Here is a 72,089-nt window from a genome sequence, read left to right on the forward strand (position 1 = left end):
ATAAACAATGACAGGTCTCGTTTTGAGATCACAGCATATCTTCTCCCACATCATCACACTGTCGTCTCCAAACGGTCGCACTTGCTGTTCGCAAAATGTCGCTAAACATTCACCTATTCACAAGTAGAAACAAGCCAGGTTGTCATTACTGTACAAGGAAAACCTACTAACACGCATCTGCCAACTGTGAGCTCTCCTGACCCATGTCAATGTTTGAAGTGTCAGATACACTCTGCGGTATTGTCGACGTGCTCGAAGACAAGGTTCTCTTAGTCGCCGGTACACTGTATGTCAAATTATGCAAGTGTCTTAGTGTCATTAATGGCCGTTGACATCGCCGTTACAAAACGAGTTCTGAAATGGATTGACTGAAACTGGCGATCATCACCGTGCGTTGTCAGACGTGGTCTACAACTCCACGGGCTGTTTGACGTATTGCCTGTTTGTCTTAGTGTTTGCATCGTTTCATTTCATTTCTGCACACATACAGTATTGTTCAAGTAATTTACACAGAAGAGAATATTTATATGGAAAATTTAGGGATTTAAGGAAGACAGTTTTAAAAAATGAACACTCTTAGCTGAATGTCTCAAAACCACCGCCATTTTGGTTTTCACACACATATCCAAATCTCTCAAAGGTAACGCTTGATAGAAATTGTAGAAATCTAGGCATAATTAGAAGTTCTAAGCCGATCTCTCCCATTCGTAACGCTTGATAGAAATTGTAGAAATCTAGGTATATGAATATTATTTATTGATTTCGATTAGAAAAAAGAACCACTGAAAACATTACGATCGTCTTCTTGGATATAAACTATGAACACCAATTCTAAAGTGGATAATATACATCGTTTGAAAAGAGACACGCCGTCATATATGCTTAGATATAGAACGGGATTTGGTTCAAACAAAATGCCAAAGACTAATTAGACAGAGGGAGTTACGAAAGATGCAACAAGCTCTATTTAGTTGTATCAGTTTAACGATATATCACTCCTCTTCAGACTCATGGTACATGGCAGAATGAAGTTTTTCTGCACACGTCAGAAAGTGGCTTCACACAGTTTCACCAGAATAGAACGTTTAGTGCTCTTTTAGTTGCTGTTACTTTCGAGGAACAGACGAATAACGCTCACTCATAAATATATTTGAGTGTTTCTCATAACCCCTTAAAGTGAATGAGTGAGTGAATTTAGTTTTACGCAGCACTCAACTTTATTCCAGCTATATGGCGGCGGTCTGTAAATAATCGAGTCTGGACCAGACAATCCAGTGATCAACAACATGAGCATCAGTCTGCACAATTGGGAACCGATGACATGTCAACCAAGTCAGCGAACCTGACCACCCGATCCCGTCAGTCGCCTCTTACGACAAGCTGAGTCGCCTTTTATGGCAAGCATGGGTTGCTGAAGGCCTATTCTACCCCGGGACCTTCACGGGTCTAACCCCTTCGAACTGTCCATCACAAGGGATAAATAGTTTAAAACGTTTAAAACCTTGGTACGTGAAAATGTTACGTTGAAAGTTCTGGGACTTACGTACCTTCTCAGGAACACAATAATTTTACGATACTTTAACCCCCCTTGAAGGCACAGCCACTAACAATCCCAGTTTGCCAATTTACACTACCATTAATAAACTAACATTTACCTATATACAAAACATTTTGTTCAAAATGTATCCAACAATTCTATTTCTTTAAAAAAAAACCCAATTATTAAATGAGAATTTACTTTATTAAAAAGATCCTTAATTGTTTTGGCACTGAAATATTTATCCCTTGAGATAGCAAAATCAATACAGTCAAGCAAGACAAAACATCACAAGGGATACAAAACGGAGGATCTTCGCCTTTTAACAAATACTCATGAGTGTATCTTGTATGACCAATGCGACATCGTCGCATAATGACCTCTTCAAATCTGGACTGGCAACCCAAGTAAGTATAACCGATAGTTGGCTTGATTTGGTGTAATTTATTGATAACTACTTGGCTGTCCCACGTCTTTTGCATCAGATGACGGATATAAGATCTAATAACAGCTTTATAGTCAGAGTATGGCATCAGAAGTGGTGTTACAGATTTGTTCAGCGCTGCCTTAGTAGCAAGATCGGCCATTGCGTTACCAGAGATTCCAACATGGCTGGGTAACCAACAGAGGACGATGTCGCATTGGCCAGTAGCAAGAGCATTATACAATTCAATAATGTCTAATAAAAGTGGATGCTTGCAAGAAAGATTCTTAATAGAATGAAGGCACGAAAGAGATTCAGAAAAGATTATGTATTGTTTATATTTGGTGTGTCTATCAATATACTTAAGAGCCGTTAGTATTGCATTTGCTTCTGCAGTAAAAATAGAGCTATTATCCAGTAATCGGGAAGATATTGTTCTGGATCCAAAGACAGTGGCACAAGCTACGGTCCTTGGATCCATCTGTAAATAAGGATTTGTATGTATTATATTTACTTTTTATCTGATTAAATTCTTGTTTATGTTGTAATTCATTAGTTTCTGATTTTTTAATGCTGTAAGTGACAGGTCAACTTGTGGCCTCACAACTTGCCAAGGAGGAGAAGAAAGCAGGCGGAAAGGGACTATATTATCTACTCCAATGCCTGCAGCAGAAAGGAAAGGTTTGACTCTTATGCCAAGAGGCGGAACAAGAGAAGGTTTCTTGGTGTACAGATCTGCATAGAGAGGAGTAAAAACACATTTATATGCAGGATTTGATTCGTTAGCGCAGAGTTTTGTAACATATTGTAAAGCTAATTCTATACGGCGTTGGGAAAGAGATGGCTCATCGGCTTCAGCATAGAGACTGTCAACAGGAGAAATTCTGAAAGACCCAAGACTTACGTCTCAGATCTTGGTGGTGGACAGAATCCAATAGTTTTAGATTGCTTTTGCACGCTCCATCATATACGATGGAGCGATAATCAAGTTTGGATCTGATGAGTGATCGATATAGATGTAGGAGGGTAGCTTGATCTCCTCCCCACTCTGAATTAGACACGACTTTCAACAAGTCAAGCGCCTTCAGGCGTTTATTCTTCAGGTATTTAATATGTGGTAAGAAGGTCAGATGAGAGTCAAAAATAAGTCCCAGGGACATGGCCTCTTTCACAACCTTGATTGGAGTGCCATCTAAAAATAGTTCTGAGTCTTTGTGTGGTTTATATTTTCTGCAGAAACGTATACAATTTGTTTTGGAATTAGAAAACTTAAAACCGTTTTCAAGACACCATGAAAATATGAGACATAATTGTAGTTGCCTCTCTATTGTATGCATATTTTTACCACGACAAGAAACATTAAAATCGTCCACGGAGAGGGATCCATCAACTGAATCACTTAAAACCCTTGAAAGGCTCTTTATTTTAATACTAAATAATGTCACAGATAAAATACTGCCTTGTGGGACACCCTCATCTTGATTGTAATGATCAGACAGGGTAGAACCCACTCGGACTTGAAAATGTCTGTCTTTTAAAAAGTTAGATATAAAATGAGCAAACGTCCCCGTAAACCAAAATCATGTAAACCTCTAAAGATACCATGTTTCCATGTGGTGTCATACAACTTTTCCAGATAAAAAAGATATGTTGTTTATTAATTAGAGCGTTCTTCACAAATGACTCTAAACGCACTAGGTGATGTGGTACTTCTGTTTTTATGGAAAGCCACACTGAATATATGTTAGGAGGTTATTGGTCGATTATTTATCATGCGTTCCATGGTTTTGCAAACGCAGCTTGTGAGAGAAATTGGTGGGTAATCTGAAGGATCGGTATGATCACGTCTGGGTTAAGGTATTGGGACTACTATAGCTTCTCGCCATGATGATAGAAATTTTCCTGATGTCCAAATGTCATCAAAAATATTTAAAAGGGTTTCTCAACAGGATTCTGGTAAGTGCTTCAGGAGTTGATAATGTATATCATCAGCTCCTGTAGCAGAATCATGAGCCTGCTCAAGAGCAGTATGGAGCTCATGAATAGAGAATAGTTCATTGTAATCTTCTCCAGTATCTGAATTGAAATCTATAGCTTTCTCTTCATGTTGATTTTTATATTTTTGAAATTCAGGTACATTATTTGAAGAAGATGCGTGTTTGGCCAGGGTTTCACCAAGCTTATTTGCAATATCTGATTTATTAGTCAGTAGTCGGTCCCCATCTTGGAGGTGGTGAATGCTAGATTTAGTGCCCTTACCTTTGATTTTCTGAATCATGTTCAATACCTTTGATATCGGCGTACGTGCATTGATCTTTGATACATACATTCGCCAAGAATGGCGTTTACTTTGCTTGAAGGTACGTCGTGCTTTAGCATTTAGAATTTTAAATTTATTCAAATTGCGGACCAGAGGATGGCGACGAGAATAGTGTTCAGCTCTCAGTTTCTCAGCACAAAGGTTTTAAAATATAGACCAGTTAGCCCTCTTAAAATGCCACCGGGATGATAGAGGAACATCAGAAGGGGTTACAGGTGTTAGAATTGTTGGAAAGTGATCACTTCAACAGAGGTCGTCATGGACGCACCAGTCAAATTCATTCAGTAGATTTGAGTCAGTGAGTGACACATCGAGATTAGAATATGTACCAGTACCAGGATGTAAATACGTGTGTGAGCCATCGTTATAAATGCATAAGTCATTATTTGAAATAAATTCTTCAAGTAACTTACCTTTATTGTTTGTGTGGCCACTGCCCCAAAGTGGGTTGTGGCCATTTAAATCGCCCATTATGATGCATGGTTTGGGAAGCTGATCATAAAGTGCTTGAAGATCAGCTAGCTGAAGCGTCAACGTTGGAGGAATGTAAAGTGAGCACAAGGTAAAAACAACGTGCATAGTTTTGCGAACTGCGACAGCCTGAAGACTGGTATGAATCAACACAGGGCTGTGTATCACACCCTGCTTTACTAGAACAGTAGATCCACCAGTAGCCTTAGTCCCTGGTGGAGAGAATGAATGGTAAGTATTGTACTGACGTAAAACAAAGTTGTCAGTTTCTTTTAAATATGTCTCCTGGAGACATATTGCTGACGGCTTATAATCTTGTATTAGTAAGTGTAAATCTTTAAAATTGGTCCTGAGGCCACTGCAATTCCACTGAATTAATGAACTGGAAACACTCATGTTTCAGGAGGTTGCACGGGAGATCCATTTTCCCTTTTCTAGGCGACTTACTTCTGTTGCGCCGAGGGGGGAGAGGAGAGATATCCATGTCCTCCAAAGATTGAAACCTATTATGTATCCGTGTAGGATCACGCTGACCCTTCGGTACACGATCTGATTTATCTAGCTTTGTGTTGGTCGTCTTCACTACAGGAGATGGTTGTGATACCGATGTAGGAACCAACGTCGACGTTGGTATCATTGTAGATTGATCTTCAGTTTGTGATGAAGAAGAACATGATGATTGTTGAAGACGTTTAGTCTGAATTGGAGTCAAGGACTCAAGCCACGTGTATTCGGTCTGGCAAGCTATCGAATGACACGAAACAGGTCTGGAAACAGTGGCCGCATAAGATGGCCCTGGTTTTTCTTGAGCCAGAACATATGTCTTCGCTTCTGAAAAGGTGATATTGCGGTCATGTTTCGGTTTTGAAATTTTGGATTGAAATGCCCATATAGGACAGTCTATGGAAGATGAGGGGTGATTCCCTGAGCAGTTTACACATGAAAGAGGTTTGTCACAGTTTACTGTCGTCACATTTGCCACCACAGCGATGACAGGCAGCAGGGTTATGGCATGATTTTGAGCCATGACCATACTTTTGACGCCTGTAGCAGCTAAGGGGATTTGGGATGTAAGAATCCACCCGTAAATGACAGTATTGTGCTGTTAGTGATTCTGGGCGTTTAGGAAGACCGAATGTAAATAAGTACGTGTTGGTCTTAATAATTTCTTTGTTTCTTTTTGACGAAAAACGTTTAACGGCTGTAACTCCTTGTAAGCTTAATTCCAAAAGAATGTCATCTTCATCCATGTCTGAAAGACAACGGCTCACATCTCGGACAATACCTTTACTGCTGTTAAGAGTGGCGGCGTAATGTTATATACACCCCATCACTCACTGATGGGATACACGTTTACGTCTATATGGACTCTCATCATATGAACTTTGATCGTTGACAGTCTACACAAACAAACATTGCTTTCAGGAGAACAACTGAAACCAGTTGCAGAATCAGACTTATAACAATCGTTATTTTGCTCACTCTTTATCCCGTTTTCAATCATCCTAAGAAAAGGGTAACATAAAAGAAATATAGGTAAGTGTCTCATGATTCGTAATGAAATACTTTGCCATTCAATTATTAAGCCCAGCAATGTTATCAGAGACAAAGTTTCATTGTTTTGACATTTAAAACTGAACATGTTTGCGATCGATACATGAACAGCGCCAGACTCCAATTTCTATTTTCAAAAGTATAAACCTGTCAGGGGCCAAATTGACAATCACTCACATCTTACCTGCGTAAATATTTAATATCAAGGAAAACGAAGTCAAAATAGCTGCAAAAATTGATGATTTGACAACTGAAAATATATGGCGACAAGAGGTGTCTGCGAAAACATGTCCTGAGATATAAACTTGATGGCAAGATGTCAGGGCATAAATTTATCAATTTTGCCATGGTGGTACGCAACATGGCGCCTTCCACTGTACACTTGTTTTGTTTGTATCTTGCGGTAGCGAAAGGTAGCATAGTGGTCGAAGATCAGGGTTTGATTCCTACATAGCACAACTGGTGAGAACAATTATGGTGAAAACTCGAAGTGTGTAGTAAGGGTATCGTAATAATTAACGAACTCGGAACACATTACAGCCGGAAGTGAAATACGAAATTAGACGTTATGACGTCCAGCTACCTTGACCATATATGTCAGTTGTAAAGCTAATGCGTATTACCACTACGATTGGTCAAGCATTCATTCACTCTACGAGACATACAGCGTATGCATCTCCCACTTGCGATTTGAATCTGTCCCACTCCTCTGGCGATGTCCAGGTTTTCGGCCGTTCATGTCGTTGACGTTCTTCCCATTCCCGTGACCCAGACCTGTTCAGTGAAGGAAAGGTCAAGGCTCAATGCTTGCCAAGGTAGTCTGTGGCTGTTGGGCTTCTGTAAGTGAGCATCGGTGAATAGGGTAGAGAGACTCATTTGCTTGGCAGAAATATTAGTGAAGTACTATCAATTTTGCAAATTTAAATTATCAAATGATTAATACATTATATCTTCGTGATAATTTGTACTTGATATTATGTTATGACTCACACAGCTTGCATTATATATCTGCTACCTCCCGGGTATGTACTACCAGCGCGAGTAAAGAATGCCATCACTCAATTACGTATATGTTCAGTGAGTCAGTGAATGGATGAATGGGTGAAGATTTGAAATGTCAGCATAAAATCAGCCATGTACTAAAACATCTTTTCCACTGATAATTCATAAACTTCGACGAGACAACATGTCGACGAAGGACAATACAATAACTAGACTGTCATCGATACAGATGATAAAACTAGCGTGTAGCTTTAAACATATTATTCAAGACAAGATGTTACATAATGCTGCCAGATCAATAACAACATCTTACCCGGGTCCATGAAAAGTATCTGGATGGTAGCTAAGCTGGGTTAACACCACCCTGCTAGTCACTAGTGTTAGTTGGAACGTTACGCAAATAAGATAGACGAGTATCCTCGAGTACCCTCTAAAACTACAGCCCCTATCATTCTCAGTTAAATTCATTCTACAAAATTCACGTATCCATATTATAAAATTGTCTCAATAAGGTCTATTTCGTCTGTTTAAAAATACGGAAGAATTGATGGGAACAAAAATATCATTTATACAAAGAGATAATTTGTGGATGACGCTGTGAAAATACTTATCCAATGTGATTTAAAGGTTCACACAGTAAAGTGGGACATGCTTCACCGTGATTCTCTCACCACAAGGGATACACTATGGGCAACTATACGATCAAGGATGCGATCAACATGGAGAAGTGTATACGAGTGCTGGTAAGTAGGTTTGATTTTATACCTCTTTGACTGTATTCCAGGTACTCCATGTCTGATAAATTGTGGGGGGAAATCTCGAGGGATGAAGATCAGAGACTTTTACAACTTTAGCAAAACCTTATACTACCGTAATGGTTTGGTGCTGATAAATCTCAATTGTGGATTCGAACTCACAATTGAAATTTTCTGATGTACGCTACGGCCATCCGTACCTGTAGTAATGTGCTGACATTGCTTGGTTCTGAATTCTATATTCACAAATCCTTATGATAAAGTATAATCTTTCTATGGTCGGAACGACCAGCCAAACTACATCTCAAAATACCCTCCTAAGTAATTAAACGATCTTCACATATCTGCTCATCTTAATGAAGACTTCTAAAACTTCCAGATGTAGTTTTAATTATAATTTGAAAATGATGTTCCCCCAAACGACTCGTTGCCTGCCTAAACGCACTCATCAATATACATATCTACACTACGGATTAATGTTTCATCCAAGCAGTAGGTCAAGTCAATCAATAGTTTCCTTCAGAAAAGAGAAAGGATGAAGAAGAATATGAAGAATATGTTTGTGTGTTATATTTGTAAGATTAAATCATTGACTTCTATCAAACTCCCACACTTATATTTTTATACTTTGAAGATGTGTTTTTAATAACATTTTGCGAGGCTGTGACACTCATGATTAAGTGATTATTTCTTTTATTACCCATGTGTTAAACACATCGATGAAAGTAGTTTTAATATTTACACAGTGAGCACATTTCACATTCTAGACGTTTCAGTGGATGACTACGAACTAAAAGATTCAGGAAGACGAAAGCATTTTCACAAAACTTTAGCATTAGAATCTAAATCATTCCCTACGGTGTTCATCGACGTGGAACACGTGATGTCTGACACCATTGCTTTCAATACTGTTGCTATGTCTATATGTTGTTTCAAAGGTTAGCGTGACCATGCATTACCACAGAGGAACATTACAGACCAGAACAGGAACAAAATTTATGTTGTTCATGTTGCAGCCTGCCACCGGGCGGGAAAGCTGAGTTGCGCCATTTCTTGGGGAAAACCAATTAACAAGTATTAGTCTCCAAGGTGTGGAATCATCTCTGTTAGCTGCCATATAGATGACGTTTACCTGGTCGAACCCTGTACCTGCGATGGACGGGTCCTTACCCGAAATACGGTATACACCCGTACTTCGGTCCTGACGATAGGGGATGTGCGAGAGGTACAATGTCAGTACCCGGGGGCCCTTGGAGCTTTACCGTAGTTCCTCCATCAACCACAAGACGATGATCTTCGTTCAATAGTTTATTTGAAACTGTGTTACTGGACAACCCACTCTATGGTCACTCTATAAGACTTCAGCCGCAAAGCTTCCGTCTTAAGCCAAACGCTGGTGCCTTTGAAGATAGTTTTCCGACGATTCCTTGTGACCAAACACCAAGAGTGGGAGCGCACCAGACTCCAGACTCGGGGCTTTGCTACCGCTTAAAGCTGGGTCCCTACGTCACAGTCAACACCCTCTTCCTTTTTGCCCATTGGTAAAAAACCCCTAACCCTGCATACGTTTTCACTCCCCCATCCTTATTCCGTACCCCCAATACCATATTTGTAAAGCTGCGAGGTGGATTCCAAGAAACTCAAAGTTTCTACCTCCTAACCATATATGTCCCGTGGAATACTACGAACTGCTGCCGAGGTCCCCGGACAAGTTTCTCCATCTTGATAGTACCGTCCCTATCCCTTTACCTAATCTATGAGTCATCTCACCTTGCCCCCACTAAGTTCTGACGACCTACTTTCATGCTTATTTCCTCCGCAGCCGATTACCTACCTCTGCTACATTGTATATGTTATTTGGGAGTACACGTTCTTACAAACGTACAGGCCGTTGAGACCTTCAAGTTCTAATACTGTTTTGAGTTGAGGCCCATCAGGGAGCCCACACCCTCAGAGTCAGCCAGCTAGTCGCCTGCACACAAAGCCAATGGCATGACCCGCTCAGCCAATGGTCAATGACGCTTTTTCCAAGGATCCTCTCAGGAGGGTGACAACGAGAAAAATATATTACACGCTGCCACGATAACACCAAACTCGCCGGCGAGAAGCTGTATGCTAACAATCGTATGATATCACAATAGAACGCATGCAGTACAAGGTTCGAGTATCTGTTTTTGAGTTCACTATGTTGACATTTATGTGTGTCAGCGACTTTCGCTGATTTATTGAAACTGTTTGAATCGCTTGCACACTCACCCTAAACAGAATTAACCATATTTATAGCAGTTTTAGGCTTATCAGAATAGGTTTCATGATGTTTAAAAACCCAGTCGAGAGCCAAACGCCATTTTGTTTACATGTCAAATAGTCGGTAGCGATCGTCCAATTAAAATAAAATCATATTTCGTACTATAAATACGGTGTATGCTTCTACCTGATACGGTCTGATGTATGCATCTTTGTAGGGAAAACACTGCCGCAAAGAGGCGTACGTCAGACCGTTCAAATCGGGGGAGAAACATACAACTTATATTATAAATGGAGAAAAGTACATGATATGAACTGGGATTTCACTCCGGGTTTTACCCCCAGGTAACTTTTAAACTTGGCATAAAATGTCTTTGAGTGGCATTTTAGAAGTTGGGAAGTACAACTGTGACAATATCTGTGAATAATACATCCTTTTATCCCGTGAGGGACCGGTGGGGCTGCTTAGTGGTATAACGCCGACACCCCGATTTCGATTCCCCAAGCTTACCATGTGTGAAGCCCATTTCCGGTTTCCCCTGGTAAAAATTCGTGACTGTCACGTTAATGTACGCATTCTCTACGTTCCTGGTTGACTACGGTACAAGAATCCACAGGGACTTGTATCGTTTAGAAACAGCGCTCGAAAGACATGTATGATTTCCCTACAAAATGGCCTATAAATGGTCACAATCGGATCATTATTTCAAAAATTATACGCCACGAATCATCGAAAGCAGTAAGCAAGCATTTTCACCAAAACCGCCGGCAATCCTGCTCACCTGTCGGCCATAAGTGACCTTGACATTCAAGTGAACTGATCAGATCCGCAAAAAAACATCGGATTGGCCATTCCCACTGTATATTTTATTTCCAACAATCGGATCATTTGAATGTCAAGGTCACTTATGGCCGACAAGTCAGTAGGATTGCCGGCGGTTTTGGTGAAAATGTTTGCTTACTGTCGAGAAAATGACATGTAGATGTTGCAATAAGTTTCCCGACACGCGGAATGATGCAGTCGATCGAATCCAGCCCAACGCCGGTGCTGTCAACGAGGCTGGAATTAATATACGAATTTAAAAGGTGAGTTTTCGCCGTATTTGGTGGTCCATGATTTTGGCGTGAAATTGCGGAGGTAGCTGATTCGTGGCGTATACCTTTTGAAATAATGATCCGATTGTGACCATTTATAGGTCATTTTGTAGGGAAATCATCTGGCTTTCGATCCGTTGGCCTTACGGGGCCTTAAAATAGTTTACACGGTGACATGTAACTTTGATCGAACAAGGGGTGGTTTCTTCGTTACATCCCTTTCCTTTTATATAGTACTAGGTCAGGGTCTATACACCTATATGTCTTTCGAACTCCGTTTCTAAGCGATACAAGTCCCTGTGCAAGAATCTGTACCTGAAGGTATCACTCACGAATTAAAAGAAGTTGTGATCCATATTGGTCTGAAACCCAGCCAATTCACGCATGCTGTAAACCTTCCCCCTTGTCTGTCGCCATTAGATCTTGATATGGTTGAGATGTAAGTCAGATTACCATGCATATCCATATAAATCCATTATTTGCTGTTGTGTCTACCCCGTGAAATCGGCTCATACGTTATGCCATGTCGACAACGGTTGTGCAGCTCCTTCATCATGACATCTTTGACATTTTCTTATGGCTTTTTATATCCTCATTAATTTTTTTACATACAACATGCAGCAGAATATCAAATAGCACCACTTCATTTCAGTTCTGAAACGCATTTTCTGTGGCTTGTGAGTTTGTGAATGGATGGATAGTAAAATCAAGATATACTGTTTACTATGACAGTAGCGACAAACCTCCTTACATCTTCATGCGAAATACATGTAAAGGATCAGTGTGTTGTACAATTCCTTCTATATCCTGGATATGCAAACCTGTCCACCTTGGATTTGTCGTTGTGACCATTGTACAATGTTAATGAGGCTGCGTCTATGTTAACTGCTTACTGTATGATGCATCTCCCCCTCCCCACTTCCCTTCCATGTCAGACTTATCATTTGTAGTGCTATTTGTTCGTGTTTACTGCAAAGGGAGGCATTGAGTTGAACACGTCAGTTGAAGTTGGTTAACGCCAGCCCCTCTTGATTTTGAACACCTCCTCAGCATACCTGTTGGCGAAATAACGCCGCATGTGTAGGAGGGGCACGAGGGAGGGGCCTGTCACCACACACTTTGGCTGATTTAAATCGATTGCTCCGGTCTTTCGTGCGAGTGGAGACATAGGCTGCTGCAGGCGAGGAGAGTCGACCAAACGAGACACGGGGACATGGACAACCTAGCCACCATCATCAAGGCATTCTCCTTACTCGTCATAGTTGCTGGCACTTTAGGTAAGTGTCAAGGAAGCCTTTGGTAACCTTGTGTGTATTTGTATGAATATTAATTCTCCTTTTAGCCTCTTAAAATGTGAACAGTTTCTTTCACATTCATCGCTTTATTAAATATATACGACGTACCTATCAGTGCAGGTTCCTTATTAAGTGTGTCGGAAGTTTACCAAAGGATATATATATCGTTTGAAAAAAATCACATTGTATCAAATATCAAAAAATGAAACATGAAACGATGAATGATATTAGTGGAATTTTTATATGACAGCAGTCATTTTGAGGAAGGAGTAACACCAAATTTCTTTTACGGTGTCACTTTCGGTTCGTTGCAAATGTGTGTTAAATATATCCCAAGTAAGAAGGCTCTTATCGATAGACAGTTAAGGCGTTGGCTCTAGACTGTACAAAGCGTTTACCGGCCCCATGCACATACAAATATGCTAGTTATTCGTTTCACTTACAATGTAAGCGTTTTGATTATATTCTAATGTGCCTCGCTGTTAATATAAGAGCATAACTGTATTTATATTTTAAGTGCTTAGCGGCTGAACACCAGGTTTAAAAGCCAAGTTTCCATGGGGACTCTCGCTTATCACATTTTAATGCATAATCGATGCCAAATTTGAGCAAAATGTCTGTACATTGACGTTGTTAATAGCTTCACTTAAGCAACTGTCGTGTTCGATTTAGGATAGGTATAATATCAGCAAAGGTCTGTATCTATCAATGCAGAACCTGTCTCATCTGATTGCTTAAGTATTTCTCAAAGTTGCTAGAAAAAGTAATTAACTTGCAAGGAAATACAGCATGTTTTAAAAACACTGCATCAAATGTCCATACCATTGCGTATAACGTATAGGTGGTCATCTGAAAGGAAATCATGAATATCATGAAAAATAAATTGTACATCTCATTTTAATTTTTCAACATGACCGTTTAAAACCTTGTCGAAAATGTGTGGAATATTACATTGATTTTGATATGGACGTACAGTGCGATATGTGATTACATGTGACGTCTATTGGCATTTGTGTGCAGACACATATTCGTTATGTTGATGGAGCTTTTTGTTAATTTTTATTTGATTATGGGATTTTGATTTAATAGTTAAATGGTATCATATGCAATAATCGCTTTTGTAAGAGAGTGGTTATGAAAGACTTAGGTAGTTCGTCTGATAATTATCTCTGCAAACCAAATGCCACAAGTAAAGAGGTTCGAATAAGACATTTTTGATGTTTTCACAATTCAGTGATTTCTAAGTAATACCACACAGTGAGACAATTTCTCTCTTTAATCAGGTTTAACTGTAGGATGAATGCCACGTACAAAAACGTTCAATGCAATATTTACGACAGGAATTTTAACAGCATCGTGAAAAAATGCGATTTGAAAGATATAGATCAAGTGACTTAATTACTTGACTTAGCGGCACATATTTACTCATTTATTCAGTAGTCAAAATTTCGAACCAAGAGAGTGAGTGAGTGAGTGAGTGAGTTTAGTTTTAATCCGTGCTCAGCAATATTCCAGCAATGGAGGTTGTCTGGAAATAATGGACCAGATAATCCAGTGATCAACAGCATGCGCATCGATCTATGCATGTGTCAACCAAGTCAGCAAGCCTGGCCACCCGATACCGTGCATATACCTGAACATTTGCTTACGACTGCATATACCTGAACATTTGCTGCGTGCGGCATTAAACAATAAACAATTGTTTCAGTACAACACACACTGTCTATGTATCGGACATGACGAATGACGTATCCATACCCGACAAAACAAACAAATATATACTGCCGCTTTCCTCATGATTACTGTCCCCTTAAGTGTACTTCTGGAAAGGCCGTCGGTTAAAACCGAGTACTTTCCATTATTTAAAGAAATACAATTTTAAATTTTGATTTTTTTCGAACTATCTTTAGATGGTTTTGTGTTTGATATATGAAAAGGCGAAACATTCTACGCATGACGCGTTGTTCGCTTTCCATAATTTATATTCCTAAGTAAGTTTCAAAGCTACTGTTTCTGAAAACTACCACGACTCAATCGACATGACGAAATAGCACGATAAAATGTTATATACAAGTAAACGTATCGGAATCTATTTACAATTATACATTTCAGAATTATTTTGAGTTGTATTACGAATGTTTCTCGTGTTCCGATCGATATTTACTTACGATCATGACAGAATCAACTGACCACTTATAAATTAAACATGTGACTTATATGCAGGTCTGTAAGAAACCACATGTAATCTTAGGGAGTCCAATAATTCATCTTTCTTGTATCATTCGCAAGCCTCAGTTGGATCAGTTGAAATCATAAGTAATCAACCTCAAGGATACCAGCAGAATGAATGGTTGGACTGATGGAAGGATGGTTGAACGGGTGGATGTTTACTATGGCACAAATAGTATTCTATTTATTTGTGGTCATACAGTAAAGAAGCACGAATGGCTCACACCCACGGACACGAATGACATAATACTGCCAGCTGCGTAAGTCAAGGCCATTCACTGACACACGGTGGATTGCACCGTAAATGGTAAAAGTCAACTACGCATTAAAGACACTGACACAACGAAATCACTAGCAGTTAGTCAGCGATCCTTAGTTTGTAAAATGCCATCTCATAATAGCCTTCATTTCAGATTAAACATTTGTGCAAACTTATCTGTTCACACGTCTCTGGTGAGACATGTTTAAATGTCTTGACTTGGCATAGGCTAGTCTTGTATATATTATTCCCATTCATAATAAGCCTATAAAGAATGTTTTTGAAAATATTTGGATAAGGTTAACATCGAATTCACTAACGTCTTTTAGAAGTTGGGCCAGTAAGGAAGGTTAACCAAATCAGTCTTCATGGGTGATCAACTCCATTGTTGTACAACAGCACTGGTTCGGTATAGATCCTTATACCGTTTTCAAGCATGTATAATATACCGTTTTCATGCTTGAAAAAAGTCTCAAAACCGACGAGTCACCGTTGCACAAGAAAAAATGTTGATTATCCACAAAGATTTGCCATTCCTGTTGCTTAGAGTGCCTCTCAAACAGTTCAGGGATAACATTTATGTGGATCAACAACTTCTTTATTGCTCTGACAGCGATGTTTCGGTGTAGGTTCTAACTGCCTTATCAAGGAACTAATGAACAGCATAGGGATAGAGAAGCTTTTTATAAGCGAGGAGATGTTTGTACGGTACAGTGTCTGAGGGATTAGAAAGCCAAACACAATAACAGCACTTGGGCTTTCATAAAATCGTGAACAAGTGAGGCATGCACTATACACAAGGGGGCAGTGAAGTCTGTAGTATTGTTAAACGACCCCGTTACTGAAATCAGTGTTCACTCTAAGGTTAGCCTACTGCCTTGAGTCGCCATGTATGATACTATACAAGGGCATTAATTAAATAGGTTTAGAACGAGGTATTTCAGTGGCAGATAAAATAGATGTAGTGGGTGCGATGTTTTAACGTTTACAATGTTCTCATATCAGTTGTTTATTATGTCATGTCCTGATTACGTCTGTCACAAAGAATGTTCTTTTTTTATGAAGCATTGGCGAGGAGATTATTTCTCTTTGTTTTCAAGTGTCAGCTGACAATTCAGTTTTTCAAAATATAAGCGTATGTTTGGAAAGGTATCCATTACTCGAAGCTGTGACCAAGGATAGTGTGTAAGTTGGAGGTAGATGCTGATAAGGTGGGAATTTCGTACATCTCAGCACTATCGATGGATGAATTCAGACAGATTAATGCTCTTTTTTACATATTTTGTTTCCGGGTGTATGTAGTGGTTTTCTTGGGGTATAGACATTGGAGTAACGTAATGCTCAGTTTAAGCGTTCGCCTGTGAAGTCCAAGACCCGGGTTCCATACCCGCTTATCGGGTACTAATGTCCGGAGACCATTTCCGGTATCTCTCGTTGTGATATTGGTGGTATATTGTAAAGCGACATCCACACACTCCTAAATATCCTGTCCTGTGTGCCCATATAACCTCAAACGTGAAGGTCACGGAAACATATTTTGCGTCTGTAGAATATCACCCTGTCAGGCTGACCGTTGCAGTGTTACTGCCAAACCTTAAACAATTGTTTTAGGAACTCTGATTGCTTTGTTCTGAGACAAAGAACTTCTCCATACTTGAAATGTACAATGGCTATCGCCTAACACCGACGTCAGGAACACACACCGTTTCTTCGTTTCACCAAACGTCATCGACGTACATCTCGTTCTGTTTTACTTCCACTTCAAGCTGTCGCGTGGTGTTACTAAAATGCTGACATTAAAGACCAACCCATTTACAAGAAAGCGACTTGATTTGGGGATACATCCATTTTTTTAGGCTGACGGATCAAGGTGAAATTAGATTAGTGATTTGCTAAGAATAGAGAATATCCTCATAGCCAATTTATTTGAGTACAATGCATATTACGCAAATGCTTGGGCGTTGATCTGCGACTTATTTCCATACACGCCATAGCAGGGGGGCTTATCTGTTCATCAAATTGTTTCTGACCCAGCCGCTTTAACCTCAGGTTCAGCTATTTATTATTTCCCTACGGAACATCACTGCTGGAGAACAGTCTGTGCTTCATTTATATTGCCCGTTGATTTAGTTTGTAGTTCCATAGACAAATATTGGTTTCGAGTTATCACGTATCTTGATAGTTAAGAAAAGATGTCCAGAAGATCAAAGGAATATTGGAGTCGATACGACAAAGATAACACATCGCAGTTTGGCGTTGCGTCGTAATCACGTGATGTAAGTACTGTGTGTAGAGAATTACCAAGGCTACAAATTATTTCCATTTGACTTTGAAATGTCACAACATATACAACAGTAGGACCAGAAAAGGACGACATTCTCTATTCTTGTTTTACAAAATGAATCATAACACTTACTACCATGAAGTCTATGTCTGAAATATCGTCATAGATATTGGTTGAGGTTGTCTAGGGTTCGGCTTGCATTGTCATATAAGGTCTGTTTGCGGTGAAAACCCAATGCGTGAATACCCACGTGATCTTAATGTCTAGGATACTGTAAACATAAAAGGTCAACGTCTAAGAGTAACCACTTTTGACTATCCACCGCAGCAGATTCCATAAACAGTAAAAACATTACGGCTTTGGGAAAGGCAGTTTGGAGGTTTTCATAAAATGGGTTGTCCATGAAGATCTGGGAAACAATAGATCTTCAGCAACCTATGCTTGCCACAAACGGCCACTACACTTGTCGTAAAATCGGGTGATCGGGTGGTCAGGCTCGCTGACTTGGTTGACACATATAATAGGTTCCCAATTGCGCAGATCGATGCTCATGCTCTTTGATCACTGGATTGTCTGGTCCAGCCTCGGGTATTTACAGACCACCGCCATATAGCTGGAATATTGCGTGCGGCGTAACATTTAACATGGAAAAATTATCTTCACTGGAAATTGACTTTTTTCATTGAAAGATGTAAAAGTTTTCTTTATTATGAAAGAGGCAATGAAAACGATATGGTTTATTAAGGAAATTCAGATCGCAGAGGGAGGGCCTTCTGCGAACGCCTGTGCACACATGACCACTGAACAGTTTACCTCTGCAAATACCACAGCGTCACCTCTCATGTAGAAGTAAATAATTAAATTGCCAGACGACTTGGGGCAATATCATCTTGACCTTATCAGTTATGGTTAATACGTCCTAGTGTGGAGATCTTTATAATCTGTTGTGCTGGATGTTTGTTGGAATGGTGGATGTCGGTTGGTATGGTGACCTGTATTGTCTGTTGATGGTGGAGGTCGGTTGGTATGGTGACCTGTATTGTTTGTTGATGGCGGAGGTCGGTTGGTATGGTGACCTGTATTGTCTGTTGATGGTGGAGGTCGGTTGATATGGTGAGCTGTATAGTCTGTTGTTGATAGTGGTGGTTGGTTGGTGTGGTGAGCTGTACAGTCTGCTGTTGATGTGGTGGTTGGTGTGAGGAGCTGTATAGTCTGTTGTTAATGTGGTGGTTGGTATGGAGAGCTATATAATCTGCTGTGCTGGAGCTTGGATGGTATGGAGAGCTGCATAGCTGTTTTGTCTGTTGTGGTGCAGGTACCGATATATACATGTAGACAGTCACGTAGTCCTTCCAAACATCTATGCACACAGGTTATATTGCCGTATGTCTAGATTTATCAACACAGCAGACTCACATGAATGATCAGGACGGACAGAGAACGAAAATACATAAATATCCGCGAGTGTCTGTGTGTTGTGCCACGGATGAAGTACAGTCGGCAGTAGAAGCGCTGTGTAACTGCAGGATAATTGAGGTCAAATTAACATTTACATTTATCCATGCGTACTGGGGTTACGAAGTCACACCACTTCATAATTTCGACACCGTAATTGTCCATTTAGTTTGTGTTGCTTAATTATAAATGCATGTATAAGTTCAAATGTTCAGTTAATGGTGACTCTGCCAGTGCTATGATTAGATCCTCCGAGCTTCAGAGCCTCCTCAAAATTATTCATGCCTATCCACATTTGCATTGATGGAGCGTTAGGGGCCTAATGAACAGAATAAAGTTATCATATGAATAGACAAATATCGGCCTCAGAAAAACTAACAGTGTTACATTCTAATTCGGCTTAGTTGTAACACGACTTCTGATTGGTCAATGCTATACGGTCACCATTTGAAAACCGACTCACCCAAACCTTTGAATGTATCCCAACACTATTGGGGCAACGCAATTTTTCAAGACATTGTCATTTGCAGAAGCCCCAGGTCAATTAACACACCTCTCTCGCGCACGAATGGAATTTGCGTTAAAAAGACAGAAGAGTATAATAAATGTAGTTGTAAGATCAAACAGTTTACTCCCGAATGGTTGTTGACCCATCGCTGTTAGATCTTGGAACAAGAGTTATGGAGTGCGACCGGCTGTGACAGAACTCTTCATGGTCTGTCGGTAAGGAATCAGAAGACCATTATCATATGCAGCTGCCCGCTCATTAACCCGAGGGCTGTTTCATGTTAATTCCGTTCATTTTAACTGCAAATGATTTATTCATCATTGTCAGATTTAGTTCAAGGAGTGGTATGATTAACCTTTAACCTAGAGGAACGAGTTGAATTAGAACTGTACTATGTTTGACGATTTGGGGACGCTTGGGCGATATAACTAAATTTGCGGCTATATAACCACCGGTATACGTCCTCAGTTCGTCAAACATAATACAGTTATACAGTTATCCCCTAGTATCCCATACAAGTATATGCTAGTTATCTAAATGAAACGCCCAAAGCGTTTATTTCAGGAAATGTACTGTGAGTCAGTACAATAACATATAAATGGCAATGGTTAAGCTCTGTTGGATTAGGTTTTCTAGTGATCCCCCAATTAACACAATGTCGTGTCGTCTGTATTTTACCGGTGAGCCATGATAAGCAACTTACAATACATCATAATCCCATTTCATGTTTGCAATGTGAATTAATGGAGATTGTTTGAAAACACCAACAGCTTCCTACGATCATGGTAGAAAGAAAATTGTTTTGTTACTGTTTTGAGAGACACTTAGGTTTTATACAGTTTCTGCTAAACATGTGTCCTTTAGACTGTACCTATGGGATATATCCTTACTGATGGCATATGTTGATTAATTCTACCTCTGACAGACATATCTACTATAGGCATGTTGGTCAGTTCTACCTGTGACAGACATACCTACTGTTGGCATGTTGGTCAGTTCTACCTGTGACAGACATACCTACTGCTGGCATGTTGGTCAGTTCTACCTGTGACAGACATACCTACTGTTGGCATGTTAGTCAGTTCTACCTGTGACAGATATGCCTACTGTTGACATGTTGATCATTTCTACATGTGAAACACAGGTAGATTATTTGCAATTGTAACAGACATGGATTCCATTGGCCTGTAGGTATCTATATAGCCGAAGTACTTCATCTGGCCTATAGATGCCCTCAGTATACCCTGTGTCTGGCTTCATGAGTGGGTATTTAAAACAAATGAAACAATATTCGCTTAAGCATTGCATGCCAAGAAACCCACTCCACTTTTTGACGCATCCAGACGTGTTGGTCTGGGATGTATTATAAGATACTACTTTCTGATAAAGTAGACGTATACTTATGTTACTATATTCATTTGTAATTGAAAGACTGCACTGAATAACCATGGAATATATGCATATAAGATATTACCATTAAACTACCAGCTAAACCACCTCCCACAGAAGAAGGTTCAACAGCTCTCATCAGCTTGCTGCAGGGACAAGGGAGAAAGATACACATCATACGTTGCCTCAATCAGTTACAACATAGAAAAAAGTGATGAGAGTTATGTTCAACACCAGTTGGATTATATTCATCTCTTATAGAAAGCTTTTAATATAAATGCCAACTGAATCGTGGATAATTGGTTCGTCGATAGTGATACGTATCACCTGTCAGGCTGTTTTAGTCTTTGCAAAATGACTCGAGACTGTTTGATAATTTTTACATTACCAATATTACAACGAAACATGAATAACAAACGAAATCATGATGACTTAATGTGCTATTTGTGCACAGATTCGCGTAGTCGGATCAGTTTTATTTTGCTGTTTAGGTAATTTTCTGCACACTCGTCTACATTTGTTATATGTAGCTTCAACTTCATCGTTTAGTCTGTCTGTACGTCATAGGACATCAGCGCTATAGAATGGAACTGAAATGGAAAGCTAGGTACATATTGCGATGCAATCATGTTACACTTTTCGAGACTTCTATATTAAGAATTAATAATTTATGGCTATTTATTCCCTAAACCGTGTTCTGGGTGAATAAAGGGTGGTGGCTTACAGTGTCCTCTCACTGGTTATCTTGTTCTTACAGCATTCAGTGTTGTCAAACAACCCATATCATTTCCATCTGTTGGATGGGCTGATAAGAAAGAGACTAATGGAGGCTTCCATAAAGCTTTGTGTTGTATGTGTACATTAAGAGCACATATACAAATCTGACGCATCAGTGATCGATAGGGCTGCAAATCTGGAAACACAGAGACTTACTTGCGTACATGATTATGATAAAGGCCATTGGTCGGAATAGGGGGAGGGGGGGGACTTGATTGTGTAGATTGATGCTTATGATGTCAATCACTACATTGTCTCGTCCCCAAACCCGGTATTTACACATATATTGCTGTGTGCAGGGGATACACTACGTTAAGAATCAGAGACCATTCTTATGCTTCGGAAACGGTTTTGACGCTTTCATGTTTGCAGAAAAAGAATCGATTATGTGATAGATAATTCGGCCGTGTTTGCAATGATTATTGTTTGAAAGGAAAGAACTACTCTTATTCAATAGATAGATTTCTACGAATCACCTATCTAAAACCGAATCCTTAAAAAAATCCCAAATTCAATTATTTCACTTTAATTCAACGACAACGACAACGACAACGACAACGACATCCATCCATCCATTCATGCTCCAGACCTGGACAGACCAGTCAGAACGATGGAGTTAATATATCTGTTGCAAACTGTCTTCGAGGGACCAATGTCAACATGCACATGGTGTCATAAGATATCGCCCTGTTGTGTGAATTCCGCTACACAAGTGAAATTGCGTGCAGGTCGTCTACATGTCATCCACAACTTTCAGCACGTCATTTGAATCAGTGGTGTTGGGGACGTCGGCACTTGGGTAATCGACCCTGTGTTAATGTCATGTTGCCTGACTAATCGAATTCAGAGACGTCTTAATGAAACATTTTACAGACGCTATCGGACATTGCGATCATTATGGGGGAGAGTCTACATGTGATGTGACAACGACTGGCCAAACGACGCACCATATTATACATGCTTCTGACACGGGTCATTACTAAAGCAGCATCTTCGTTCCTGGTGCCACTTTCACAACGTGTTGGACAACATTTTATCTAATAATGCAAGTGTTCCTTGTTTCAGAACCATATTCCGCCAATAGCACAACATCCATGGCATAGGCAGACGTGGTGGCAAACTCCGACCGATATCGTTTGTGGCAGATATCATTGACACTGGCTGCTAAATGCTAATTTCGAATTTTGAGCCTGTTAACGACCGAGGCTGCCATCAACACATCACATTTGAAGTCATTAGATCTACTTGGCAATTCCCCGCAAACACGATCATATGATTTTCATATGGATGAGAAGATAAGTCTAAATGATTCTCACTTTTCACTTCTTGTTTTTCAAAGTTTTTTGCCCTGGAAATATAATTGTCTTTTTCTTTGCTCTGTCTATACGCCACCACCGTAGGAATTTCCTAACTCACACTAAAAAGGTCCTTCGGGGTTAAAAATTACTTTCTTATATCGTATCTGATGATCACTCTTACATTCTAATTACGTCTCAGTGGAATGTATTTCGAAACAGGGTACTGAGCAGTCTTATGAACATTTATTACTGGATATGATCTTGACTCTATCTTTCGGATTTTGGTTTGAGATAAAACTAAAGTGGAAGCTGTCGAAACCGGCACTCGTCGGGACTGAAGAAATAATGCAGTTTAGACAACGTGCCGGATTGTACAGCTGATGATAAATGTTCAAGCCACAGAGGGAACTGACAAGGCGTTGACACCTTGCCGGACTGGACAGATGACGGTTTTGACAGCTTCCACTGTAAAACGAATTACTTACTCTGTTTCCATTGTTGCGTAAGTCATTTAACAAAGTTAAGTTTGTTAACACAGACAAGCATGCGATTGTCAAATTATTACTCTCAGTTATTATTAAGGTGCATTTAAATATTTCTTACGTTTGCTCATATACGATAGCAGTATACAGAACACCTGTTGTGAGGTCTGGTTCTTCAGGAAAACCTTATTCAGTCAACCACCTATCTTTAATCTGTCGTACTTATACATGCTACGTCCCTTGGTCAGGTTTGGTACCCGTATACACCTCCATTATTGAAGCATCATTTCCGTATGTTCACAGTTCCTTATTGTCAGAAACCTGTAAGGGTCAATGTTAGAATGGGTCCACAGCATCCCATGCCTGGCAGAAGACGCGACTAACGGGATCGTATTCCATTTGAATGACCATCATGGTGCTGATCATTGGATAGTGTTGATCATTTTAGTTTGTCTGGTCCAGACGTGATTGTTTACAGAGAACCGACATTTATGTGGAATATTGTTGAGTGCGGTGTTAAACAACCATTAATCAATCTTTATACTGCTACACAGCGGTGTTGCACCTGAATATGGTGTGCTTCAACAGTACATATAAGACTAAAACATCACAAATAGAATTGTAGAAAAAGAAGATGCTGTGTTGAGAGAGTCCATTTTATTTCCCAATATGTCGCTAGAAATTAGATCAAGTGCTTCTGAAAAACAGACCACATCAGATCTCAATACAGGGCACATTTTTTGTATAACATAATCTTTGTCACTGCGTTCCAGAGCTACTTCTAGCTCCTTCGTTAGGGGAATACTGAATAGAGTTAAGCTCTATGAGTATAATTTATCTGTATGGTTTAAAATCATTTAAATGCCTATATTATGACCAGACATCTTAAAGATGTTGTTTGCTGTACTCGATTAAACCATGCAGGATTCTGTCTGTCTGTCAAAGGCAGGGTTTGAACAACAGTGTTAGTACTGAAAGTGACTAGGTGAAGAGGTGTAAGGTTCAATATTTTGTACGGTAATTGACCTGGAAGCGTGGGAAGTTTGAAAAAGAATTGAATTAGATATTTAATGAATCTTGTTACAAACACCATAAACTCATCATCAACAACTACAACTTTGTGGGGATAATGCCGAAAAAACAACAACAAAAACTACGTAATCGTTTAACTGCCAAATGACATTTGAACACTCAAGACAAAGATGAACAAGCTCGGCGATGCGTGGTGATATGATCTATACAGACAGGATTAAGAACAATTAAGGTTTTGTATGGTGCTACTCGGGACATTTCACACGAAATTAAAAGAAACCTGACAAGCAATAGCGAAACGTCCTCGTGTTTCACGCGTTCATTACCAAATATCGAGACATTTACGATAAATATGGCGTCTGGTTACTGCTGAATTAGAGAAAAATATAACTGTAATTATATCTTTAGTTGGAATTGAAACTGATCCAATGCCAGACTAATCATAACAAATTGAAAATTGAATTTAAGACAAGGGTACTCTTGTGTACTGACACTTGAGAGCAGCCTGAAGATGCCTTCCGTTAATTGACGCTTTTAAGGTGTTACCATCAAATGATGATATTGAATCATTGAATGAACAATTTTGAATTTTATCTCGTTTTACGAAGGAAACAATATTCCGCTGATTTACTGGAAGAAACAAGAACAAATATCAGAACAAATGTATCGAAATATTAAAACCTTAGCTAATCCAATTTAAACTTTACTAATGTAGACTTAATACATTTACTTCATCATATCAACTCTATCAGAGGAATAGATTTTTCACCAAAACCAATGTACCGAACTGTACCATTTAAATTAAATTCCAGAGGGTAAACCAGTCAACTGGAAGTATTCAGTTGGTGAATGAAGAGACTTTATGGTATTTCCAGTCATAGTCATTGTGCATACGTCAAAGTTTCCCTAGTGCAACTGTCGCGCCTGTCCAGATTGGGAGTTGGAGACTTGTTTTGCTAAGAGTCAGCTAAATTAGCAGTAATCACTTAAATTCGTTTCCCCACGGGGACACTGAAACATGTCAGAAATGAAAATCACTTGTCATTGGTGAGTTTTCTGTTGTTGAGTGGTATGCGGAATTGACAGCTGGGTGACACGAGTTAAGCTCTGCAGACTAAATCGGGGAAGGGAGGACATGGATGTGTTCATTGCTGCTGAGGTGTGAGACTGGAGGTTGGGGGGGGGGGGGGGGGGAGTGGTTGTGGGAGGAGGGGAGTTGGAGTAGGGGAAAGGAGGGAGTTGGTAGGTAATGGAAGAAGAAATGAAGTTTTTCAGTCACTGAAATATTTGGGTTCTTCCGAGGCACTTGGAACGACAGGGAAGCTTAGTGGTTAAAGCTTTTGCTCGTGACGCCGAAGAGCCAGGGTGGATTTCCCATATGGGTACAGTGTGTGAAACCCATTTCTGGTGTCTCTTGCCGTGATATTGCTGGAATATGAGCGGCGGAAAACCAAACTCACTTGCTTACAGCGACATGCATCATATTCCTACGGCCGATAACTGTGCCCAATGTGTCATTTGATAAACCGTATATATGACTGAAAAACAACTATTGCTATCAAACAAAGTTTCATACATGATCTAATACTATTGGATACTATTGGTTGACACATGTCATCAGTTCCCAACTGCGCAGTTCAATGCTCATGTTGTTGGTCACCGGAGTGTCTGGTCCAGATTCGATTATTTACAGACCGCCACCATATAGCTGGAATATTGCTGAGTGTGGCGTAAAACTAAACTCACTCACTCACTGTAACGAATTCTATATGTCTCATGGTTTGCTTCTTGCTTCCGATCTGATCAGATGGGGATGTATCAGTACCGTGGAATAACTCATAAGTCAAGCGAAAGTTTTCCTCGATATTTTAGCCTTGTTTGGCAAGGATGGACACTTGACTTTCACAGTCAGTTAACGCCCTTGTCTGCTGGGGATCTATCGTAACATCGGGTACGTCTATGTCAAACATTTGATTTTCTGTCTGTAAAAAGTGTATTAAATTTGATTGTCAATTAAGGTTCCGGATACCATTAAAATGAAACTGAATCAAACACGCTTCGCAATATGCACGAATACATTGATTACAGAGATCGATAAAAACTAAAACAGCCCACAAAACTTCCATTGCCTGAGAGGTATCAATCGTAACATCGGGAACAACTATGTCAAACTTGATTTATACATATACTTGTAATTCTGTTTGAAAAATTGCATTATCTTTTTGTGACGGGCCATTGTCTCAGTGAAGTTACGCCAGTTACGAATTGATGAAAAAGTGAATGAAAGAAGGAGGAAAATGAAAACTAGTCCCATATTTCCATGTGTATTACAAACAAAATATCATTCACAATAGTAATAATCGGAAGGAATAACGCTTTCTACATCCAACCATTCCGCCATATACACGAAACAACATGCAACATCTGATAACGAGGAAAGATCGAGTGGCAGAGGCATTTAGTCTAACGCGACAATGAAAATCCTACATCATCTAAACAAAGGTAGTAACATTTGTCCATGATAGGTCAGTGTCCACATTGTACAGCCTATTCCAAGCTGCTATTAACAAATGAAACACAAAGATATTAATGAAACCCGAAGGTTTATAGTGTCCTTGAGTTGACTAGCTATGTTCATCTGCAGGCAATACCATTCGATAGCTGAAGTAGTCGTCTCAAAGTACGATACTGTCTTACAGATGCATACTTAAAGCCATTGAGGCAATTACATGTACGTATACTTTAGTCAACTCATGTAATTTGTTCTGACTGATTAACTTTATTCCCAAACGTAAGATGTAACTGAAATACCCTGATTGTTTTCCTACTGAAACTCGACCTGTATGACCTGAAACTGGCAATGATGTCGCAGACAAGGAAAGGTAGCCTCCTTTACCTGCAGAGGCTGGTATTTACAGTTATAAAAATGAGATTTATCCGTTGTTAGCTTCCCTATAATTCCCAGCAATATCTGTTCAGTTGGATGCTCTTATGACCATACATTATAGAACTAGATTTCAGAGTAAATGCAAAATATCTACCAGGAACTAGATCGAAAAATAGATATGTTTTTACACTATTACTGACAATACTGTAGGGGTTGAAGGATTTAATGATGATTAAAGATGCGCGTTTAGTAGGTGCAAAACTAAACATACAGCCACGAGAGTGAGATGAACATACATAAAAAAACCCTGCAAATCAGACTTTTCTTTTCATTAGGAAGAAATTTTAAACGAAAAACTAGTTGCATTTAAGACCACACTCAGCACCTTTCTGCTATATGACGGCGATGGGTTAACGATGGAGCTTGGAAAAGACATACGACAGACATCAAGAGCATCGCTGTTCACAACTGTGATGCGATGAGGTCCATCAACGAGATCAGCGCCATGACAGTTGCATCAAGGGACGAACAAGGCTTTCCTAACCAGGGTCAAAACCGGGCAACAGGTGTTTTCTCATTACGTTGAAGATTTTTTTCGAACCAGGGTTAAACCAGGACAACACGTGATCCCTCATTACCTTGAAGGCTTAGATTCTCATGGGAACTCGTCTCATGGGAACAAGAAGATGTATCCACAGGGTTTCTTCTGAACAGGGACAAAACAGGGCAACATGGTTATGTGGTCTATGGCTTCGTTGAAGGCCTGGGTTCGAGTCGTCTCATGGGAACAGCAAGATGTATCCACAAAGATTGTTTTGACAAGGGTCAAAACAGGGCAACATGGTGAAGTGTTCTATCGCTACGTTAAGGACCTGAGTTCGAGTTTAAGAGTGATAACAAGTGACACCCATTTTGACGTTATCATGTAGCTGAACCCATGGCAGTTATTTACGCAATCGTACATCGTAAAACACTTAACCGTTGCAATAGTGGCCCACTGCTTCTTCTGCGTGAAATTACTACGTGACAGCGGGAATCTCATTCAGTGTCTGGGGAGGGGGTGCCACTGGTCCGACCTGCGTGCTTCAGGAACGAGATGTATCCGCAACATGACATGCTTGTTCTATTCATGACAAGGTGCTCAACTAGAATGTCATACGTTAGTCCAGGGATTACATGGTCTGTCTTTACAGGGCCAGTGTCTATCAGGGGTGGATTTGTTAGTGTCTGCTGTGTTATAACACTTGGTTTGTATGATGTGGGATTGGGACTGGATTGGGGAAGTTTCTCTTCACGGTGAATTTTGTTGGGCAGATGATGATGTTTTTGATGTTGGCTGGTGCAGTGTCTTCAGGGGGATAGTGCCATCTTTCAATATGCAACAATGAATAGCCTTAAATATGTATCCTACTTTTATGAAGGTCATGATGTAGCTGAAGGAACGCCGACGTCACTGTAAATTGTAAGTAACTCACTCACGTGGGCACGTGAATGATCGCGGGTGAATGTATATTGCCTTGCGGTGCATCAGGAACTTTGCAGTTATTCGAGACACGGTGATAGCGAGGAACCATTAATCACATCATAATACACTTCAGCCATATACATCGTCAGGTATCAAGTCGTATACACCCAAAATCCCGTGTACAAATAGAAATAATTGATCTCTGTTATATACAGTAAGCTATTATCGGAAATAGTCAAGAGAAAACATCATACTGTTAGAAGTTGGCTGCCTCACTGGTAGATGTGGAAATGGAATTATCCTCTAACCCAGACATTGTTACTGTCGTGATAGACAACCATTTAACTTATGAGATGGAAGAGCAGCGAGGACACTCCTCCGTGTAAGAGAGAAACAATCTCACCAATCCATGTGTCAGTTGGTATTACCCTCGCCATGGTCGTAATGGCAGCGGTATTACAAGATACCCTCAATATTGTCTCACTGACGACGTCATATGTCCCACGTGACTATCACAGCTAAGAAAGCAACACCCTTGATTTCTGTCATGTCTTGGAAAGAAACATGATTCTGGCTCAATGACATATATCTACTCATTTCTAAGAAACTACATCACCGTGTGTATCAGTTCTTTTGTACACATGTCAGATTCATTTCACGATATTTGGAGTGAGTGAGTGAGTAAGTTAATATTTATCGTCACATCGGCAATATTGTCGCCACATCGTGACGAGAACAGTTTAATTTATACATACATTAAGATCAATAAATTGAAAAAGTAAAAACCTGACATTGAAGGACAGTAAAAAGTTAGACTATTACAGATATGAACATTGAAAGCTAAGACATTGCAATTAAAGAGGACAATATGATAGAAAACACGGGCTACAGATAGCAACAGTATTTGGAGGTTCCGTACAATTTTAAATGCTAACTTGCAATGGGTACGAGCATATAATTGCAACGTAAAGCTGTGACTGGGGACATTGTAGATCACTTGTTCACTCTTACTGTTGTCATCTTGTTATCCAGTGGAAAATGTGTTACTTCTTTGATAAATGTACTTGGACTTAAAATGTCCTTAAGGAATGAACGTTGGCCTTGAAAGTTAAATGAATGTACACACATATGAATGTACTATTCACAGATGGTTTTTTCTTACCGTGAAGTTCACACACAGAGAAAAAATAACATCCCTAGGGTTTATATCAGGTGAGAATATTCTCCCAATAACTGACACAATATGATAAATTATGCTCACAATTTGGACTGTTTCATTGGTCAACCTGCATATCTGAAACAGGATGAGTGATTGACTGTTAAGGGCTTTAACACGATATAAATACTTATGCCTCATTACCGAGTGTCATGATGATGTCGGAGAACCGAGATGCAGGTCGTATACTTAACTAATTCACTATTTTCGTGAAATTTTGCTGCTATTTTGCTTCTGACAACCGCTCAATTATTTCTCACAGACAGTTTAATAGTATGGCGTCAGTAGGATAGCGCGGTCGGCTGTGACAGAACACTCCCGACTGAAGTGCCTGGCATATTTTATGAAGTACGTAACGTTCAAGATGGCTTTATGAGGAGAAACATATGCTTGTTGGGTCAAGTTAAGTATTCATTCTCTGATGAATGGTATCTGGATAAGTACCATGTCATATAAGGCCTTCCTTTTCCCTTGTCCCACGGGACCAACTGTCAGGGACACAAAGGCATATCACTTCTGTCTCAGCGGGTATGAGTAGGATGAACCAATTAGTATTACCAAGAGATGTTCCGTCAAACTGATTGCTCATGACCTCCAGCCATCTGGGCATTAGTCTTAAACAGATTTTTGTTGGAAGACAAATGGATCTGACACAAGTTAAGAAACGTCCATAGACACAATAAGGGCATTTACTTTTAAGCCAAATCTCAATTCAAGTCACATCTATATTTTGCAAAAGCTCAATTGGCCTAAGGAGAGCTGAGAATGGAAAAGGTTATATCACTAAATAATGTTACTAAAGACCCATGGCCAGTATCCCCTCCTAGGGTCCAGAGAAAGTTGAGAAGTGGGCAGAAACTGCATTATACATATCTACTTCTGAAAACAACCCAATGCCCGCCCTCTGACATCTGTGAGGAACTTACCAGGGTTGATGGTCCAAATAAAACACCAGTCAACACTGTTGCCCTTTCATGGGTGCCCAGTAGAGGAGACAACAGACTTAAAAACATTAGAACATGACAGAGAGTGATAATTATAATTTTCTACTATACCTTTCTAAATTGAAGTAAAATGTTAAGGGGCTCCTTTCACGAAGCAACCTTTCCTAAGTTTAACCTTAACTCGGAGTCTCCCATCGTTTATCACTGCACATAGGCTACCTTAGACTTAAGTAACCCTAGTGCAATGTGAAAGAATGGGAACTAAGACTTTCTGGTGTGTTCACCATGTTACGACTTTCCTTACCACAGTGTGTTCTCTAAACTAATCCCAGTCCACCCTTTCGTCAAAACCACCACCCACCCATCCCCACCCCCTTCAACTAGTGTGATGGTTTAAGCACAACTCTCATCGTCCTCGGGTGTGCGCCCAACCACAACCACTACCGGGGTGTTCACTTAAGCAGAGCTCCCCTTCTTTCATGGCGGTCGAAGAACCACAACTCTTCTTATCATGGTGGATTATGCAAACTAACCCACCCCACCATTCACCAAACCTAAATTCCCATCCTACCAGGGTGTTCCACAAACAACAATACACTTCTACTAGGATATTCAGTTAACGACAACCCTCTGCTTCCTGAATCTTAAGAGTATCCAAGCTCAATGTTCGGATAGTTTCACGCCTTCCAAAACAGCAGGTTAGTTGACTGCCAGCAGTATATCAAAGCTGATGTATGATTGCCACGGAACGCCTTTGACTAGATTAGCTGAGCCATGTCTTTAAAGAAAGACTAGAACGCTGACAACTACAAACACCGTCCAACATACCCCAGACTCATCGAGAAGCATATTAACTGCGCAGGAGAGAACTTTCATGACAGTCATAAGACAAGCAACAATTGACTGCCGGACTAGAAACTGCGGAGGATTAAATACAAGCGAATTAAGTTATTTCTAATGCCGAAAACAGTGTCAATCCCGGATGCGAAACTAGATTAGAATACAGGACTAGGTCCAGAGGAGAATAATTATGTTTTTGTACCAACAATTACTGTTGTAAATATGCGATTTAGGTGTGACTGTTAGCGGGAAACTACTTAATATCTCTTGATAAGAACACTTATAATTGCATTGTAACACTGTTACTTGGTGGCGGCGTCCTCTGTCCTTTTAACCATATATAATGTACTACTACGCCTTCTTCTTGAAAGAATATAGAAGAACTTGTTAGGAGTAATATTATTACAAGGCTATAAAATTGAAGAGGAAGGTCAAAATGGAACAGGAAGTTTAAAAGATTAAAAATCCTTTTGTGTTAGCGTAGGTGCGTGTGTGTGTTGTTAGTTCGTCAAGGAAGGGAGGGGAAGCCTAGAGGTTAAACCGATCGTTTGTCACACCGAAGACCTGAGTTTGATTCCCCAGTTGGGCGTGTCCTCGATAAATGATAAATGTTGCGATAAAGTGGAGTAAAACTTCATAATTTGCTCCCTCACTCGTCAATGAACACAACATCGGATATTAGTTTATTTTACGTACAGTTAAAAATGCACTGTCGAACACGGAATCTGAAACATGGACGTTACCTTTAAATATGGACTACTTTCCCATACTGAAACGTGCAGTAAAGCTAAACGTCTCGTACTGCAACACTGGGACATTTGGACTGTGCTTGGATTTTCAGGACATATGTACATAGATGTATGTATGAACTCAACAATGACCTTTGATTTAAATAGATATTGCTTTTTCACTGCAACGTTTTTTAACTGCTTAACACCCGGTGTCATCACTATTCGAAAGTGATTCATGACGCATGTGATATAGTCGGAATCGTCTAATGGCAAGGGAGTGCAAGGAGACTTCTTGTGTGTGTGCCATTCTCTTATTCCTTGAGTTTCCTTTTGATATCCATCTTCTTAAAGACCGCAACTGTCTGGACTAATGTGAACCATGCGATATAGAGCCGACATGGACATGGACAATAACTTCTATATATCCAATCAGCAATCATGCATGTTTACGTATTTCTATACAATGAATACTTAATGGACATGGACATGGACAATAACTTCTATATATCCAATCAGCAATCATGCATGTTTACGTATTTCTATACAATGAATACTTAATGGATATGGACATGGACAATAACTTCTATATATCCAATCAGCAATCATGCATGTTTACGTATTTCTATACAATGAATACTTAATGGATATGGACATGGACAATAACTTCTATATATCCAATCAGCAATCATGCATGTTTACGTATTTCTATACAATGAATACTTAATGGACATGGACATGGACAATAACTTCTATATATCCAATCAGCAATCATGCATGTTTACGTATTTCTATACAATGAATACTTAATGGACATGGACATGGACAATAACTCATATATATCCAATCAGCAATCATGCATGTTTACGTATTTCTATACAATGAATACTTAATGGATATGGACATGGACAATAACTTCTATATATCCAATCAGCAATCATGCATGTTTACGTATTTCTATACAATGAATACTTAATGGATATGGACATGGACAATAACTTCTATATATCCAAGCAGCAATCATGCATGTTTACGTATTTCTATACAATGAATACTTAATGGATATGGACATGGACAATAACTTCTATATATCCAATCAGCAATCATGCATGTTTACGTATTTCTATACAATGAATACTTAATGGATATGGACATGGACAATAACTTCTATATATCCAATCAGCAATCATGCATGTTTACGTATTTCTATACAATGAATACTTAATGGACATGGACATGGACAATAACTTCTATATATCCAATCAGCAATCATGCATGTTTACGTATTTCTATACAATGAATACTTAATGGATATGGACATGGACAATAACTTCTATATATCCAATCAGCAATCATGCATGTTTACGTATTTCTATACAATGAATACTTAATGGATATGGACATGGACAATAACTTCTATATATCCAATCAGCAATCATGCATGTTTACGTATTTCTATACAATGAATACTTAATGGACATGGACATGGACAATAACTTCTATATATCCAATCAGCAATCATGCATGTTTACGTATTTCTATACAATGAATACTTAATGGACATGGACATGGACAATAACTCATATATATCCAATCAGCAATCATGCATGTTTACGTATTTCTATACAATGAATACTTAATGGATATGGACATGGACAATAACTTCTATATATCCAATCAGCAATCATGCATGTTTACGTATTTCTATACAATGAATACTTAATGGATATGGACATGGACAATAACTTCTATATATCCAAGCAGCAATCATGCATGTTTACGTATTTCTATACAATGAATACTTAATGGATATGGACATGGACAATAACTTCTATATATCCAAGCAGCAATCATGCATGTTTACGTATTTCTATACAATGAATACTTAATGGATATGGACATGGACAATAACTTCTATATATCCAATCAGCAATCATGCATGTTTACGTATTTCTATACAATGAATACTTAATGGACATGGACATGGACAATAACTTCTATATATCCAATCAGCAATCATGCATGTTTACGTATTTCTATACAATGAATACTTAATGGACATGGACATGGACAATAACTTCTATATATCCAATCAGCAATCATGCATGTTTACGTATTTCTATACAATGAATACTTAATGGATATGGACATGGACAATAACTTCTATATATCCAATCAGCAATCATGCATGTTTACGTATTTCTATACAATGAATACTTAATGGACATGGACATGGACAATAACTTCTATATATCCAATCAGCAATCATGCATGTTTACGTATTTCTATACAATGAATACTTAATGGACATGGACATGGACAATAACTTCTATATATCCAATCAGCAATCATGCATGTTTACGTATTTCTATACAATGAATACTTAATGGACATGGACATGGACAATAACTCATATATATCCAATCAGCAATCATGCATGTTTACGTATTTCTATACAATGAATACTTAATGGATATGGACATGGACAATAACTTCTATATATCCAATCAGCAATCATGCATGTTTACGTATTTCTATACAATGAATACTTAATGGACATGGACATGGACAATAACTTCTATATATCCAATCAGCAATCATGCATGTTTACGTATTTCTATACAATGAATACTTAATGGACATGGACATGGACAATAACTTCTATATATCCAATCAGCAATCATGCATGTTTACGTATTTCTATACAATGAATACTTTATGGACATGGACATGGACAATAACTTCTATATATCCAATCAGCAATCATGCATGTTTACGTATTTCTATACCTTGAATACTTAATGGATATGGACATACATTTCGCTTGCTTTGAAATATCAAACTAAGACACCGGATACACACTGACATTTCTTTCTCTGAAAGAACTGAATGACTGCAAATCAAATCCCGTTCCGTAAACTTTGGATATTATTGGTTGCCTCAAACTCCTCAACCTTGGCTAAGGTTACCTTAAAAAGAGACAAGATGTAATTACTCTCAATCAAATACCCCTGGCACTGATACTTGTCAGTAATCTAACTGATAATGGACAAAAATCTAATTCTTCCTCCACGAGTTTGTGATGAAACTGGAAAAAATGAGGTTTTATTTTTAGTATCACAGTATGACCGAGTGAACTGATGCAGCTCGGAATCGCACGTATGAGACATGTAACTTCACCGTGGGTGTGTATGCAAACAAGGTGCATTCACAAACTCGTTTCACACCCATGCTATTCTACGTTCACACACTGTTATGTAACTATTGTTTCTGGCAGCAGTTGTGGCTTCACAATGTAACCGCGGGGACTGATCTTGTCCTTCAAAGTCCGCTAAGATGACTGGTCAAATTACATGAAAGTGTGAGTTACAGTTTATAAATAACGTTAGTACCAGCTCAGCCCTACTGTGACTGAAACATCTTGTACCTGTCATTTTGTAGCACAATAAACAGAAGGACATAATATATAATACCACTAATAATTTAAACAACAACAACTACAACAACAACAACAAAAACCAATAAAATAACAACAAAACACGAAAACAAACATATAGTAGTAAATTGAAACATCTGACTATTAGATCACGATACAAAAAGTACAAGCTGTTCCCCAACATATAAGATATAGTCACCCTGCTAGAGACCATGGGACGTAGGGTACGTATACTTCCTTCATGGTGTTCCTTAGTTGCTGGTGATTTCAAATAAAATCAACCAGAAACACAGGTAGCTGCATTACCACTAAAAGGGTAACATGACATGTTATACTATTGACGAAAGCATCGAGTTAATTGCACAATATGAAGTCGTCCAGTATCTCACAAATCACATTAAGAGAAACTGTTGCCAACACTGATGATCATCTGTTTCTTCGACATACTATCAACGTTCTTGAATTCCACTCCTTATTGATGTTATTATACTTTCATGAAGAAACCACTGAGTAATTCTAGCCTAATATAGAGTTTCAGATCATACTAACAAACAGTACCAATACTTGCGACATTTTGTCCAATCAGTGCTCCCTATCTGCGAGGGTCTGCCAACAATAAGACCTAATGAGTTCTGATGATAACATCATGCTTGTTTCGGGTGGTAATGGATCGGGATGCAGATATTGAGAGTAATGTCTTACAGATACCTGATACAAAGACGTCTATAACTCACCAGACCTAATGAATAAGGCACATTACACCCGTTATCTCCTCGTGTTAATGTTGGACTAATAGGTATATGTGTGTGGAAACAAAACCATTGAAATCAGATCTGGTTATACGTATGCTGTATGTCTGCTGTTCTGTCTCGGTCAATAACATTTGGCGGAAGGTCTTTGTGGGAGATCACAGTCCGTTAGGTACGTGGATCATTTAGAGACTAAAATATGACCTCACCCCATATGACAGTGCATATTAACATATCCTATTTCCTGTTGGAACTATCTGATTGTACGATACGGAAAGTCTGAAACTGTCAGAGTGACAATTACAATGAACATTGTGTTAGTTTTAGAACATCGCTAAAAATAAATGTTGTCAACGCATATATGTCAAAAGGAAAACTAACTCAGAATTGGTGAAGACCAAGGAATACGTTGAATCCAAACGTATCAGTTGGATATACAATAAACAGATGACATTAAGAGATAGATCATTGTGCAATGATTGTATCTAGGAATGGACAAACCTATCAAGAATATTTTAATACATGTAACTTTTAAAGGTGTTGGTAAAGTAGAGATCAAAGGGTCATTTCCAGTCGAAATTCCCACACTATTGCCTTCATTATAGAAATTGGTCAAATATATAGTGGTAGGAAAACCAAAACATGAAAACACCAACACATATTAGTCTGACAAATCTTATAACTCCACAGGAAATCAATAGATATACTAGATGGGACGCAGATTCATTGACTCCTGTAATCTGTTATAGTCCTAAGCAAACGTTTTAAGCCTTGGGAGATAAGCAAGCAACAAATCACCTCTTAAGGATGCCTGCATTATTTCAGAGGAAAAAGATTGATTTCTTTTGCTTAATAGCATTATATTGTAGTCAGCTTTCCGAAGACACGATCGTGTTACCAAAACACTTCTTTATCTACTTCTCTGGAAATCATTTGTTCGAGCTTTATCAAACCAAGTGAAACTGTTTATCTCTTTATCGTTTCTGTTTACAATGTGCAGACACCCTATCAAGCATGAATCAACTACCTTCAATAGAACGTTTTTTAAAGACTTCGTCTGTATTTTCACACGAGCAATACACGTTATTATAACCTGTGCTTTACTGACGGCCAATTCTCCTAATTTGTTAAAATACACCACTTTGTTTTCTTCTGGAAATAAAAAAATACATCCTTAAACTAGATTTCAGGCACGATGGCCAAGGTTCAGATGTCATGTCAGCGTTCTTATTGAGTACTTTTAGGTTGACAGACTAGATTGGTTTTACTGGTAAATGTTGATCCTCAAATAATACGCTGGTGTTGTTTTAGTGTGGAGTCAATTGCATGTAATCGCTGTGAAAATACACGGTACATTTAGTATTAAACACCAAAAATGTCGGTTAATATTGGAAGGCGCTTCGTAGACGCACTTCGTTTCGTTCCTGAAACATGTCTGCACCTAACTTTTAAGAGCCATTTCTTACACAAACATATTAATACTGCGCTGACACAGTGTAGGGGGGGTGGGGGGTGGGGGTGGGGTCAGTTTTAATAAGTCGGGGAGTGATTTTGCCAAATGTGAAACGACTTAATATATTTTCACTGAAGTGAGGGTATGCACAATGTACATTTGTGATTGCGTATTGGTCCCTGTTTTATTTCCATTCACTTGTTCCCATCAGTATAAAGATCTGAAGACCCGGAATCAGGTTGTCAGACTCGCTCAGACTTGGTCGACACATGCCATGGAATCCCAGTTTATAAATTGATGCTCATGTTGATGATCACTGCATTGTCTAGTCCACACCGTGTCATATTGTTGTAAAGAAGGTAAATAACAGGAAAGCAAGACCTGAAAGATTGCTGTCTGCTCGGTGGAAGGGCGTAGACAGGTAATGCGTAATATAATAATATGCATGTTCCATTTCAGCATTTCCGGCCAAAGAGGATGATGGGAGGAAACTTGAGCACGTGATACGTCAGGTGATCGCTAACCGGAACAACCTCGGAGGAGCAGTGAGGGCATCATCTGGTGACAGAAGCGCACTTCTGGCTCAGATATTAGATATTGCACGTGCAAACTCGCAGAAAAGAAACAACACTCCAGTCGGTAAGTCTATGTTAGTTAGACGCCGTTAAGCATTCGTTCTTTTGATCTTTATCTCCGTATAAACAGGATCTATGACTAATCGAATCCGGACCGGAGGCTGATATCATGAGCAGTTATCCATTGGTGGCAAGTGGTACTCTGCACAGAAATCAGGTCGCAATTCAGCTGAAGTTAGGCAACTCGGACGGTCCTTACATGGGTGACGTGTTTGACAGCTTGACTCTTACGAGTTTCTATGACTACCGCCCTGCCCCAAAGCGAAGCACATGTGCTACATGTGGTCTCGTCTTTGGCAAGTGAGTTTGTTAAAAAAATTGCCTCTGTTCACCCTGGAGAAGATGGGTACGGGTTGGATAAAGGTCATGTGACTACAACTATCTAGCGCTTAACAGGCAGCTTGGGCTATCCGGAGTACTAAAAATCAGGCTATTTGCTGTGTTGCGTGGAGATAAGCGCATTATAAGACATCTCATTATGATGATGATGATGTTTTACAGTGAAGATAGAAAGTCAGTCAGGCCGGCAAGACTCATCATCAGCTCAGGGCCCTTGCCCCCACAAGCGCTGCCTAGTCGATCCTAATAATAACTTTCTGCAGAATAGGTAGCCTTATGCATTACCCAGAGTGTCAGAAGTGCTGTGCTCCCAGTGCGCCAAGAGATCAGGAGGTACCACATCAAGGGCACCGGGAACAATAGGGAGCCTGACGAGAGTGTACCTGGGATGCAAGGGAGACATGTTAGAGGCGAAGTCCACATATTTAGTATGCTTTTCCTGAATCTTGCCAATAACGTTGCTGTCAAAAAGTACAAAAAGTTCTATGATGCAAATATATTCATAAGCTTTTAAAAATTAGCAAAGAGCTCAAAATCAGGTTTGTTGGCTGGAATGCTTCTGAGGCCGTATACAGGCCTATTCCATAGAAGCAACATATTTCACGACGTCCTGGACATGTTCAGGGTCATATCATGGATGGATCTCAGAGTTAAAGCCACAAGCATGGCGGAGGCGGTAGTAGAAACAGCTAGCCATGCCATCATGTCTTTTAAGATATGCTGTTTGTGCCAAGGAAGGGCATCCACTGACCTGTTATTATTATCCATGCCGACAGGATACGGTTGCACGTCAATCACGTAATAATAACCACCAGTTATAGAGAATGGTATAGATTAGCCAAAAGAAATGAAATACACAACTGTTGCTAACACGTCATTTTCTTTTGGACAGCATACGCCGGTATTGGTGGAGGAAACGCTGGCAGAAGGTAGGTTGACAGTGTTGCTGCAAGCGTTGTGGCTTACTTCGCTGTGGAGCGTTACGACGACGATCTGCAGTCACGTCATCGACGGCCCGATCGTCTTGGTCGACTACGACCAGCATGTATAGTTTGGGTCTCGAATCTCTACGACGAAAGAATCGATGGATAAAGCCATTTAATTTGTATGTGCAATGCAAGCGTTGAGTTGGGAATAGGCAAAAGAATACCGGGACTTAACTCTTCTGAGACCAATTTACGTATGAAGTGTGGGACGTTTGGAGCATCTAGAGAAGATTTGTGTGCAATGTCATAAGATATAAGTGACAAAAGAAATTTTCTCGTGTCGTTTCTTTCCTTCATGAAGTTATTAGGGACAACGAAAACAAACCTAAATGTGAGTCAAATTAGTAAATACCAAACAGAAATCACAGCCGTTGCATAATCTGATGTTGTGGAAATCGTATAAACATTTAACATATTTCATACGCGAGCATTAACAAAGTAATGCTATGTGAAATACATATTATCAGGAGTTTCAGACTGGAGTTTACCAATCCGACCTATTTTTGACATATGTTTGGAAAGTGCTTAGAATGTACATAATATTATGCTGAATGACATATTATGGTAGAAATGAATTCTTGTAATATTTTAATAATGAAATGTAATAAATTCCTATAAATGATTCTATATTTCTTCGAACAGGTTATTCCGGGGAAGACGAGGAATGAATGATATAGATCTAAAAGACAGACTTCAAATATTGGCCGATGAACTTCAAGCTATAGCACGTGATCTTGATGACGTCATTAGGCTGGGTCAGCAGTGAAGGATACGTCCCATGTGCCTGTATACAAAAATAGACGACGTTTCAGTGTGTGATACTTGGAACAATCGTGAACACGGAAATATGTAACACATTTCATCCATTCTCAGTGATGTCGATATAATTTCTGAGTACTTGGTGTCACATCCCTCTCCTCTACAACACGCTCCCTGCCATGGCCCGCAGCACAGCCGCAGTTGAACATCCCACCTAGTACACAGACAGGAAGTGAACGCAGAGTTATCCGTTGCCATGGCAACGATCTTGAACTGGGTTCTGCATTGTATATTTTCAGAGTGTATATGAGAAATAAATATGTTTGTGAAAACGGTTTGTTTTGTTTTTGGTTATATTTTTATCATTATTTAACGAACCAAATCTGGAATTAACAATGATGAGTGACAAAACCAAAATGGCAAAGCCATGAGGAAAACTGACCTGAATTAGAGCTTGTATATCGTTATAATAAGGCTCAGTTGACCAGAGAAGTACAAACGGAATTACTATTACACACACTTCAACACAGTAGAGGGTACGCTAACAAACAGTATACCAGTGAAGTACCAATGTGTCATCAGCAACCCATCTTGTAAGAGGCGACTAACGGATGCGGGCTCACTCACTTGGCCGACACATGCCATCGTATCCCAATTGCGTACATCAGTGCTCATGATGTTGATCACTGAATTGTCTGGTCTAGAATGGAATACTTACAGACCGCAGCCACATAGGTAAAAGAACAACAAAGACTATTAACATAGGTGGTACACTACCAAACATATAGCGCACAGCTGCTTTACATGTGTGAACCAAGTCAGTGAGCCTGATTACCCGGTCCCGTTAGTCGCCCCCAAGACAAGCATATGTTATTGAAGGCCAATTTTAACTCGGATTTGTACGGGCATGTAATCATTTGATTTGAAGAAACAAACTGAAAGACGCTTGAATTGATGGGTAACTTGTAGAAAACATAAGAAAAACCCATTTCATTCGTTTGTAAAGGAGTCCAATGATTGGCTCAGCCATCGGAAAATGACGTTTATGGCTGAAGTAAGAAAAATATGTGTGCATGGTTTGTCGTCATTACAGCCGTTTGAGTGAGTTACCTTTACACAGGCAGCAGGAGTAATATCCATGATCTCTGTTGATCCAGGGTCGTTGGAGGAGCCTGGTGGTTAAAGCACTGGTTCGCCAAGCCGAAGACCCGGGTTCGATTCCCCATTTGGGTAGAATGAGTGAAGATAATCCCAAGCGTACCCCGACACGATATTGCTGGAATATTGCTAAAAAGCGGTGTAAAACGTATCTCACACGCTCTGTTCATAAGGTGAGTTATGGCTGATTTCTGTGGTTTCCTGAATGGCGCTTTTTGGAAAGTCCGATGTCCTAGAGCAGATTTGGGCTCTTGTCTAACTGAATTGATGCTTCGGCAACATTTTGTGTTTTGTCTGCATTAGCGATGAACCTTTAATGTGGGTACTTCACGGGTTCGAGGTTTCTCCACAGTTTCTTTGGTCGTTCCTGCTATTGGAGAGAGAGCAACTGTCATCAGCTCGAAGGACGGTTCATGGGATTGGGAAACTGTGAAGGTTGTCAATGCCTGCTTAGAGCAATGAGTGCAAAATGCGCATTGTGTCGGAAAGCGCAAGTTAAGGATGTTCGCTGGTAATATAAATAATATTTAACTTTTTTTATAACTGGTATATTTTTCATGTATTACATTTGTCTTTGCGAAATCAGCCCAGAAAAGCAGGGGTCACTGTGGATTTTCTTGAGATATGGACTCTCAAAGATTCCTTGGTCAGCCAAGACTTTTAACATGGGAGTCAATAGGAAAATCAGCAAACTTTTTACATAATCCATCATTTTCATAAATTCTAGTATTTAACTTTTTTCTAAATTGAGATATGCTAATAACAACATGTTTTGCTACAAAAAAACTGAATTGTTGATGTGAAGTAATGCCAATATGGAGTATTGGGACGCGGTTTGGATGGGGGCTGGAGTATAGTGAGATCGGTTCTTTTGAGTAACTTTGTGGTGTTCTGTTTGGTGGTTGTAGGAATGATGAAGGACTAATTATGCTCATAGTTGACATGATGCTTAGAGTGAGTGAGTGAGTGAGTGAGTGAGTGAGTAAGATTTTGTGACGCTTTTGGCAATATTCAAGCAATATAACCTGGAAGGACACAAGAAATTTGCCTTACACATTGAATAATAGTGGGAAATCGAACCCGGGGGCCTTCGACTATCAGGTGCATGTAATTACTTCTGCTACAAACGATGTGACACCCTATTTGAAATTGGGGATAAAAAATAAACAATCACTTGCTATCTCCTAAAACTTTAAGGTTACCTCTTCGAATTTAAAACTAATAGGTCTGCTTAAATGCAAATATCATGCTGTGGCGGGATGTGATTGGTCAACACTAGAGCCATAGAAGGGATGAGTGAGTGAGCATTTTTCAACCTGAGTATCACTGATTGTGCTTGATAACGTATGTTTTACAAAACAATGGGCTTCACACACATTGTCCCCATGTGGGGAATCGAATCAAGGTCTTCAGCATGATAAACAGATGCTTCAACCACTAGACTACACCGTGTACCTTGTAACTACTGCTTGCGTTAATATTATACCTCTAAATACCTGTCTTGTGGTCGAGTATGGATCCCTACCTGCTTCGTATCACTCTCACAGTGTTCCATAACATTTGTCACCACACCTGCTGATACTCCTGAAGCTTTTGATGCCCGCTTATGGAATTTATGAATGGCATAAATGGTTTTCCCCTTTCGCCTTCAGCAGGGAAAGAATGGTACACTTTATTCATCAACTCTTTCACGTCAGCATTCCACATCATTTTTCATCAGGCATATGTATCCCGTGCACTACGTGATAATGTTTCTGTGGTTTCACCCCGCCGAGACAGATAACAACGTCTGCGTTTTCAGTGATGATAGTTTCTTAAACAACTCTTTTGGTGGAGTCCGGAAAATGTTCAAATATAAGAAAGGTGTTGGATATTAGTAAATGATAAGCATGTGTACTATTTATATTTATGAGGTAATTTTGTATAATGATAAAATTTGCAATTCATCGGCCCTTTTCTGACCCATACGGACTGTATAAAATACACCGGTCACCTGCTCCATGTGTATCGCCCGGGAGCGATTGTTGGGAAATCGTTTGGGTACAAACCTTTCCGTGGCTAAAAGTTGAAAAGGTATATGCAAATGCCCCCTTTCTCGATTTGGTAAGCTGTGCTCTGATTGGTCAATCTCAAAGGTTACCTGACGCGACCTTCTACTAGGTTTTGTTAGACCCAGTGCAGGAGTGTAACGATTAACACTGGGGAAAAGTGTACTTCGACTGTACTATTACGAGCCGCGACCCACGTGAACGTTCCTGACCGTACAATGACATGAAATCCGGGGCTCCTGGTGACAGATTCTGAAATGCAAACTCTGCATGTCTGCAATTAACTGATACAGCAGGAACCGATCATTATCACGATTAAATTTCGGAACAATGGCAAAGAAATATTACTTACTTGAAATATACAATGAAATCTCAGCTTGGTCTAAGTGGATTCAAACTTAAAACATTAAATACTGTTTGAAGAACTACGATGCCATATCGGCTCTATGCACATTCATTGAGAAAAGTGTTTGTTTTTTCTTAAACGCTGCATTTGCAACTCAATATATATGGAATCTGTAAATAACCGGATCTGGACAATCAAGTGATGAACAACATGTGTCAACCAAGTCTGACCATCCGACTCCTTAAGTCGACAAGAATGGGCTGCTGAAGACAAATTTTAATCCGGATCTTCACTTGTATGCCTAAGTAACTATGTGTAATGTTTGTTGATGTACCCTCTTCTGAGTCAAACGTTTTGTTGCAACCATGTACTAGTAATACCACTATTCCGTGGTATTCATTCATTCAAATAAAACATGATTAAAAAACAATTTCTCTGTCTCTTTAGACATATATAAACTGTATATATACTGAAATGCAAAAGAAACGGTGTATTATTGGACATGACATTTAAGTATCAACGGAATATTTGAACCCATATATTTTTAAATATACACTGGAGGTCAAGTTTTAGGAAAACATTAATCGTGGTCGTATAGCCTGTTTTACCAATAAAGTATTGTTTGAGATTGAGATAAGAACTGTTTTTGTTTATGGAAAGGAAAGATTCGAACCAACCCAAATCCCGAAATCGAGATGCATGTGCATCATGCATGAATTCAGGCACAAAGTGCCCGCTTGAATGGCAATAATTCACATGTTTCTGTACATAACGGCCATGGGTAGGTTAACGAGAGGTGTCGCATTGTTTCAGGTGTCTCACAATACGGGTTGTTACGACTTCAGACTTCATTCTCATTCGTGCATACGTCTGACATTATGTCAGACACTACTGAACACCTGATATACGTTTGTAGTTCCTAACCACTGTTTGTGTCTAGTTTTGAAAGCGAGTATTCTGAGGGATACTCAAATGGAATTATACAAATTATGAGCTAAACATGTCACTTGTAACGACACACTATGTAGGCGCTCTTGTTCACTTGATACTGCAGGATTTGTCTGTGATTTTAGATAAGTGTCATATTTCACCCGCCAACAGTACTTTGGCTTGATGAGTGAGTGAGTTCAGTGACATGTTTCTAGTTGCAATATTCAAGCAATATCTCAGAGACGGACGCCAGACACACATGCATGTGGGAAATCTAACTCATGGGTAAACGCTTGTAGCAGAGGGCTTTCCAAGCGCCCATGTTGCTTTGATAGCATATAGCAGATGACCTGTCATTTTGACCTGAAGGTAATAGAATAAAGCGTCACTCAGGTTTAATTGTCATCCTGACTTTGAAGGAACACATCATAGTGTATAGCAGATGACCTGTCATTTTGACCTCAAGGTAATACAATAAAGCATCAACCAGGTTTAATTGCCATTTTAACCCTGAAGGCACACAATATACCGTCCAATAGCTGTCCTGGCGTCTGTCCACACCACGATTATCAACACGCCCCTTCCCCTGACCGCCATGGCGTCTGTTTACGTTCCTCCACAATGTTCATTATCAACGCAATCGTCAGAACGTCTCCTAAAGACCACATTCAGATATCGCCGGCCCAATCGTAACTACTCGCCTCTTTCCGTAACCTGCAAGAAGACCATCCCGCTTGCCGGAATGACCCGAGTAGTTACGAATGATCGCCGGCCGTTGCCAAGCTGCTATATCGTCGTGTCTAACAAGAGTATGCGCAACCCCGTTTGCTCTGAATGTTTAGCAAATCATAGGCGGTTCTATTTTGTAAATGACTCCCTCGCTTCTGTTTATCTAACAGCTCTATCCGCCCCTCTCATCGTATTGCGTAGATCGATGCTCATGCTGTTGATCAGTGGATCAACCCATCCCGGCCATCCTTTTGTCAACCCTGTCGTCAGTCAAAAGCTGCCGAACCGTGTATTGCAACAGCTTTTATGCCATAATCCTCCTACATGTGCAATACATATAAAATGCTATGCCTCGGTGTACCGTAAAGAGCCGTGTATTGAAAACATACAAAAAGCGCGTTTGTGTCTCAGAAATTTGTTTAATTTTTTAACTGTTTGAATTTAAAATGCTCGAAAATTCCGTTGGCATTTTATGACAGATTACACTCGTTTTGGTTGAAAATGTAAAACCACAAGTTTGGTATGCCCTCTTGGGCTTTCCTTTCGATCGTGGTTTTGCATAATCAAAGTCGCTTTTTGTTCTTTATTCAGAGAACATTTATTTCTGTTTCGTTGTTACATTTAACGTCTCTCAATACATATAACAAATGTTACAGTTTCACTGAACAATTGCGTTCTCACTAGATTTTAACTCACTTTAATCTTGCCGTCATGGTGACGTGTCGTTTTGTTTGTAAAGGAGATCATGAATTTCAATTCCACATGTACTTTGAATTAGTAATAATCGGCTGTCAAGTTCATCAACTGGTGGAAAATGTCATGAGTTGCAGTAGTGAGTTTTTGTTTTTAAACGCCACAATACGCCACTTTCTAATATCACAAATGCTTGTAAGCTATCACAGTCGAGTGGGGCGGTGGGGTAGCCTAGTGGTAAAAGCGGTCACTCGTCACGCAGAACCTCTGGGTTCGATCCCCAACATGAGCACAAAGTGAACCCATTTTTGGTGTCCAGCCGTTATGTTGCGTGACTATTGCTAGAAGCGGTGTAAAACACTCACTCACTCACTCACTCACTCACTCACTCATCGTGACATAACGAACAGTGAAAGAATGAGTCACGGTCAACGCCAGACAGTCAGTAATGTCGCAGAACCTGAACAATCCCTTTTTCTGTGGTCTGGGATTCTCCAAGAAAGAGAGTCCAGCAGCAGAACGTCACACAGACAAACATTAAAAAGACTTATTGTAAACATGTTCTGGACATTAAGGGGATAAGATCGACCGTGTAATAAAGGAAATAATCCAATTAAGAATGATCTCTAAGTAGGAAAGCGTCATTAGACTCCTATCACTCTGAAGACTAAAGACACATATATAATGCATTTGTTGAGCTTCTAATATCCACCTCAAAGATATTCAGTGTCACTAAGGACTTACCGGTTTATTATCCCAAGCTCTCTAGATCTGTGAGGCGCTAAAGGGTTAACGGTGGTATGACTTATCCCACTCTGTGTCCATTCAGGGGCTCCTTTCACGAAGCAACCTTTACTAAGGTTAATCTAAACTGCCATTATTTAACATTCCACTTAGTTTACTTTAGTTACTTACGATTACCTTTATGCTTTCTGAAAGGAGGCCCAGGTACCCTTTGAACAAACTCCCTTGCCTAAGGTGGGACCACGTGTGTCACGAGTGCACCATTGTGGGACAGGACTAAATGTCACAGAAACTCATCGGCCACGGTCATCCATCCACGCACTCTCCTTGACCAACGTTGCTTAACTTCAATTTCTACACACACGAGTGTGTCTCGGCCAGACAATCCAAAGGTTGACGCCGTGAGCATTGAACCAAGCAAGTCTGGAAGTCAGACCACCCGTTAATCCTCTCTTACGACAAACATGAGTTGCTGAAGACTCTAATCCGGATGTTCAGGGGTCAACTGCCTGTGACGCAAAGCAATACAACTCACCGAAAACAAGTGAACTGGTGTCCGAATAAACAACTTTAATTTTAGGCTTTATTTTCTTCTAAGCACATCAATATTTATGAAAACAGTAAATTCTTTCAGTTATTTGTAAGAACGTGCGATGGGTTTCTGAAGCGTCCGTTTGACTTATATTTGAAATCTGGCCTCATGAGTAATTGAAAAAATGTGTATGCATTTGTGTTTCGAAAGCATTTTTCTTAATGTCATAGTTGGTCCAATAGTTTCAAAAATATTTGTTCTTAGTTCTCATTTTCTTGTTTTAATTGAATGAACTTTGTGAAAAACGTATCCACTATAATGTCAGGGATACGGTAAGTGTGTGCTAGTGTAGATAACATCACAAAGGGAGGTAACACCTATTTGTGTGGAACAAGTGAGTGAGTGAGTTAATATTTAACGTCACATCGGCAATATTTCAGCCATATCGTCACCAGAACATTCAGCAATGAGAAGAACTATTGTGTACATTATAAAACCTGTCAACGAAGGACAGTAAACAACTAGAATATCACAATTAGCATTAAACCCAGTGTGGAAAGTTAAAACTGATATCGTTATATGGACAATACAGTATAAAAACAGGGACCATAAGGACTTACAGTACCTTACTGGACCCTAGTTGGATTTACACATCCCCTCAGCCGCTGGCCATTGTAAGACATTTTAGCCAAAAATTGAGATAACACAAATACTACGCTTACAAATCCTCGAAAGTAAAAATTTACTTTGAAAATTGTGGGACTTACTTACCCTCTCAGGAGGACAATAATTTGAATACTTCAACCCCCTTTGAGGGTACAGACACTAATGATCAATGTTCCTAATCTATACTACATAAAATACAACTATCTACATGACATATCAATTAGAATTCAACAAGGAAATTAATTTCCTTTAAAAATCCAATAATTAAATGAGTATTGGCTGTGTTAAAAAAATTCGACAGTGTTTTTGCATTGAAATATTTATCCCTTATGATGGAGAATTCACCACAGTCAAGCAGGATATACTTGACCGTGGTTCTCTCATCACAAGGGATGCAAAATGGAGGATCCTCACCTTTCAACAGGTATGCATGTGTATACCGTGTATGACCAATACGACATCGTTGTAGTATGACCTCTTCAAATCTGGACTGACAACCCAAGTGGGTATAACCAATGTAAGGTTTTATCTCATGTAATGTATTGATACCCACTTGGGTGTCCCATTTCTTTTGCATCAGATTACGGATATAACATCGAATAGCAGTTTTATAATCTGAGTATGGAATAAGAAGTGGAGTCACAGATTTGTTGAGTGCTGCCTTGGCAGCAAGGTCAGCTAGTGTATTCCCTGAAATGCCTACGTGGCTAGGTAACCAACAAAAGACGATGTCGTATTGGCCAGTAGTCAGATTATTATACAATTCAATAATATCAATCAAAAGTGGATGTTTACAAGAAATATTGTTAATAGCCTGAAGGCAATAAAGAGTCTCGGAATAGATTATATACTGTTTATGTTTAGGGTGTCTTGAATATATTTAAGAGCCGTTAGTTGTGTGGAACATGAAAACTACATTCAAACCAACAAGCTTCATATCCTATTAAACATACGAGGAAGGAGGAATGTCTGGGAATATATTTCATTGTGAAGAAAAACAAATACTGGACGACTGAATCAAAGAGTTTGTTCATGCAACCCCCATAAGTCGAAGAGTGAGTGAGTATGGTTTTATGCCGCTATTAGCAAAATTGCAGCAATATCGCGGCGGGGGGCACCACAGTGTACCAATGTCTTCAGTGTGACTCTTTAACCAACAGGCTACCCTACCGCCTTGCATCATAGCTTGTACAATGACTTTAGCACCCATCTGAAAACCACCACGGACGCTTTGGAACAGCCATGGATCTTAATCGGAGAGAATTTGGGATTCAAACACTCGACCATACGACCCCGATCCACAGGACAAAGTCCGCTTGATTTCTTTTGAGACCGAATTTTCTGATGCATCCCGAAACCACACACGCACACGCACACGCACACGCACACGCACACGCACAAATACACGCGTGCACACACACAGAGTTCAAAATAATGATCGTAAATATCAGCAAAATAATGATCGTTTGTTAAACACCAGTTTTTATTCAGCAATGAAAATATGATACAAATCAATAGAGTTGATCCGTCGTTGTCATGGAACTGTGCAAAATTTGGTTTTGTTGCAGTTATTACATTCTGTGTTAGTGAGCAATTCATCGGATTATAAATACAAAACTATAGTGAATAGCTGCCTAGTGCTATCTGTTAAAGCAACATCCTGTCTTCGAGCTGGTTTCTTACTGTTGGTTAATTGGAGAGTAAATATCGGATACTTTACGAGTTCGATACTAAAGAGTTGACCTCAGGTATGGGTATATCTTGTACAGCAACAGTAACACGTTACAAGAAATCTATGAAACCCATTACCTGAATAGAAAAGATGTCAAAGTATGGTTGAATGCAATATGAATTTTAAGATATAATTTCAAGATCGATAGTTTAGTTTTACAGCTAAATGAAACGTAAAACCCCTTGACTGAATTGAAAACTGAAAAAGTCGAACTTCCCTTTCGTTTCAAGATTATGATAATAAAAAACTGTGAGAATCGTAGGGTGTAATATCGGTTCATCGTAGCCACCAAGTGAAAAGGAACACCGTTCGTCCACACAAAACGCTTACTCAGATATCTTCTTCGTGTAGTCAAACATCATGTAAACAAGATAACATTTCATCGTGCAACATGTATGTGTTTACAATTACTCGGTAAAGTATGCATGTTAAGTAGCTAAATGCGTTCTGGCAATCCTGTTAAACACGGGGCATCCAATTGCACACAGGGGATTATACCAACAATAACGCTCTTGATTATAAGCTACAGAAGCGAATGCATTCAGGACGGTTTCATTTAATTCACTGTATTCTTTCCAAAACATGAACTGGTAATGTTACTTAATAATCAAAGATTTGTCTCATTACCCTTTCAGTGCTGCAGTCAGCAATACCCTAACCATGTACTGGTATTAATGTTATGGTGTTTCAAATGTAGCAACATTTCAGAAGAAATATTCACTGGTTAGTGGCTTCCTGCTTTCCTTAAAGAATCTTGACGTGACATGAACACTAAGACTTGAACATTGACATTTACCGTTAGTAAATATGTATAACTAGACATTCCTTCCGGTGAAGGTTTTCGGTGAAGACACGATAAGATCATTTTACAAGGATTGCGACCTGACGACGATCCCCCTTAAAGTATGACCAAGTTATTTCATGGATTATTTCTTGGTCATCTATAACAACTTCTAAATGCCGCTGAAAGATTCCTTAAAGTATTTCCAGACGAAATGTTCACTGTGTTAATCTTACGGTTTAAGAAAAACCTAGTTCTAGAGATAGTCAACTTCTTTCTTGCAATGAATGCGACGTTCCGGTGTGGGTACCAACACCGTTGTCAAGTTTGTGGTAAAAGGAAATAAAATGAATATATACATAGCTGCATAGTGAGTATACAATCGACAAGGTTGGTTTACTTTGGGTATTATTATACAATATATTTCTAAAAGGTGTCTCAAAGAAGAAATCACAGACGGAGGACGCCACAGTCCCAGTATCCGTCTCAAGGCATCTGTGTCATATGGCAGTTGATATTTGAATATTTTAATGCGTTGATCTAAAAAATGAATATTGTTCCACTGTAGTTCATCTGGTTGTCTAACTATTGTTTTATATGTACTTGTCCGCTTTGTATCAGATCTGGTCTTTACCCTCAAATCATACCGTATATTTTAACGAATGCCTTATCTGCCCCCCTCGCCCTTTGAATGTACTCCTACAGATTTTACTTGCCCTTCTATCATTTGGGAACACAAGTGTCTCATTCAGTTCGAATGTGTTGTATGACTTTCAGACTTGAAGAGCCAGAGAGCAGAGTATTGTATAAAGCATTCGTATAATGCTCTTGAAGGGGATATTGATTTCTTTGTGGCCCGGTATAAAGTTTGTATTAACTTACACCCAAATAAGCGTTATTAAAGGAAACGGTGTGCAGACGACTGATACCTTTCTAGTGTTTCGCATGCTGGCTAACAGGACATTACATTTCCGACAATGACATATTCAGTTCAACAAAATTACGCGATGGCTTGTGAGTTTACCAAACCGTCCCCCAAACAAATTTGATGTGAGATCGAAAATTGGCTGAAGTTTTCCACAAAATATGGCAATCGTTCCAACATGTTTTGGAAGTGACCTAGAACGCTGGGTATATCTACACGTACATTTTAATCATTTTATTTTCGTCCTGAATTGCATGTTATCCCCTTGATTACTGATTCATGTACAAAATAAGCACAGTAACAGTGTAAACAACGTAGACTGTGACATGATTCTGAGTGTCGTTACATTCAATCGTATAGTTACTTCATGTCGGTGCTATGTATTTGACCCAATCTTTGCGTGTTTATATTCCAGCTATATGTTGGCGGTCTGTAAATGCTCAAGTTGGAACCAAGATAATACAGCGATTACCTAAAGGATCATTGATCTCCACGACTGGGAGACGGTGACATACATCGGTGAACCAGACCTCCTCAGTTTAATCGCCTCATACAACATGCATGGGTCGCTGAAGGCCATCATGAAAATCGATCTCCAAGATTCTGTAGAATAGAAGTACCTGAAGTTTCCGTAAAATACGGAATCTGCAAGTGTTTACAAATTCATGTCCGTGACATTCACAATAATGGTGAATGAGTATATGTTTATAGTGACATCAGCAACACTTCACCCTTATTTCAGCTTTATATACATTAGTACTGGAACGGTAGAAATATATAATTATACGCAGAGTACTGAGTCAGGCACCCAGACATATCTCACCACAGAGTGAATCCTGATCCAAACCCTCTGGAGAATATCTGGGATATGATTGGTCGCCGTGTGTAATAATCATCCTGTACAGAATCGGACGCTGCTTGACACGAGGCATGGCGTAGACATCCCTTTCAGAGGATCAGGAGGCTGACAAGGAGTATCAAGAGGACTCATACAGTCACACGGGAGTTATACTCGGTATTAACCTTGAATCGCGTAAGACACGTAAAATGACATTTTAAATGTTCACATTCACCAATAAATTCAACATTAAGCATTCCAGGGCCATGCTTGTACAGACATAGTTTTGTATGAAAATCCGTATTTTTTAAATGGCATCATAAATCAATATGGATTGCAACCATTTTGTCGTCTTTGCTATGACTTAAAGGATCATACTTGTCCGGATAAAAACTAACCTTGCGAGTATACAGGGGTGCTTTATTATGTTCTTGTGTATATCATTACACATATCGCGTGAAAACCTGGCTAGGGATTGCAGTGATAGGGGCCAAAGGAGTTCAAGCGAATCCCATGTGACGAAAGGTTCATCATGAAGCATGATTTGCTTGACTGTTCGGACTTGGCATGGCACGCTGTTCACATTATATAGATGTTAGTGTGATATGTGTTTATGTAGCCAACTGTATTACCCATAAAATGTAAAGATGTATGTTGATAACTAATGGCTTGCTTATATATTTGGAGGTTGTATCAACGGAGATTATATGGGGTACTAAAACACTGCTCCTGTTCAAGTTAATGCCACAAGCATAACGACCGATGGATTCGAACCATGCACCTCCGACAGACCGTGCCTTAACGGGCAGCACTAGTGTATCTGCAAGGACAATTCCAGCATTCACTTCACCCTGCAAGACACCGAGTACGACGGCCATTTCTGAGTGAAGAAGGGTTTTGGTGTCCTTACAAAGCTGAGGGCAGGATACGTGACAACATCAGGTGAATGATGTGAGGTTTCGAGACGAGATTTGCTAAAGGTTGCTCTTCCGCTTTCGTAATAGAACAACCATTGATCGACGTTTCAGTGTGTTGCTCCAGTTGTAAACCAGCATCTAAAAGATACCAATACCAATGGGATGATCCACTGAACACGTCTGGGATGACATGGAGCAACGTTCACGATGTCAGCAGAATCCACCAACAAAGCTGGTTGAACTGCGCGAACATCGGAATACTTTCATCGACATATAGCTTCCGTAGCGAGACAAAGGGGCATGCGTCAAGTCACAAGGCACAAGTGAAAACGCGCTCTACTTTTCGTGCAAAGTGTTTTGTGAATCCTCTGCTGTGTTGCTGCTCCTTTACATATGTGTCATACGCTCTTGTTGAGTTAGTGCTGTTAGTGTTAATGGTAAATGACTTTTTATCCACAAACCGGGCATTGTCCATAAAGAATTTGATTTCTTCTGTAGGCAGGGACTTCATGCACTGAACCCTATCACTCATCTCAATTGCACTTATTGCTCATTGACTAGTGTGCATGTCCTCTCCCCCTCTCCCCCCTGTGTCTCTCTCTCTCTCTCTCTCTCTCTCTCTCTATATATATATATATATATATATATATATATATAGTTTTTTGATGCTTGCAATGAGGGTTTAACGTCAGGATATATATATATATATATATATATATATATATAGAGAGAGAGAGAGATAGAGATAGATAGATAGATAGATAGATGTGTGTGTGTACAGAGAGAAAGAGAGGCGGAGAGGTGGGAGGGTGCATGCAAATAAATGCAATGGAGACGGAGTGATACACACACACTCACACATACATATATATACACACACACATGTGTGTGTGTGTGCGCACACGCACGTGTATTCTAAAGACGAGCAACTTGTGTTATCTCCTAAAGATTTATGATTCCAAATTAATCCAGCAATGTAAATTTGCACTGCTTACATTGACGATAAGCCACGTTCTGTAAGTACGTTCGATTACGTGGTCCTCCGACATCGACAATCACGGAATATAGTCTAGTTCTGAACGCAAATACTTGAAGTGCCGTTCATGACATCCAAACAATTAAACAATTATTGGTGAACGTGTCTAACCGGCAATGGTTGACACCAAAGTACTGAACAAACCTGCTTGCACATAATAAGAACTTTGTTCACTTTGTGACTGAATAATTCATCTGGGCCGATCCCACACGAAGAGCTAAAAGCGTATTTTGAAATGAGAAATCGGTTATACGTCAGGGTCAAGTGCCCAGAAGGACGTGTACTGTCGCCGTCAGTTTTTAAAATATAACATCAACCCCGTCATATTGGTGAAGCAGCGCTGGAACTGACAACTTGTAAATCATGGACGAGTCTTGTGTTTGAACAGTGTCAAACATAGCTACAAGGAATGAATTGTGTAAAGGGGAGGAAACCATATGAAGTTCAAAAACAGTAGCAGACCAGAAGTTTTATCGTTCAAATCAATAATCTCAGTTTCAGTGTTTTCACTTAAGACGAGATATAGTAATCAATAAAAAACGAGCTCTGTAATAAAGATCCTAGAAATTAGTATGCAGTAAATTACTACTGTTTCTGTGGCGCCCTTTTTGGCTTCTTCAACGGAATACCCAAGTACTAATGATCTCACGGAAGAATTTTAGTGGCGATAAGTACTCACTTTTGTGCTTAGGTCGTTCTATACACGGGCACCGAAGCCAACTGCAACGCCACAACCCCTTGTGGTCGGGTGGTATGGATTAGATTTCCTCTCTCAAGTGGTTCAGACTATGTGATGTGTTTTGTCATACCTTCAGTCACGATCTAGACATTATTATTTTATTACATGATCGCCTTAATAACAGAATCGGGTGGCCCGATGCTCATCTACCCGTGGAGATCCTTGTTATAACTCATCTTCGGAAGCAGGTCATCATAACCCCTTGCCCCCAGTTGCGAAGACTGAAGGTGATCACTGAATTGTCTGGTTCAGTATCGACTATTTACACCGCCTTTATCGCTAGAATATTGCTGACTCTGGCACACACACACACACATACACACAAACAAACACACACACATATATTTACCTTATTGTGATGCTCATGGTGTCAACCTCTGGATTGCCATGCTCGATTATTAGCAGACCCACGTCACATTAAACAGCATTCAGTTATAAGTCACTGTTGGCCTCAGAAACAGACACAGAAATATAAATATCTTTCATTTCATAATAATTCGATAATACGATAATAATTCTGACAGCAGATACAAGCATATGGGTCACGAGGCAGGTTTATTACACATTGGAAAATCAGCCTAAATGGTTTTGATGTGTATCTTTCGGATGCAACAAGAATGAAAGCAAAATGACTTGGTTGCAGTTTGATTCATTTGTAATCTGCCATTGTGGCTGAAGTAGCAAATAGGTTTTATCTGTACACAATTCTCTATGAATATATGGATTTCTGTAAAGTCAATATTGAAAATTTTCTGCACATGACACACAGTTCAAACTATGGAGGAACGCATGTATTGTTATAGTAAGATAAGAGACAATGAGGACGTTTCTGATATAACATTCTGCTTGTTCCAGGACACAGCTATGGGATGAACACAAATCGATATGTTAAACCTTCAGGCTTACGTCTACCATGGTGATGGGGCTGCATGCTTGTCTGCAGTAATATTCCTCCCATGTAACGGATGCCACTTTGTAATCGACTTTCATATTATGGGTGGCGTGCCGTGAACGCATCAACTTGACGAAGTCACTTCAGTCGCGTATAAGATAAGAACAGTTTACAAACTGAAGTGTCTAGCTGTGTGAATGGAAATGCAACCTATGACGTTTTCATTTTTAAGGTGTATGTCTGTGCATCGTGAAAGTCTGCACTGTTTAGTTTATAAAATTGTTGAAAGGTTTTGTTTAACCATTATTGCCAAAAGCTACAACAGTTTTAAACGGTTGGGTTTGTGCACTAAACCAGTTAACATTTGATCAACATAACTCATTCAAAGATTTTACACATTTTATGGGTAAGAAAAGAAAATCATCTCATCATCTCCCACGCTTTTCCTTCTCGAGTACAAATATATAATGTCATGGTTCACGATAATGCCTCTCTACAAAACTAAAGACGATAAGAATCTTTTCGTTGTTATTTTACGTGACAGCTTTTCGTTAACTTCTGAGAAATAGGACCTAAGAGATTGAGTGAGTTAAGTGTAATACGATTTCCAGTTTTCCAGTTGTGCTACTTCAAACTAAGAAAAAAATGTTGCGTCATTAGGTTATCGTATCAACCCGTCCACAGAACTTGAGTCTCTGGGTTGTAAAGAATACTTGAAAATTAAAATGTCTTTTAATATGGTGAAGAAAGCAAGTATACGCAGGAGACATCCATATAAAATTGCGTGCGACCTAATCATCGTTCTATTTCAGCGTATCTACAGGAGACTAAAAACTGGAAATGTGCTGCACTTGAAAACGAGGCTTCTATATTATACAGCATACCTTATTAATTTTACTAATAATCATGCATGTGTGGATATTTCCTAATGTAATAACTGAATGAATAGATTTGTTTGTATTCAGTATGAAATTTCTTATACATTTGTAAATTCGATAGCGTCTACTTTCTTGGGTTATATGTAACCAATACTTACAAACACGTTTTTTGTTATTTAACCACGTTTGTACCAATACCTGATACCACCGTGTGCATTGTTATTGTCGATTCAAATTTGATAAGACCGGTGTTTCTCAAGTGGGCGACATGCGTTACAAATAGAAAAAGTATCCCCTAACCCTATATTTTTCATAGTATTAATGTGGTACCATAAACCATAGTAATGTAACATATCCATCCCTCGATTTAAATCACTGTTGAGAGAACGGACCCTCGAGGAATACTAAATACGTCACACTGATAACAATGGTTGTAGAACGTTAACATTTACGGCCATATACAAGATTCTCGATTACAATCCACAAGCAATTACCTAAGCAGCAATATACTAGAAAGATGTGAATATCACCAACTGTAATATCAGACTCGACCCTTCCCTTCATTGACGTCCTGTCAGACGTTGAATTTGACGTTGAGATATTGCTTCTATTTTGTTAGAGAAGAACATGTTCAGTGCATCCTGGATTTGCACCGGATGGCCACTGTGGCGCAGTTTTTAATCCATAATGTATCAAACATGCTCTGTGGGATTGAGACCTGGATATCTGGCTGGGCAAATTAGACTTGCTACGTCCACTTGACGTACGAAACCAAGGGCATGTGCACGATGTGGTGTAATATTGTCGTACATGAAGACTGGCCGTATGTTTAGAGGATAGTCTTCGAAATGTGGCACAACAACGCTCTCTAGGATGTCGGAGCTATTGGTGTTACGTAAATATCAGCATAATATTTGTGTCTTTCACTAGTCATATATATGCATCAAAAGACTTCAAAACAGACAGTGGCTAATATTATTCTGTCTTAATAGTTCTTAATCACGTGTGAATTATCATAGGTCAGGAAAGTATGGACCTCAGTAGAATGAGAAACTGTCTGGCTCATTCATTAAATGTATACTTCCAATTATTATGGGTTGAAATCATCGGTTTTCTATAAAATGACACACAATATACGTTTCCAGAGATATGTATTCTTATATACATGAAAATAGGATCGAAATTGGCATGGATCATAGATAATAGTTGTTCATAGATAATAGTGACATCGTAGAAGATTGCGATATGTCTAGTACATATTGCTAAAAATACACAAAACTAGAGAATGCCCAAGGCAACGTACCAAACATATAGTCCCTTAGAAATGAAAAAATGTGTCATCAGGGCAGTTTGGAAATGATAATATGATTTCATACTGTACTGGTCCGCATACAAGGCGCCTGAATTATGAAGGGCGAGTGGAAAGGGTTATGTACTGTGAGGCTAGTGTTGCTGGTGTTTGATTGCGACACACAAACATGTCAATGAATTGGTTCCTGAATCTTCGAGCACTGAAGGAATACAGGTAAAAGTTAATCGCATGTGTCGAGTCACACAAAATATAAGCAATGGTATCAATGAGATACAGAACCGCTCCCTCCATAGACTTGTTCGTTGGAGTCAGGTAAGGCGACATCACGAGCAGCACGCATCTTGGGGTAGTTAGAACCACCAAGGTTATTGCCGATACTACAAGCATAATAGTGATCTGACGTTGACGGTCTGTTGGTGAATTGCGATCAGTGATCGATTCGTTTCTGTTCAAAGACCTCCGGTCCTTGGTAGACTTTACAATACCAGCTATGATGAGTAGGTTAAACACTAGAAGCAGGATGCATGGCATAACGGCATACACGATGACATTGATCCAATACCATATATGGACCATGAAATATAAATATCTCTCGTTGATTTTGCAAAACACCTTTTTGTTGTGGGCAATATAACTGTAATCCATTGTCCAGAACAGGTGAAGAAACAAGGCTACAAGGGGAATGGTTATCGATATAACTACTGACAAGGATTTCCTGAAGGTCCATATTTTGCCGATCTGGAACGGAAACCACACGGCAGCGAACCTCTCAATTGACAAGCCGACAAGCAGCCAGTTTCCGTAAGTAATGAGAAAGTTACCACTGAATCCGAGAAATTTGCAGCCAAACAGTCCAATCTGTACTCCTCGGTCAGGCAGCACGAACATAAGAAGCTTGTTGACGATGGCCATGTTATCGACGATGGCGAGGAGGGCGATGTAAACAGTGAGAGACCTTAATGGCGATATCTTAAAAATGGTGATGATTGTGAAGCAGTTTCCGGGAAATCCAAGTGCAAATATAACCCACAGGTAGTACGTTTCAATTCCATAAGCAACGTCATCAACCGTCCTCCAACCTTCTTGGTTTCTTTGTGAAGTGTAGTTAGACATGTTTGCGTTCATCCTGATAACACTGGGTCCTCAAGAAATTTATTGCGATCACTTTGGTTGAGAATCGTGTACAGAGATGTAGTTTTTCTCTTGATCTGATCTATTGGTCATCTACTGGTCACTGGTGCCCACCTGTAAATATAGAGAAAAGGCTGTTGATGGTTGAAATTTATGTTCAAGACTGAAAGAGGCAAATAATCGGTATAATGTGTGAAGCCTACCTCTTTCGGTCCCGTCGTGATATTGACGTTTCATGTTAATACTTTTAATGTCTCACATTATGACTGATGCAATGATCTCTTACAAAATCCCACCAGTAAGTGAGTGAAGTAATATTTAACGTCACATTGGTAATATTTCAGCCATATCGTGACGAAAACCATCAATATTATAATATAACAAAATCCCAACAGCATCGTGACCTTTTGAGTAATTTGACCTGAGCATTTCCAAGACAGGTCTATCCCCTGAAGAGCATTTAATTTTACATTGTTGACGCACGCATTTCTTCTGGTAAACAGTGTCAGTGTTGCAGTAAACATTTCACCTCCTGACATTGAGTTCGAACTCAAGACATATGGCTAAAAGATTGTTATTATCTGCTCGAATATCTTGTCCTAAGTGTACAGCTACACTTGTTGACAAGGACAGTATGCCAATGCTTTTGCATTAAAGACAGTTCAGCTAATGTCGAAATTAGGGTGTAAACAGAATAATACATATATCTGACAGCAAGCTATAACCATTGCCTTTACGCGTTGCTGTCACTATGTGCTGGTTAAAGTGAAACATGTGAAGGATACTGGTATTTCAGCAGATATGGGAAAGTGTATACGTGGAACATCAACATGAGAATGTTGTTTTGGGGCGTTACAATTTAGCAGAATGCTGTCTAATGCAACCTGTCTTTTGATATTGGCTAAATTACCATAATCAACAGCACCTGAAAGGATGATGTGAATCCTGCCGATGCCGATGCCGATGCAGGGAACACGAGTATAATGAGTTGTCTTTGGTTGCAAGCAAAGTTTTTATCATGTATTGTTAAGTGGAGTGATATTGTTTCTGGCGTTTTACACGTGTACAGGCGTTAAACGTAATTATACGTAATTCACAAACAACAGTAACGGCCTTCCTTCATTTATATTATAAATGTGACGAAGTACAAATTCTTAGAAATCACCTGCAAGGCATGACTGATTTGTTCATCATGAAAAGTTTCATTCAGCGCTCATGTCAGTGATATGTTAAGTGTTTATGTATTTCACTTCGTATCAAAACTGTGAATTATGTCCATTTGTAAAATGCAAACGAAAATGGTATGTATGGTTGAGGTGAAAGTTTTATTTCCCAGGATTGAGCTGAAACGTAACTTTAACATAAACAACAGAATTTTAATGCTAAAGTATTAAAACGCCTAACGCCTTAATGCCAAAAGACAGTTTCTACTGTTGCAGCGCGAAACACCTTACTTACCAAACACACAACTGTGATATGCAAATGCAAAGTCACTGGTACTGGAAAAAAACATTTATGACGATACAATGCATGCATATTTCATAGAAGAACACATGAAAGGACACATGCATATTTTCATAGAATTTTCTTATATTTCTGAACACTCGGGGACGAGAGAATGCATGATTGCAAGTACATATTAGTGCACATAGTGAGTTAATGATCCAATGCATTGGTTGTATTTTGATATCCTAACGCAGTGTTGAATTTGGATGCCAGAAGACTAGATGACGAATAAATGGTTGACATTTTAGACTAGAATTCTCAAGGGTGTAGTTTCAGTTCGTAGCATCTTAGATACCAAAAGACTTGGTGATGATCTAATGTCTGGATCAAACAGTTTATATATGTATACACCAGGACACGTGGTGGCGACAATTCAGTGCATGACTTATAGTTGGATACCACAAGGCACAGCTATGATAATCCTATGGATGTTGGTTAAGTTGTTCTTCAAGTAGTTAGTAGTTCTTAATAGTAGCAAACGCATTGTTTCTTAGTACCAGAACACAAAATGGTGCAAGGCCAATGCAGACATTATGCTTCTATACCAGAACGGTGAGTGCTGTTTCATTGCATGCACTGTACCACAGTGCTGGAACTAACAAATCTGATGTTTCAATGCATGAACCAAACCCTTTATAGATTCGCTTTGACAACGACAAAAACAAAACAAAACATGTACAGAAAACAGAAAATTAAACATATTTACCTTTAATATTTTAATCTTACCATTGTAGAAAACGAAATTTACATTCTATTTATACTGAAATCCATTAAAATGCAATTTGCCATTCATACTTTCTTTACTCACACAAGTGTCAACATATATAGATGTAACTGGCAGACATGTTTTAGATATACATCTGTGGATAACCTAATCGGAAAATGCCCAATCAACAACAACGTCAGTGACGCAACAACGACATCAAACAAAGGAGGGGTCACTTACAGTCAGTATCGTGTGAGTCCACCGTGCACTGCAAGACACTGGAAGACACAGATTTCTCAGAAACAGCTGTGGGATTGTCTGCCAGTGATGATGAAGGGCTGGTGTCAATTCAGCACTTGCCCTTGGTTATGTAACCACCCCTTCCAAAACGACCATGTTCAAAAAACACTGTTTGGCGAAAGCAATTCTTCTCTCCGTCGATAAATCCGTTGACGTCCATTTGCAAACCTGCGTTAAGGCATCTTCGCACCGTTTGAGCACAGACATGACGTTGTCTTGTCACAGTTGTCCTCTTTGCAGCATCAGCAGCTGTTTTGAACCAATTCCGGAAGTGTAAGACTCTGATATTGCGGTCCTGACGCGCTGTCGTTAAGGGTGATGCGCCATTTTGTGGACAAACGCAACACTTCCGGGGGCCCTAAAACTTTGTCTGAGTTGATCAAAGTTGACCACATCGAGAATCTGATTCATTTTGTGATGGCATTCAGTATATCTTTTGCCATTTTCATGTGCAGCTTATATTAACGAATGTTAAGAATAGACTAAAATGTTGGAATGACACAACTGACAACATACAAATGAAACGTTCGCTCTGATTTCATCGTAAGGAAAACACTGGAGCCTGTCCATCGCAAGAAAAGAGCAGAGGTCAGAAGACGAATAATGTCCTTGCGCTGGGTGGGACACCACTTGAGCAATATTTCAGTTATATCATAACGTTCCAACCAACAAACTGTTTGAGAGGCTTTCTAGAAGTTGTAAGTAATGGGAATGACAAGTGTTTACGGATGATCCTTATTGTATAAGAGCAATGTGTCGGAATAGATACTTATACCGTTTTAAAGTATCGTGCAGCATGAATGTCCTATGACGATGTGTTGTTTGCCCTACATCCAACTTCCAAGCGTTCGTGTCTGATGGGACGGCACTTAAGCAATATTTTAATTGTACCTTGAGCTATCTGATACATTTATGCAATATCCTGGATATAACTTAATAGATACTGAGCTGCGTAGGACGCCGCTTGAGCAATATTTCAGTTACAACATAACGAATCAGTGGTGATAAACAAATCAACTATTTGCTCAACACCATCGGAAATTGTGTAACTGCGCTTCATTTGCGTGCTCATACATGAATAAACCTCCATCCCCAACTCCCCTCAACATTAAACGTCCAAGTACAACACGATAACGGACAAATTGCAGCACGATTTAAACAATATATACACATATAGTGATATCAAATACAAATCAAACTATGATGATAACGATAAATATAGAGGCAAAACAGTCACTCACCTCACTCAAACCAGAAGAGAGACTATTCACATGTACAGTCACAGTCACCTTGTTACAGCTCTGTAAGTGAGTTTGGAAACCCGACAGTCGTTTCTGTACGGAACACGACAGCCTGGGTTGTCATTGATTTCCTCTACACCTTTTCTGCCCTGTGCACAATGGTATATTCCATGGCACTCAGTCGGATTACAAGTGGAAGTTCAGTACTTCAGTTTATAAAATACCTACGGGTCGGCTGAATATGATTACTTCTACATGGAGGACCAATGGTGAGCGTGTTCTCACGAACGATTATTTGTGAGATACATAATTACTCACAAACTGATAAGTGGCTGCGGTGTAACGATCAGCAGAGCGAGGCGTTTTGGAAATCAGAGACGACTTGTTTACTGGAAATGGTCGTAAGCAGTGTTTACCCAATAAAGTTTGATTTAAATCTCAAAATGATAAAGTGCCAATCTGCTAAATTCATGACTTTGCAATTCCATTATCTGTATTTGATCAAAGGTTATGTGCAAGCGGGAAAAAAACTGCAAATTTCTTAATTTTGAATGGCGACACAAAAAGCTATGGTGCTAGATAAATTGTTTTGTTGTATCAAAACGCAGATTGCGTGGAACGGGCATCAACTATTGTTAGTAACAATCAAGGGTAGTGTTCTCCGATGATTTGTGATACCACCCTACAAGGGTAGTGTTCTCCGATGACTTGTGATAACACCCTACAAGGGTAGTGTTCTCCGATGACTTGCGATACCACCCTACATCACCATCGCTTTGGAATGGTGACGTATTTAGTCACTGACCCACGAATACATCTTCAGCAACCCATGTTTGTCTTAAGATGAACGGGATCGGATGGACCGGCTCGTCGTGATCAGCTGCAGTTGTTATGAAATGTAGTAGTATACCAACAGAATAGATTAACTTGCATACTATACATTTCATGGAATAAAAGCGATTTGAAAAGATTCATAAATAATCTTAGATAAACATATAGTAATTGCATAAGATGTGATGTCACGTATCGTGCACGATGAACATACACACCTAATGCCTGAAGTTCAAAGATACTGAATACTGAAGAACAGTTGATTAGTCTCACTGTATCCTCTGAATGTAGTGTAAAATACTTTAAATTCATCCTAAACTGTGTGTAAAACCAGCGTCCGCTTACTGTGGGTATGTTGGAGACTGGAATGACCCAAAATAAAGTGGACAGTTATTCTGGACAGCGTTATGGTATGGGAAGCTTTACATCTCATGCTCGGACACACCTTTTCGTTGTCAATCTGATGTCTGTGACACTGGTATGAGATATCTGGGCCTCGAGTGCAGCCGTTCATTCAAGGACAGTGACTTATGAATTGTTATGAGCATGTCGCTCATGTTGTGTCATTTTGTCTGAGACAGCCGAACATTTGGGTGATCCACTGGTCAGATCTTTCCCATGATCTGTCCATAACGCGCACTCATGGATTGAAATGTAGCAACACTAAGACCAGAATCAGCTATTGACGTCAGCTGAATTGGACAAGCGGTGGTTCACGACATTCTCCAAGGCTTTCTTCAATCGCTCGTGCCGTGTATGCTTTCTGGCTGTCATACCTGCATCAACACCAATGGTGGACACACACGATACTTAATTTGTGAACTGACTTTTGACACATCACTTTAAAGGCATGTCACGATGCCTAATGTGAAATCATACATATTTTATCCCGTTAACAATCAACAGTGATTAAGAAAAAGACCACAAATCATGTTATTATTCATTTACATTAAAATGACATTATCTCCAATAACCAACTGTTACTGTATTCCAGGAGTACATGATGAATCAGTGCAGTCATAGGCAATGACATTTACAGTTTGAACTCAGAAGTCTACGTTCGAAGACTGAACATGGGATGACGTGATGTTCGTGTGAGAACATGAAACTGTTGACGATTTCCATAATTAGACACATTTTAGATATGACAAGGGAAATAGTTATTGATCTTTGCCAGCGAATGTTTCTTTTCCGTTAATTTCAAATTTAGGAATATGGCGTATTGTTCTGATATACTGGTTGTATTTTCAAACAATGTATAATATCTACCTGCGCATACCCTTTAGTCAATGTCGGCAATGCAGATGTACTAGTATATCCACATGTAAGAATTTTCAAAAGATGTTGGATAAATGTCCCTAATCAATGAAACCGTATATACTTCCCTGTGACTATGGTTGCCCATGCGTCTTTCAAATGTTGCTAACAGATTTAAGACAGTGACATCGGCATTTATTGGGGAAGAAGACCAGTAGAGCCTTTCATGATGCAATTACATCCATACGGTTTTGTTTCACACATTTGTGGAGTTTGATAATTATCTCTGGCCAGTCTCTGGTGTCTAGTCAATTCCACTGACACCAATCAACTGGAATAGTTCAGTCGCTAACGCCGAAAGATACAGGATCGTTCCCTGGTCTAATAAGGGGTGACCAAATTGATCTACTGCTCAGACTCGGAGACGCGGACTTTGTCCATAATGTCATTCATCTTCACCATAACCTTATCTTTAACAAGGTGTAATGATACAGCTGGAGTGTGTGTCTGTACGAGGTGTGTGCTGTGTGTGTAGGACGATAAGCAATTTGCAAACAAACTGTTAGGAATCATCTCTGCCTCTTCCCCCTTACTAATGATGGGCCAGTCCTCATTCACGTCATTCGTGTCCACACCTGTACACGTGGAAATAGGTATCGTATCACCTGTGATTTTTAAAAGTGTTGTATTTGCATAGCGAAGTAATATTTGTTTGTATGATTGGACCCATACAGCACACCTTACACTGATTTCAGATTGCGCCTCCAAAGATGGCGAGTTATTGGTATACGGACTGCTGACATGTCACTGGGTGTCGTTGCAAAGGACTGGCCACAAGACATCAGCAACCTAAGAGTAGCTTCCACATCGTTATTTTGTCCAACTGAACAGTCCACAATTTGCAAAAGAACCAGACGGCCTATCAAACATCCGTTGTTATCACATGCGCACAGAGCAGTGCCAATAGCTTGGTTTCAATCTTGACATCACTGGACAGTCGATTTCTTTTCTTTGACCATTGAGTGATGCATTGATAATGGAATATCAACAGCTGATACCGTTTGACGGAGGACCACGTACGGTGGGGGATGCCTCCCACATTACTACAAAACATTTATCTTGGTCCGCAATGTGTCCTGGTCTCAATCCCATAGAGTATGCTTGGGGGATTATGAGACAATATGGGTGTGCTGGAAAGAGAAAGTCTACCACCAGGGAGAGAACGTCTAATTCAGTCAGATACAGTCAATAAGCTTGTGAGATGAAGTGAAATGACACTTAATATTTCGCTCATATGACGACGTGCATGTGTGTGTATTTGTGGCTGCTTGTGCAAGTCCAAGGTTTATAGTGCTAACCCACTGAAATACCATGCCGCAGTATACTCCATTCAGACACACTAAGCTGACCAGTCCTTGTTGTATCCATCAATGCTGAGTACGAGGCAGGGAAAAACAAGTTCCATATTTGAACGTCGAAACCATGATCTTTCGCTCTCCAATTATACTGAGATTTTAATTTGAAGCTCCTTTGTTCTAGTTCATGGCAACATACAGACCCTATAAAATATGTGGTGTTGCGATACTTTTTCCATGCGTATAGTAAATGCATGGTTGAGTTAAAAGCAATATTACAGCCATATTGCGATGAAAATAAGGTACTCAATTCACAATATCCGTCGACAAAGGACAGTAAAACTAATTAGACTATCCCAGATACATATATTTAAAATTAGTAATGAAATCTAAAATACTTTAACTGTAGAGGACTATACAATACGAAAACAGGCGATAGACATCAAGCGAGATCATCAGGACCTTGGGGGCTTTTCACTACCTGCATGGACCCTAGATGGATTAACATCATCCTTTCAGCAGGCGGCGATTGTAGTCAAAGATAGACAATCAGAAAAATCCTACGCTTAAAATCCTGGTAAGTTTGTGCTTCACTTTGAGAGCTTTGGAACTTACGTAACTACACACGTATATACGTATGTATTTAACGAGTTTGTGAAAAAAAAAATCATTATTTAATTTCTATCATTCGGAGGACGTTAATACGCTCTGACTCATCATCCCTGCTCGAACACATGACTATAGATGGCAAGTAGAAGTGAGATCACACTGCACGACGGACGATAATAACAATTCCTACTCGATGCGTGAATAGTTTAGATGCTATGCATTTTATGTGCCGGCTCTGTAAACTGTTTGGCAATACATTTCTAACCTGTCAAACTCATTGTATCATACGTATGTCGAAAATGCCATACTTGTTATAATATCTACAAAATAGACGTGAAACTATGTTCCATGCTTTTCACATCAGACTACATGACAATAATCCTATTAAATGATTCATGTAGTTTCATTCAGCAGGAGGAGCTATAGTCTTCGTAATGACGACACAAAGACACATTAGTAAGCATACATGACCATGTCATATTGTATTCATACATACTAAGGATGACAATAATATAGTATCAGCTACGAACAGTATGTTTGACAATGTTAATGTTATTTATTATTCGTGTGATGATGTCTATTTCTTATAAATGATAGATGTCAGTGCTCTCTAAAGTTTGTGCAAATGAATGCAATAATCGCAGAAGTGCCATAATGGCAAGCTTGATGCCTGTTGATTTCTGTCTTGCACTAGATTTGATTGTTCTGAATGTATATCATAACCGTTGAATGAGACGCTTGAGGATTAGTTAACCTAAACACATACGTTTTTTAACTTCACGAATAACTGTACACTTACAGTGTGCCGGCGATATATGTTTCTCGTGTCTGGTTCTACCCAAAGCACTAGTCGTGAATGACAGCCGTTAGGTAACTAGTTATGAGTGCAGCTGCCAATAGGGGCAATACTGACGAAGCCACCTAGCACAATATCAGTATCAATAATTCTCAAAATATAACTGCTAAGCCTCAGAGGGATTGACCATCTCACCAAACGCCGGTCACTTCATAAAAGTTAAAAATGCTTACAATGTACTGCAAAATAAAATTAATGTTTTCATATATTTCAGATTCGATTTAGGTTTAATTAGTTGACGACATTATCTCGCAACTTATGAACAACAGAAAGATATTCTTAAAAAAGTAGGAGAACCTGAACTTTGAAGTCTGGTAGAAAGAAAAGCCAGTGAGGAACGTTACAATGACATTCATCTTGTGTATGTAGCATCATTTCACGTTATCACCACACGCAAACACAATGCATGGGAAGCACGTGCACAACATGGGAGCCTCCTACAAGTGCATGGGGTGTCATTGTGAATCTTGACGTTTCTCAGGGAGGTCGATAAATCACTATAGACCATTTTTTTCCGATAGTTTTTTTTTTTCATCTGTGCATGGTCAGGGTTTTCAGGGTCAAATCACACACTACTGACTGAAAATTGTAAACCTGAAATTTTCGTGTCATACGCCAGTCAAATAACAAAGGGGATAACTGAGCGATCAGCTTTGCTTTGAATAAAATCCATGTGGTGATGCATTCTCAAAACAGCCATTGTTATTGTATCAACATTGATTCAATCCCATATACCTCCCAGTTTCGACAATCGTACATTGAAAGTACAGTTTCAAAGTACTACAATTTTTAAGAGTATGCACAGGAGATTTTCTGTAAAATTAATCAGAAACGTATATTCCGGTGAACTACAGAACAAGGAAACTAGTTGTAATGTAATGTGACTCAATACTACCGGGGATATTGTTTGATGCTTTACGACTGGCACGGCGCCGCTGTGTGTTTGTCCTGTAAAAAGTAATCCAAATGTTTTACCGAGTCTGGAAATCCGTCTGATCACATCAAATGTAAGTAATTGAAAAGGATAAAAAGCTCCCACAGTGTTCACCAGTATCACCATAGAAACTAGCGTTCTTTACATGATTGACCTTTCCATTTGTTTAATGGCCTTGCAAATATTTTCCTTGGGTATTTATGAAACATTGATGACTGATTCCAACAGGATACATGCGAACGATTTCAGACAGTAAGAACGAGGATGTTTGAAGCGCAAAACTTTTTTCTCTTTATTTCTACTTGTTTTTTGAAACGAATACGGGTGGCGCGTGAATGCAAACACATTGACAGACACCATGCATATCACACGTGAAATGGAGGTTGTATGCCACAGTTGTTAGTGGGCGATAAGGACTCAACGATTGTGATGTTATGACATCACAGAAGGTGCAATGCACCCTGTCTTGAAATTCTTAGTTTGGACTCCTTCAATTTGCCCTTCGCTGTCAAATCGCCGCAATGTATGTTAAGATAGGCAGAACTACAGTATCAAAAAAAATTAACGGGTTAGTTACATAATAGGTCATTTGTATATTTTCTCTGTTTTTTTAGTTAAAATGTTGCTTGTCCATACAGGTTAAGGTCATTTTGAATCACAGACAACATTCGTCAACGTTTAATGATTTCATAACATTTTAAGTAGCCTCCATCTTAAACAAAAACTAACTAAGACTTATCACTGTTTAAATGCAAGCGTCAACAGCTTTGCCATTCCAACATGTAATTATTGTGTGTCTCCTTGGCGTAACGATTATCAAGACACTCACTCTTATCTTGTCCTCTGAGCCATCAGCAGAGTAGATGTGTTTACTGGCATGTAATTTGCCTCCCTCGCCTACTAGCATAACGATCATCAAGACACTCACTCTTATCTTGTCCTCTGAGCCATCAGCAGAGTAGATGTGTTTACTGGCATGTAATTTGTCTCCCTCATCGACTAGCATAACGATTATCAAGACACTCACTCTTATCTTGTCCTCTGAACCATCAGCAGAGTAGATGTGTTTACTGGCATGTAATTTGTCTCCCTCATCGACTAGCATAACGATTACCAAGGCACGCACTTGTCCTCTGAGCCATCAGCAGACAGTCCTTCGTCGACAGGTTTTTGTGGTAAACATAGTTTCCCTTTCAGTGTTAAATGTTCTCTTCACGATATGGCTGAAATATTGCCGATGTGACATTAAATGTTAACTCACTCACTCACTCATTAGCAGAGTAGATGTGTTTACTGGCATGTAATTTGTCTATCTCGGTCAATGGCTTAACGATTCAGTTCGTCTATGCCTTTCATGTTTGATGCATTGTGTCGGTGATCTGATTATTGCTTGCATAAAACTTTGAGCTACGACCAGTTTTACATGTACACAAATCAAGGCATTTGACTAATCAAATGTTTCGATCTGTTTAACCTGTATATCCATTCATACAATACACGTCATATCAGACAGAAATATGATGAAACAGTCAGTGTTTATCGTAAATCGGTCGCAAATTATTCACAACAGAAGTGGACGTTTGGTATTTTTTTGTAATACTAGACAGATTCCCGAGACGATAACACGTACATTGTATAATATATACGCTTACAAAAGATGTTATATGGTGTCAGATGTCATGATGGATATCTATGTTCTTGATTCAATCTACAAATGAATAAAACGTGAGACACGCTTCATGTAAAAGGTGATGGGACATCCATAACAAGTAAGGATACTTTAACGTATTAGGTCACATTACTGACATTACTATCACTGTGCTGTCAATATATAGCTTCATTAAAATTCTTAAACAAAATCAATACATGTTGAACTTCCATCTTAAAATATTAATATAACGTAACCATACAACGTTTTTGTTAAGAATGTGGTAAATTGCCCAACGGCAATAGGACTGTGCACGTGCCTGGTCATGCATTTCGTCATGTTCGATTGGTTCGTTTGTTTTTTAACGCCACAGTCAGCCATATGGCCTCGGTCTGTGCATAATCAAGTCTGGGTCAAACACTGAAGTGATCAACAGCATGATAATCGTTATACGCAACTGAGATACGATGACGTGTCATCTAAGTCAGACAGCCTCACCACCATATCCCGTTTAGTCGCCTCTTATGACAAGCAAGGGTTGCTGAAGACCATTACCTGGTATCGTTTCATTTCATAACATATGAAACAATATGATATGATATCAACGCATAGTCAGGACTTTTCCCGTGGCAAGTAACTTACAAAAGACTTGAGATTCGGCGCTCTATGAAAACGTGATCTTTCTCCAACATGACCTAAAACAGCGTCGTCCTGTCCACGTACACAGTTGTTAATGCCATCAACAACGATAATTTGTGTTCTCCCGTGAGTTGTAATGCCACCCAAAGCATTGTTTCAGACTGACGATAACGCAACACTTTCTCTTGTAGACACTCGTACAAGAAACCCGGACTCACATGGGAACAGCAACCTCTCCTTGTCTTGTTTACTGAACTTTAAGTTACATGAAGACATGTCTGACGGTGATGTGGAAGCTGGGTGTTGCACTGCACGTCGGCTTGGCGCTCC

At 39.4% G+C, this 72,089-nt stretch overlaps 2 protein-coding genes across 2 annotated transcripts; one reads left to right on the forward strand and one right to left on the reverse strand.

Moving 5' to 3' along the window:
• The first annotated feature begins 12,603 nt into the window (after window positions 1-12,603).
• Window positions 12,604-41,133, forward strand: LOC137256538 (uncharacterized). The gene is made up of 4 exons (XM_067794394.1): window positions 12,604-12,682; window positions 38,591-38,770; window positions 39,998-40,034; window positions 40,734-41,133. The coding sequence occupies exons 1-4, from the start codon at window positions 12,619-12,621 to the stop codon at window positions 40,855-40,857; spliced, it is 405 nt and encodes a 134-aa protein (XP_067650495.1). The 5' UTR covers window positions 12,604-12,618; the 3' UTR covers window positions 40,858-41,133.
• Window positions 41,134-58,839: 17,706 nt separating this feature from the next.
• Window positions 58,840-59,859, reverse strand: LOC137255379 (probable G-protein coupled receptor 139). Its single transcript, XM_067792821.1, has one exon. The coding sequence runs from the start codon at window positions 59,857-59,859 to the stop codon at window positions 58,840-58,842; it is 1,020 nt and encodes a 339-aa protein (XP_067648922.1).
• Window positions 59,860-72,089: the final 12,230 nt, after the last annotated feature.

The sequence above is a fragment of the Haliotis asinina genome, chromosome 11, assembly GCF_037392515.1.
Source record: "Haliotis asinina isolate JCU_RB_2024 chromosome 11, JCU_Hal_asi_v2, whole genome shotgun sequence".
In the NCBI taxonomy this organism is placed as follows: Eukaryota; Metazoa; Mollusca; class Gastropoda; order Lepetellida; family Haliotidae; genus Haliotis; species Haliotis asinina.

Coding starts and splice junctions, on each gene's coding strand:
- LOC137255379 (XM_067792821.1), bottom strand. CDS start 59,859: ATGTCTAACTACACTTCACAAAGAAACCAAGAAGGTTGGAGGACGGTT.
- LOC137256538 (XM_067794394.1), top strand. CDS start 12,619: ATGGACAACCTAGCCACCATCATCAAGGCATTCTCCTTACTCGTCATA. Junction 12,683..38,590: donor CATAGTTGCTGGCACTTTAG/GTAAGTGTCAAG, acceptor GTTCCATTTCAG/CATTTCCGGCCAAAGAGGAT. Junction 40,035..40,733: donor GGAGGAAACGCTGGCAGAAG/GTAGGTTGACAG, acceptor TTCTTCGAACAG/GTTATTCCGGGGAAGACGAG.